This window comes from Motacilla alba, chromosome 7 (genome assembly GCF_015832195.1).
Source record: "Motacilla alba alba isolate MOTALB_02 chromosome 7, Motacilla_alba_V1.0_pri, whole genome shotgun sequence".
Lineage (NCBI taxonomy): Eukaryota > Metazoa > Chordata > Aves > Passeriformes > Motacillidae > Motacilla > Motacilla alba.
In genome coordinates this window covers 38,097,708-38,167,032 of record NC_052022.1, presented here as the reverse complement: position 1 = coordinate 38,167,032, position 69,325 = coordinate 38,097,708, and the positions used below count along the sequence as shown (strand labels likewise).

The following is a 69,325-nucleotide window of genomic DNA, read 5'->3' as shown; positions in this document are numbered from 1 at the left end:
CACATCTGGTCCTGGAGGCCCCACGGGTCCCGGTGGTCCCTGTCAGACAGAAGCACAGAGGAGTTACAGGAGCAGTCAGTCCTATCTGTGGTGTACTCTAATGATACCTTGCCAGCAATGCAGAGTTGTGAAAAGCCTCTTGGCTTCCCAGTTGCTGGCTCCTGCACTGTTTGCATGATTCTCTGCTGCTGCACGGAGGTGGAAGAAGGAGATCCACTTCCACACGTGCCACATACACCCAGGTGGGAAGGCAGTGAGCACACACAGTGTGTGCATGGCTTGGTGTTGCTCCCAGAGCACCCAGAACATGAAGGGATGGAGGGATGGTGGGATGCATGCCACTGGGACCAACCCTGACAGGGTCCTTACTTACCGGGGGACCTTCACGTCCCCTGTGGCCCTTTGCTCCTTTGATGCCACTGGGCCCAGGGGTCAGGTTCTGGAATGAAAACAAAACCACAACTCATAAGTCTGTGTGTGTCAGGGGGCAGCACTCATGCTGGCCAGGGGTCTATCTACAAAACATGAACGGGATGGAACTGCTGTGGAACGTGCCTTGAGCTGTTTATTTTCCAGCATCAGTCTCATTACATGGTTATGACAATGGGAAGATGCCAACAGCTCGCGTCCCCAGCAGCAGACAAAGAACTCAATGTTACAACACACTTTAAAAGTTTTTTGACCAATCACACAAAGTAAAAGTATATTGACAGTAGATTTATCCAACCACCATAAGCACATGTACCTTTGGTTAAAACAATGCTTGCTTATTTTGAATACAATACCTACTTGTAAACACTAAAATGCAATGCACATAGCTCCGTTATTAAACTTATAACTTCCTAATATCTCGGTAGATATACTTTTCTGTAGCTTTATGAGTTATTCTATCCAAGTGTTAATACGCATACCATTGTTCTATTTGTCTTTACTTTCTACTTCTTTTATAACTTTTCTGCTGACAAATCTTATGCCTACTGCTTAGCTCTAATCGCAGTTCTGCTGTCTCTAGGGCCTGCCTTTTGCAGCTTTACCAAAACCCTCTGATTTTAAGGATTCCCACACTGCACCTTTCCCTCTAGATTTCTGCTGAGCTCTGCTTCACCACTGAAGTGTTATCTAAGGTTGCTCTACCCAATTAAATGAAGACTTGGAAGGGACACTAGGGAAGTCTCCCTCCATGGGCCAGTGATAAAGCTCAGATCACCAGTGCCGTCATCATCAGTGCCACCTGTAAAGATACAAAGCCTTGCAGAGGTGATGCCCACCTCAGCTTAACAAATGTGGAGGTTTGCCAGCTGTCGGACACAAAATGAACACCTGGAGGGAGCTCCCATTGCTATCCATCAGTCACTGCTCTGAGGCAAAAGGCTGAAGATTTACAAAGTCTGATGAGCTCTGGCCCATCATTGCCCAAGGCTCCTGCACTATGCTCACAGGCAAAGAATATTCAGCATGATTACTCACATCATTGCCAGGGTCGCCAGCTTCCCCTTCATCACCTTTAGGTCCGACATAGCCTTTTGTTCCCTGAAAAACAGTATGGATGAGACTGCTGTGTGACTACCTGTTGTTAGCGTGGTGAAGCCAGTGCTGGCGTGTGGTGACCTTATGAAAGCTGGCTTGGGACAGGAGTGGAGAACAGTACATAGGCTCCCAGCACCAGATTTCAGTGCTCTTGATGACGAGAACTTCTTCAGTGGCTTTCACTGCTACAAAAGCATGGAATTGTTTAGGTTGGAAAAAACCTCTAAGATCAAATCCAAACATTGACCCAACACTAAATCAATCCCTCAGCATAGCATCATCCAGCTCCCCTGGGTGACATTTCCAACCCCAAACTCTGGCTCTGGGACTGCTTCAGAGAGCACCCAGCACAAGCTGCTGCCCTTGGGTGTTACAGCCAGAGCAGGACACTTCCACTCGAAGCATCCACTTCAGAGAGAGGTGGGCAGAGGGAAAAGAGGGTTTTGGAGATGCAGGTTGCTTCTGGGAGCCCATTCCAACATGCAGCTGATGGAGCAGTTCCAAGTCCCAAAGCACCATCAAGGCTAAATCCTGTGTGGCTGAGGAAGCAGCACACTTACGTTAATGCCAGGGTTGCCTCTGTCTCCTGGCTGCCCCTGGGGATGGAGAAAAGGAAGTCTGTTAGGTTGGACAAGTAGACATAGTGGTATTACAGTTTCAAGGCAGCACAAAATACTTACTGGGGCGCCTGTGAATCCAATTGTGCCATTCCCAGGAGGACCATCCTCCCCCTGGAAAGGAAGGCGGACACAGATGAGATAAAGAAATGCAGACCCCTAGATAGCATGGAAGCAGGATGCTGGTCTCCTCAGACAGTGTATCTCCCCAGCAGTACCACTCACCCTTTCTCCCATCAGCCCAGGGTCTCCAGGCAGCCCAGGTGCTCCGGGCAATCCCTTTGGGCCCTGAAAAGGGCAGAAGAAGGAGTCAAGCATTGCACAACATCATCTGAGCAGGGAAGATAATGACTTCTGAGGCAACCAGCTACCAACACGAGCCCACCGTGGAGGTGTTCTGCTTATACAAGAGCAATGTGAGGATTTAGACTAAATGTCAGAAAGAAGTTCTTTACTCAGAGGCTGGGGAGGCCCTGGCAGACTTGGTTTCCCAGACAGACTGTGGTTGCCCCATTCCTGGAGGTGCTCCAGGCCAGGTTGGATGGGGCTTGGAGCAACCTGGGATAGTGGAAGGTGTCCCTGCCCATGGCAGGGGGGGAAACAGGATGAGCTTTAAGATCTGTCCCAACCCAAACTAGGATTCAAACTAGGATCAAATGTTCTAGGAGTTCTATGTGAGTCAACAGCTATGCTTGGCTTCCATTTGCTCCCCACCCTGGGGATCAGACCTGCTGGCAGATTCAGGTGGCTGCCCCCAGGCAGCATCTTCCCCAGCTCTGTGATGGGAAGCTCTGTGGATTGTGGTGTAGCTATAACCTCTCCAAGAAATAACCTGTGGGAGGTGGGGGAAAAGGCAGCTGTGGCCTTAAGGACCCATGGAAACGCCTGGATGTGTCTGCCAGGAAGCCAGTACTAGAGCATGTACCAATAGGTTCAATAGCATTCCAGTATCCATGGGATTTGGGGAAAGCCCCAACAGGCAGCACCTGCTGCTTGTCCCTGCATCCCCTCCCTGCAGAAGAAGCGATGATGAAGCAGCACTGACCTCACTGCCGGGGGGGCCATCATCTCCCCTGTATCCTTTGGGTCCTGAAGGTCCGGGCTCACCCTAGAGGAACACAGAAAGCTTTCGCAAAGGGGCTTTTTCTTGCTGCCACTCCTGCCCTGAAGGGCTGGTTCCTTTGTTTTGTGATTTGATGGCTAGAGATGCCCATCGGCAAGTTAGGTCCACCTTGGAAAGCCCCAGAATGGACCTATAGATGAGGGTAAATACTGATGGGGAGGTGCTTCAGAAGCCGTGACTGGCTTCTCCTTTTCCTCCTTCCTCCCTTAACACCATTTTCTCTGTGAAACTGTGTGGGAGGTAGATCCTTGCTGAGCATGAACCAAACCCAAAAGCTTTCTGGGCTAAGGTGTTACACCGCATATGGGCCACACATCATGTGCTTTTAGTGGCAGCCGAGGCCCCCAAAGCCATCCCTCTCCTTCAGAGCTCATCCCAGTAACAGAGGACCTGTTGGGAAGAGGACCAGGGAGGACTGACTGATGCTTTCCAGCATCAAAGTACAGCTGTGTGGCACAGTGGCACCTCATCAGCCGTGACACAGGTGCCCCTGGAGGACAGTCCTTGGTGCAAGCACATCACCCTGAAGGTGATACAAACCTACATGTGCCTTATGGCTTGGACAAGTCTGGGTCACGGCCAGGGTGGCTCTGGGGAATTTCTGTTCTCAGGAGGCTGCAGAGCCCTGGCAGCATGTGCTGGAACAGACCAAAGCTGTCATGCTGCCACATCCCATCTGGGCAGCGGCTGCTTGCTCCGCCAGCTGCAGGGCTGGCCAGAGACACCACGAGACACGAGAGGAGGCAGGAGGAGGGTTCTTTTCTCTGAGAGCTCCACATATGCCCAAGGGAGCCCCTCCACCTTCTGGTCAGTGCCCACAGTCCTTTGTAGGGTTTGCTTTCCAGAAGGTGGGATATGATGGTGGACAATGAGTGGGTAGTGATGCTCTGGCATCACATCAAATATTCAGGCAGCATTTTGTGTGGAGCTGTGTGTGCAGCCAGTCCCCAGGCAATGGAGAGGACAGAGGGGTGCAGAGAGCTGGTGCTGAACATCCATACATGCCATACACACCCTTCTTCCAAGGAAAGGTGTCCTTGTGGGTGCAGAAAACCTAAAATAGCACAGTGCAGAGCACTGAATTGCTTCAAGGCATGTGACCTTATTTCTGCACAAAAGCCCAGAAGAGAGAATCTTGGAAGGAAGGACAGGAACTTGTGATCCTTCACACCAGCCAAGGCTGGAGCCACAGCACCCTTGGCTCACACTGGCCACTCTCGTCCTCACTGCAGCCTCACAGCACAACTCCCTCATGGCCATGGAGGAGTTTATGATGGATGACGCAGGATTTTGGGTGAGTAAATCTTGTCCATTACTTTTCTGGGTGCAACAAGCACCCGACAGAAGGGATGGGCACCCTGGCCAGGAATAGAGAAGGGCCACCCAACCTGTCCCATGAGGCTCAGGGAAAGAGCATGCTGGCCTTTAGCTTCTCTTGGATAGAAACAGGATGAAAGGGATTCACAGGTTAGCGGGAGCACTTTCCCCTTGCCAAGAGAAACACACTCCAAGGTCCAGAGCTTGCAGATAACATGGCTTGAAAAATACTTGTGTTTGCCAACGTCCCACTCTTACCCAAACCTAATTACATATTTATTTTTAATTTGGCTGAACACGAGCATTTTTCCTCTGCTCATGGAAAAATCATCCTCACTTTGCAACTGCTTTTCAAATCTCCCTGGAGTGGCGGGAGCACTGGGACAGCCTCTGGCCTGGGGAGACACTAAAACTGCTTTTGTAATGCTTCCCTCTCTGACAGGGGTTTGACTCATGTTCAGTGGTGGGGAGGGAAAACTGGTGGCCTACAGGAGAGACCATTCTTTCTCCTCTTCCTCCCCAACAGGAAAGGCTGGCTGGAAGAAGGATCTGTCCCAGCCTGTCTCCCCACCACGCTTGCATCCAGTTTTTGTCTTCTACACGGTCTTTCTCCTGCCTTGAACCTGAAATGTGCCTCTACCACACAGAGGTAGAGGCAGCTGGTGCGCCAGCCCCAGCCTCTTTTGCTGGCACCAGCCTGCAGCACTGATTAGTGGATCATTACATGCACACATCTGAAGAGTTGCTTTCCCACCAGGGCCACCTCCCAGAAAGACACCTGAGCAAGCTGGATACTGCCAAACTCTCTCTGCACAGTGCAGGTCTGACATGGGGGTCACCCATGCTGGGGACAATATGAATGCAATAGCCCCCCTTCATGTTCTGCACTCCAGATCTTCTCCAAGGGCTCTCCAACACTTGGGCAAGGAGAAAGGAGTTTAAAAGCTGTCTCACATTTGTCTGCATGCTAGCCTCCGTGCTTCACCTCTTGTGGGAGTCCTGCTCTGCCAGTGTGCGAGTGTTTATCTGGATACATTTCTCTGTCTTGGGATCCATCAAAACTCCAATGGTGTGCGTAGAAGGGGAGTTGTCCTACAAAGCCCAATCCAAGGGTGATGTCAAAGGGTGCTTGCTCAGGTGCAAAGATCCTGCTGGCCATTGCAATCAGTGCCATGGCCATGAAGGAGTGACCCAGCAACACCTCCAGACCTCAAGTTATCAGCTGGGAAGAAGGAGCCTTCAACTGTGCAGGGGACAAAAGCCTTCCTCAGGCTGGAGGTGGTCAACCCTGCTCTCCAGCAAGCCTGTGCAGTCTGAGATCTGTTTCTTGAAGCACACAAGGCACAGGCAGACCCCAGAGCAGGAGGGTAACACCTTGCAGTCAGCAGACTTGAGGAACACTGGCTCTAGGAGAGGCTGTCTCTGCAGGATGCCAAGGGTGTCAGGGACACCGCTGGGGCCACGTCAGGATATCCTCACTGACACAAGATGTCTCACTGACACCCCTGAGTGAAGCGAGCAGATTCTGGCCCCAGGCCTGAACATTTTGTGTGTGGCTGTATCTTGCACTTGCCAGTTTCCCGTTCTGTCAGATGTGTTGACATCTGTTTCCATGGGATTGGGAAATGGTGTGCAGGTTGTTCTACCCACAGCCCAGCAGCGAAGTCTCCATTTTTTTGGCCCTGTTCATATCCCGAGTTCTCATAGGAATTCCTGCCCTTCTTCACCAGCTTTGCTTCCTGGTCTGGAAGATGCTGAGAAGTTGCTCCAAGATGCTGTGGCATCAGTTAAACCTCCCATCCCACTCTCCCTGACATCCCAAACACTTCCATCTAAGATTCAGAAGGTTAAACCAAGTTCTTACCTGGTCGCCAGGCGGACCGAGGGGTCCTTCCCGCCCTTGGTCACCAGGTGGTCCTGGCTCTCCCTGAAAACACACACAGAGGAGCAGGTGTGGGTGCAAAGGGACCTGTGTGCAACGGGGAGCACGGGTGCAGCACCCACAGTGGGATGTAAATGCAGTCATCCAAACAGGCAAGGATTTGAGGCAGATTCAGGAATTTAGTAGGGAGCTGTCAGAGATGGAGGAAGATAAAGACAGGCTAGTGTGGCCACACTGAATCCAAGAAGATAGCCCTAAGAGGAAGGCCTTGTGACGCTTGCATCTAGGGGACATTTTTCTGCCCATTTTGTACCGCAAAAGCAAAAGTGTGGAGAGATTAGTCTTTTGCAGATAGACAGAGCTGGCCCTGGACCCAAACTAGCCACACTCTGCACCCATGGCTGCTCTTCTAGAGCAGCTCCTGCCCTGGGGAGTCTGCATGGAGAGGAGCACAGCTTCCAGGGTAGCTGCATCCTTCCTCCAGCCTGCCATCCTTATGGAGCTAAGGGGACTTCCATGGGAATGAGACACAGATGAAGAGAGACACCCTCACTTCTCACTGTCAATGTTCTCCCCTCTCCTTTGCTTATACTCAGAAGCCTGAGCCAGGGCTCTTTGCAGAGAACTGACATGACAGTAGGGCACAGAAAACCTGAGTCTCAGTGCTTTTGCACCCCAACAGTTCCAGTAGAAGGAAATACCCCATGGACACAGCTCAGTTCCCTTTCAGTGAACAGCCTTCCACAAATCCAGCAGAGCTGCATCTCAACAGGGCAGTGTGACTGCCAAACCAAGGCTGGCTCTGCAGCACCTTCCCCATCCAGACACATAGCCAGGAACAAACAAGTCAGGGAGGCAGAGGAGAGGGGAATTTGAGGGAAGCGGTTGAGAGGTTGGTGACCTAAAGCTGTCTGCAACCTAGAAGCGTCCAGATGCAAAAGCCAAACAGCAAATATAAAACCCAACTTCCAAATGGCCCTGAGATGTTTCTGGCAAGGTTACACAGCCTCGTGCTTGGACTCAAAGTTGGAAGGAAGCAGCCAATCGTCTGCTGAACAATTTAACTGCAGGACACTGGTGTGCCTTCATCTCCTGCACATCTGCCTCGCACACCCCGTGCAGCAGCACTGACACTCCCTGAGCAGTAAACAGGAAGGAGAAGGCTGCCAGAAGCCCCCTGCCAGAGCTGCCCCCTCCTCAAGGCAGACCTTTGCCCCCCTCCAAGCTAGTGTTGGGTCCTGGCTGTCCTCGCTGCAGGGACAGGAAATGAGTGGTGCAACGGTGGATGGGATTATGGGATGCTGCTGTGGGATGCCCTGGCTCCCACCAACCCCCCCTTCCCTCCCGCACAGAGCCCCCCTTGCCCCTCCCTATGACGTGTGGCATGGCTGTCACTTGCCACATGTTTGTCCTGGCCTGCTGAGGGTTCCTGCCTGCCCCTCCCACGCTCATGCTGGATGACTCACCCCAGCAGGCTGGAAACATATTTTCCCAGTGACTCCCATTCAGAAGTGGAGGGAAGAGTGTTTTCCTTTCCATCCATACCCACTCATGCTGCCCTGCTGCTGATTGTACCTGTGCCCTCCTGCACGAGCCACTGGTAGCTCACATAGTCCCTGAGCACCCAGAGGAGGACAACTTGACTCTTTCCTCTTCATTAACTAGTTTTCCAGTTGTGAGGAAGGAATTGACAGCTGTTCACTTGCTCTTGGCTTGCTAGGCATGCTCTCATCTGGATTTTGGCTGTTTGGTGATCACCTGCCAGCATAAAGGGGCAACAGCAGATCCCTCCCAAACTGGTATGTCAAGGCACTGAGTTTGCCTGCTGGCCCACATGCTGGTGGAGTTAGCTACTGGACACCTATTCCCAGCCCCTGGCTTCCAAGCATCCCCCCTCTTGCAAGCAGATGTAGAAAGCTGCCCTGTGGGTGCAGTTACCGGCTGTCCTCTCAGCCCGCGGTCACCCGGCGAGCCTGGGGGTCCTCTCTCTCCATTGCTGCCCTGCAAAGAGAGGGTGGCATCATAAAATCAGGGCCTGCTCCCAGCAGGGCAAACCCCTCCATCACTGCCCACCTCTGAGCAGGCTCAGCCCCAGGCCCCCTCCTCCTCTTCCAGAGGGTACCAGCCCCTGCCCTGGGGGTGGGTGAGAGGTGCTCTCCCTTACCCGTTCTCCAGGAGGACCATCCTCACCTAGAGCACCCTGTGGAGAAACAAGAGGGGTGGTGAGGGGGTGGGGATGGCCAGCAAGCACACACAGGGGCATCACAGGTAGAGAACTCACCTCGTCACCAGTCTCTCCGGCTGGTCCAGGCTCACCGCGGTTCCCAGGAGCTCCCTGCAAGGCACGGGGATGCAAACAAGAAGTCAGACAGTTCTGGATCAAAGCCCTGCACACTTGAAGAGCTTTGGGCAAGCTCTGCTTCAAAGCCCAGGCTGTAGCAGGAATCCTCTCACAGAGAGCAAGAGGATGTTCACACAAGGCTGCTTCTTCACCCACCTTCTCTCCAGGGTTGCCAGGAATCCCCTGTCGGCCAGGCTTTCCGTCATTCCCAGGCTCCCCCTTCACAAGAACAAAAGGCACCATCAAGACTGCATCCAGCAATGGATTTCAGCTCCCACAGCACAGAGGCTGTCAGGAGCCACAGCGCACCCCAAGCCTCTTTGAGGATTTTGGTGTTTCCCCATCCCAACAGATCCCTCCCTACTCCACTCCCAGTGAAAGCCACCTTTTCACAGCACTCTCCTGATATCTCAGGGATGCTTTGTGCCAGGCTTGTGGGCACCCTCGAACCACGGGCACACTGTGAATGATGGTGACCTCCTCTAGTGAAGAGGCCAGGTTGGACAGGGCTTGGAGCAACCTGCTCTAGTAGAAGGTTCCACCCCCCCTCCATGGCAGGGGGTGGAATGAGGTGGACTTTAAGGTCCCTTCCCATCCAAACTATTCTGATTCTGTGATAGGCTTGCCCCAGTCAGTGCAAGGAATTTCCACCTCTCTCTTCTCCATCTCTCCTCTGCATGAGGCTGGGCAGAGCAACTCACCTTTGCTCCCTTGGGTCCAAAAGCACCAGGATCTCCCTTTGGTCCAGGCGGGCCTTGAGCTCCCTGTTGAAATTAAAGGCAGTGTCACTGAAACCTGAACCGGTGACACCATCTGCAGGAAACTGGTCATGGACTGAGCATCCCAGCAGCCTGGCAGGTGGCTCCCAGTTGGGATGCACAGGAGGGACATGGCCAGAAGGGACTCCTGCACCATGGAGCTGTGCAAGCAATGCTGCACCCACACTGCTGAAATGCTTCTGAAGCTCAGAGGAAAATGGTAGAAAAGGTGGTTTTGCGCTGCTGTAGCTGGACTACAGTGACACTGGTGCCACCACAAATGTGTCATCCTGGGAGCATGGAAAAAGCAGGGAAACTGTGAAAATGCAATGGCAGGCAGCCCCAGGGCAACTGAGGACAGCTCCCAGGCAAGGATGGGGCAGAGTGCCCCGGGGTCAGCCCCGAGGTGCCATGCCTGGGAAATAAGCATCACACATTTCCAAGCAATTCCCTATTTCCACACACCATCATGGCAGAGCTGTTCACTTGCATGCAAGGGGCACCCACAGGGTACCTACATCAAATCCAGGTGAGCCTTTGCAGCCAGGTAATCCAGGGTATCCAGCTTCACCCTGTCAGGCAGCCAAAACAGGGGTCCCCAGTGAGTGACACTCACAGGAAGACACCATCCATCATCCCAGACCCCTGGAAGGGACATTCCAGCCCCATCCCCGGTTGGCAGATGGATGGCCCTGCAGGGAGGGAACTCCACTGCCCCACAGGCTTCATCCCCAGACCCCACAATGGTTTTGGACAGGCAAGAGCCAGGGTGCTCAGGCCAAGCAAAGTGCCCTGGAGCAGAGATTTACCTTCATGCCATCAATGCCATCAATTCCACGCCTGCCTTTTTCACCCTGAAACAGAGTATCAGGACCATGAAGTGATTCCCAAATTCCCAATGCCTCCCAAACGTCAAACAGAGGAAAATGGTGCAAAAGCAGAGTCTGACCTTGGCTCCTTTGGCTCCTCTTGAGCCCTGCAAAGGGAAGGACAGAGGTGTCAGATGTCCATGCAGAGCAGATTCATCCCCCCACCACGGTGCAGTCCCCACACCAGCTCCAGCTCAGTCTGAGGACACAGGCATTCACCACTCCTCTGCACACCACTGGATCCTACTGGATCCTGCAGGATCCCTGCTCTTGGCTCAGGCAGAGCCAGCAGGAGGGATGGATGTGGGAGCATATAGCAGACCCCAACACCATGCAGCTGCAAGGTCAGCCCAGGATAACCACTCATGTGGACATAGGGATCTCTCCCAAACATCTTTGCTGTCCTCACCTTTTCTCCTCGGCTTCCTTTATCACCCTAGAGAGGAAGGGAGAAAGGGAAATGGGAAAATGAGAACACTGGCAACACAAAGCCCGTGGCCCAACTCTGAACCACCTCTGTGAGCCTGCAGCCCCACGTACCTTCATTCCTTGGTAGCCAACAGGTCCCATGTCTCCTGGCCTGCCCTAGGGGACAGAAACACGGTCTTATAGATGCAGATACAGTCACCACCATTGGACAGCATCCCTCCAGACTCTTGATATGGGGCTCAGCAGCCATTCTCTCACACAGGACCGTCTCCTGTAACTCTGCTCCTTGTTTTCCTAGTCTGGGAGCATGGGATTATTGTGGAGGGCCAAGAGGACCTGCCTTCATCTCCACCATCTCCAGCTCTTCATGGAGGTGAGGGAAACTGAGTATTGGGGACATGTCATTTGGAAGGAAAGGGAAGGGCAGAAAACCCTTGGGAAGAAAAAATGCATGGCATGGGGTTTCCAGTTTGGGAGCACACAAAGATGGGTTACTGCATGCTTAGGTGTGTGAGAGAAATGTGTCTCCCAAAAATAAATGTGCCTAGTAAAATAAAAGAGGGAGGAGGAGGGAAATAGTTTCCTCATGCTCTCAGGTTATTTACCGAAGGTTTCCCTCTAACACTGCTGTGCTTGTTGTGTCAGAGGACGCAGGAGGGAGCCCAGAGTCCACCCCTGGGCTGGCACACATGAGTCAGAGACATGTCGTGCAGGAGGGACGGCTATTTTGGGTGAGGAACAAGAAAGCCTTGTAGCAAGAGGAGGAGCCTCCCCACTGCACAGTATGCATGACTGCACACCCCATAGAAACAGGAGGGTGCTGGTGAGGATGCGTCCGAGAGGTCTGTCCAGAAGCAGCCAAAAAACAGCCCCTGTGCAGAGTCACCAGGGCTGGTCCTTCACTTACTGGGTCTCCAGCTTCTCCTTTCTGGCCGGGAAGACCTGGCTTGCCTCGTTCTCCCTGTAGTACAGGAGAGAAACACAGTTAGTTTATTATCCCCAGGAATAGAACAATGACCTGTTGAAAGAAGAGCAAGGAGGATGGGAGCAGAAATGCTCCATGGATACAGGGAGCAGGTGGTGCTGGTCATATGGGAGCATGGTGTGGGTCCATGCCCCACAGGTGATGCTGGGGGCCTTTTCCAACCTTCTTGGTTCTATGATAATGATTGCAGGTCTCTGAGCATCCCCAGTGAGCCCATCCCACTGTCCCAGTCCCACAGCGCAGCCACAGCCAGTCCCTCACCTCATGGCCGGGGTCACCAGGAGGTCCAAGGGGCCCTCGGGGAGGCTGCAGGAGAGATGTGTGTGTTAGACCAGCCTGAGGCACAGCCTGGGACCACAGGGATAAGAAGGAAGGCGACAGGGCTCTCAAAAGCCTGACTCACCTGGCACTCGAAGGAGCAGCACTGCACAGAGGGAAGGAGGAAGCAGCATTAGAGGAGGTGGCAGTAGTGGGGTCAGCCTGCACCGTGCTTGAGGGAGCTTCCCTAGCTTACAGGGGTTGCCTGTAGGGCAGGGCTGTGCCACCAAGCCCCCTTAGCCATGGGTCACCCACAGGGGACAGGCTCAGTCACAAGACAACACTCACCGATTGCTCTGTGTTAAGTTTCTACAAGACAAGAAAGAAAAGAGAAGAAATTTAAGAGGGACGGGGGTCCTGGGGAGGGGGCGGGCTGGGGAGGGGGTGGGCAGTGCTCACAATCATGTTGATGATGGTGTTGATGGTCTCCTCCACATCGATCTCCCGGGTGGGCTTCAGGCTGGTGGCAGTGAAATTTTGGCGGTAGGCGTGGTCTGTGGCAATGATGTTCAGCCGCTGGTCCTGGGGGTGGGGAGGGCAGAGTGAGACCTGTGGGCACCTGTGCAGGCTCTGAGTGCCCCTCCTTTGTCCCGCTAGGGGTCCCATAGTCCCACTGCCAGGAGCATCCCTGCTGTGTGGTCCCTACCAAGTGGTTGGGGGAGATGGCAACAGAGAACACTTTGATCCCCAGGAGTTTGGCTTCATTGGCAGCATCATCCAGGCCTCCACAGGGCTCCTTGTAACCTTCCAAGGGATGTCCATCAGTCACCACAATCAGGTATTTATTCTCCTTGTGATGGGAACCACTGGAAGGGTTTAAACACAGGATTTAATGTTGAAAGAATTTAACTGGAGAGGAGTGGTTTGGACACTTGGGGACACTCACCCAGGCAGTGCCCCAGCCTGTGGTCAGGGCATGCCTCATCCCAGGAAAGCCAAAGCAAATTGCCACCCCTGTCCCCACACTGTGATCTCTTTTCCCAGCCTGGGGACAGCTCTGCACAATGCACAGGGATGTCCCAACCCAGAAGCTCTCACCCTCCACCCACCCCCCTGTGGTGGGTGGGGCACACCACCCCACCCCGCTGTGCCCGCTGTGGCCTCGCTGCCTGACCCAATGAGCAGCTCCTCGATGCCGCGTTTTATGGCACAGTCGGTGTAGGTGCCCTTCCCAATGTAGTTGACAGCCGACACATGGTTCTTCAGCTCGCTCTGCCCGCTGGGCATCGGCGTGAGGCTCTTGATGAGCACCACCTCGTCGCTGTAGTGCAGCGCTCCCGCGTTCCACACCAGGTTGCGGTCGCAGCGGTAGTACCTGCATGGACGCACCAGGACACAGGGTTCGCTTCACTCACACCAGCACAGAAAATGCAAACCCTCTGCAGAACAGGATTTGCCAGGGTTCCCTGCTCTCCTGCAAAGCTGGGACATGCTTCCCATGCAAAGCACAGCACGGGACTCCAGGGTAGCTTGTCCCGTGGGTAGAATGGCAAAGTGATGCACTGGGTGGGCATCTGCATGGATCAAACAGCTTGGCAAGAGAGGCTTCTGGAAGAGGTGCAAGGGGCTGGAGCTGGGCAGGAGGGGCTGAGCCAGACAGCCAGGTGTTGTGTGTGCAAGGCAGGTAATCACTGAAACACCTGCAAAGAGGTTTTCCACCACCAGATGTGTTAAAATCAGAGAGGGATGCCTCCCTTGGAAGGATGCTCTGCTCTGACTTGGGGAAGGATGAGAGTGTGTGTGTGTGTGTGTGTGTGTGTGTGTGTGTTTGTGTGTTGCAGCCCTGTCCGGTGCACTGACATATCCAGTGTCTGTGACTCCCTGGGAAAGAAGCACCACCTGTTCTTTTGCCACTGCCCCAAAAATGATCTTTTTGGGATATGGGGACCAATCCCAAAGGGATATGATTTCTTTTTCAGTAAGCGGGGGCCAGTCCCAAAGGAGTGGTATTGCACATCTTCTCTCTGCCCATCAGGAGCGGTCCCAAAGCCACCTGAGCCTTGTCCACTGCTGTTCCCTCTCTCCCACTGCAGAACTGAGCCCAGGGCCTTGCACAGGGGAGAGTGATGCTGCATTGATGGAGGCCTGGCAGGTTGTTTCCAAGCACAAGGCTCCTGGTCACTCAAAGCATTGTGAGACAACTCTTCTGCCTGAGCACTGGACATGTGAGATGCTAACCCCCTCCTAACCCTCCTGAGATAGGGCATTTCCCTTCCAGCTGATGCAGCACTGGGACATCCCCACAGTGCCCCTCTGGGCACCAGCACACATGTACTGCTGCCCTGAGGAGCTCAGCAAGACCCACATGCCTCCAGCACTTGCGGTGGTCCTGTGCATCCACGGATCTTCTGCCCGCAGTCAAGCCCAGCACTACCCCCTCTGGGATCCAGGAGCTTTGGTGCTCCTGGGCATCCCTAGGCATTCCCTTGGGAAAGCCAGGGTCCGACCTTGGTTGGTGGCTGCAGAGGTGGGTGACGAGGAGGCAGATAAAGATCTGGGGCATGGGGTGGGTTAGGGGCACCCAAAGCTGGGGTGCACCAGTGGCAAGGGAGGGTTTGCTCTGCAGCTCACCCTGTGAGTGTTGAGTTTAACCCCAGAGGTATCCTGCTGCCACCCCTGCACCAGGTGGTTCTGGGCCTGAGCACAGGAACCAGCATCGCTTTGGTGCTGCACAATAACCACACAGCCACCCGGTGGTGGTGGGGCTGGGCTGCCATGTCTGCCACTCCAGCAATTCCTGCCTTTCCTGAGGGTAGGTGCAAGCAGCCCTGTTAAAGCCACGCTGCTGCTGTCAGCACAGACAGAGACAAAACCGAGCAGCTGAGGACTGGGAGAAGGGGGAGAGGCTCCCACCCCCCTCCCCAGCATCCCTGCTTTCCTTCTTTCCTTTTGTGGACAGACACGCAGAGGGATCTTGGCAACTCATCCGGCAGCAGGCACCATCCCCAAAGCAGTCTGGATAAACCCCTGGGGGATGTACCTCTGGGTGAGCTTATCAATGAACCGGTTGGTGAAATCTTTCACTTGGGTAACCAGGTCCCCAAAGGGCTTCACCCTCAGGGCAACACTCTCTGAGGTGTCCAGGACGAAGAACAGGTCCACAGGGCAGTCTGAGAAGAAGTGGAGAGGCAGGAATTGGCCGGCAGTCCTGCTGCATCGCCTCCCCCTCCCAGGCTTCCCACACTGCCCACCCCATTTCCCTCCTAGCAGGCTCCCGGGATCTGGGCTAAGGGGAATGCTTTCACATCCTTACCCCCTTGGCATCAAGAGTAAGCAAGATCACTTTTTCAGACAACATAGTTTTGTGGAATTTAACACTTTCCTATACTTTTTTCCCTGTTTCCATTCAAAGGATATCTTTTCAAGACCTATTATATCTTTTCAAGACTTATTATACCAAATAACATGCAGCTGCAGGAACCGCTCAAAAAAAAAATGAAATTTAGCAATCAATGCAATAAGAAAGTAAAATTTTTCTGACATGTCCTGCCAAAAACACAATTCTAAGAAAGAGCAATAACATAAACTTCCCTTAACAGCCAGCATCCAGCCCAGAATAGTTCAGAAAGCTGGATTGGTATCCACTGTTATCCCCCTCTCCTGCATCCCACTGCTATGGATAACTCCTGACCAGACAGAACCAAGGAAAAAGAGCCAAAAAACATGAAAGTGGGTACTTCTTGCAGATCCTCTCTAATCCTACACTGCTCTCCTCAGCAAGCCCAAACGTCCCGACAAATCTGCAGTGTGTCTGCAGCAGAGGCATCCATCCCAGAGGGAAACAGCAGTCAGGCTTCTCTGCTGATTCCGGGAAGGAAAACCACCCTGGAAAGCATTCCAGGCTTACCTTCTGTACTTGAGACTTGGGTGATGATTTCTGGGCGCTGAGCACATGAGCCCCCCCACAAGAAGCCGGCCAGGAGCAGCAGAGTGAGCAGAAAGTCTCGCAGCCTCATGTTTCTTGGTTCAGATCACCATCGAGCAGGATCCAAGGAAATAAGCAGGGAAAGAAAACCCAGCAGCTGAGCAAGGCTACGGTACGGAGGCAGGAGTCGCTGAAAATATTCTTTTTTTTTTACTGCTTTCCTCTTGGTTTCTGTGGGAGGAAGAGAAGGCAGGAGGGTAAGGGTGAGGAGGAGACTTCTCCAGCCTGAGGATGGAGGGAGGGATCAGGAGGTGTCAGCTGTGAGTCAAACTTAGGAAGCATTTCTCCTTACCCTTTTTATGGATGTCATCGTTCCTGCAATGGCAGCCCAGCCACTAGTGCCTGGGACCCCCACAAGCCTTGCAGGGAGCCCTGGAGCTGGCAGTGCCCAGTGTTGGAGCTCAGCCCGCTTGCTGGGGCAGGGGGGCTTGGGACACCTGCCAGCACTTTCCTCTCAGCTCCTGGGCCAAGAAAGCTGTGCCAGTGGGACAGGCATTCCCATCACATCCCAACCTGCAGGACATCTGGTCTGGGTTCTGCCAGGGGAGTCCCCACCATGCGGCACAGCTGAAGCTAGGGGCATGGGGGCACCATGGAGGCACAACATTTTTGGAGAAGCACTTTCTTCACTTTCTTGACTTACAGGGCTTTCTGTTCGAGCCAGTGAGGAACAAGAGAGGCTTGTTACTGAGGAGAAACCCACAGGGTCACCCAAGATTGCAAAAAAAGATTGCAAAAACCCCTCTCCTCAGGGCAGGGAGTTGGGAACAGGGTCAAAGCTGTCAAGGCCAGGAGGTAGAAGCAGGAGCACAAGTCCTTAGGGATATCTGGAGATGAGCATCTTCTCACTTGGTAAGATGGCAGGAGAGCCTGAGGACCTCTACAGCAAGGCACCCCAAGGTGTTATTGACCATCTGCTCTTTATGGTCAGAGGTGGAGATAGTCCTGGAGAAGTCTCAGGTCTTGCCAAACCCTGCATGGGTGGGAGCATTAATTGCTGTGGAGGGGTAGAGGGGGAGAGGTGAAATACCTGAGGGCTAACCCTGGTACAGCTGCAGCTGTAACTTGCTCCCAAAAGCACAGGAGGGCACCAAAAGCTTTAAATAAAACATTTTAAAGCATTAAATAAAACCTTGATGGCTCCAAAAAGCAAAGAGTCCACAGCACAAACCCAGCTGGCACAAAGTTTGCCTCCAGGCTGGGGGCATGAAGGCAGTAGGAGACCTGCCACACTGGCAAAACATACAGGGCTGCCGCCACCTCTGTCACCCTGCCTATCCTCTGACAGCGTCTCTGTGGGGATGGCCAGGCAGAAACTTTGCAGGTTTGGCTGTTGGAGGTGTCCCAGGTTTAGACAACTCAGAAGAACCCAGAAGCTCCACTGATTACAAGATAAAGCAGTGGAGGACCCTGTCCACTCTACACAGGCAGATACATCAAATAATGACTCTTTGGATAAACAGCATGCAAAACCAGTGGAAAATAACCTGCAGACTGTGCTGAACTGAAACCTCACGAACCCAAAAACCTTCAGGCACCCTTTTTTCACTCCAACATGAATTTACAGAATCACAGAATAAGCTGAGTTGGAAGGGACCGTCAAGGATCATCGAGTCCAACCAACCACCCAGGCACTGAGGTGTGTGGGCTTTGCTGGGCTGCACACGTGGCACCAGGAGATGAGGGCACTGCTAGGCAAATTTTCACAACATCTCAAACCTACTGAAGATGCTCTCCCAGAGAGCAAGCACGTCCAGGGACAAGTCTTGCTGCTGCCTGACACTTCATGGGGATTAGGCCTGATCTGGCTTTCCAACACACCTCTTCAGGGTCCCACAAGCGAACTCTCCTGGGATTTTGAAAACCAGGCAGTAGCTCCCAGAAAGGGGTTGCTGGGAAGGGATCTGTCTTCATGCATCAGCTCAGCAGAGTCATTTCCTCTTAGCATTCTCCCTTCCTCTCTCCCCTTCCTTCACAGGAGATTATCCCAAGCAGAGGAGATGACCTCGCCCCCCCTGCGGGCAGGGAAAAAGCAAACCCCTCTTGGGAGCAGCTCTGCAGAGCTGGAGAAAGCTGGAGGCCAACTGGCTGTGTCAGCAAAGATTTAATGATCATAGTATGGCCTGTGCAAGGCGCCTGCTGACTGTACAAAGCTCCAAGCAGCTGCAGCCTGTCAGACCTCGTATGCCCTGGGGAGCTCCTCCCACCCCACTGGGGACCCCAGTCCCTCTCTGGAACCCAGGCCTGGGGCCCCAGGGCTGTCATCAGGCACGATGTCCCAGGAGCATCTCACCAGATTGCTGGACTGGAGCAGTGTCCAGCTTCTAAAGCATTTTAAATCATTGTCTTTTCCAGGTCTGTGGTGCTAAACCAAGGACAACAGCCAGCAGTGTCCTCAGGACATTGAATTGCTATTTCTTTGGAAGAGTGTGAGCTAGTTTTGCAGGAAACAAATCCGCTCCCAAGTCAGTGGAACTAGCAGCATGCCACTGTGTCTTGAAATCCAACAACACATGCCTGTGAAGGATGTCTCCGTCCCCTTCCTCTTCAGATGAGGACAGAGAAATTGAGCCCTATGGCTCTGTCCCCCCTAACAAGAGCAGGGAACCTCCTCCATCTATCATCCTTGCTCTGGAGCGCCATGAAGATGGGCGAGGGAAGCCCCTCCAGGGTGCCTAAATGCCCCAGGGAATGGCTGTTCTCCTTCCCCAGTCCCAGACCGCAGCACTGCACTAAACTTTCAGTCCAATTCCAGATCAAACTGCCTGCTGGAAAAAAAAAAAAAAAAAAAAAAAAAAGTGCACTTGGGACAGACTTTTTGCTTTTTCTTCTCCAAGAAATTGAGGAAAGAGTGAGTTTGCTCTGTTTTTCTGATATTAACTCCTCCATATAACCTCTTCTTCCTTTTAATCAAATCCAGTTGGAAATGGAAAATAGTGCTTCCATAGGAAACAATGAAAGGAGCTGAAATTAATTCCCATGGGAAAAGCCAGGATTGAACCCATCAGTACACAGAGAACCAAAAGGTGCTTTGGAAAGCAGAGAAGGACCAAGTGCCAGGTTGCAGCTGGGGCTACTTTGTCCCCTCTGATGGTTCTGGGAGATGCCCCAGTTAGAGAACACTGAAATTTCCCTGGCTGTAACCACACACAGCACACCAGCGCCCTGCCAACTGCCTGAGTCATCTTTTTCACCTTCCCCCCACTCCTGGGGATGTGGCCACCCAGTGATAGAAATGTTTGGGATGATGGATATTTCCATGTGTCTGGTTACCAGGGTCTGCACCTCCCCAGACTGGCTGTAGGACCCCAAGCTGTCTGTCCCAGCCTCCATCCCAGTGTCCTCCCCATCTCTGTGCTCAGTCCTGCACCACAGAAGCAACTGTGCTGTGAGCCCTGTGCTGCACCAACCACAAACCCCACTGGAAAGAACATGGCTTGTGGTGCTTCTGCTCATGATAATTCAGCTTTCCACAGTGGATCTCTGCAGGAGGAGGCAACAGAGAAACCTCTCTGAGCAGGAAAGCATCACCTCTCCCAGAGATGCCTTGGGAGAATCTCACCATGGCAGAGCAGGCCTAGGCAGCACCAGAGGGGAGTCTGGCGTCCACCCACCTGCAAAAACACCCCGTGGAAGAGACAACCCATCTTCCAAAACCCTTGATAGTCCTATGAAGCGGCCCTTGGCACCCTTTCCTTGCTAAGGGCTCAAATCCACCTCAGAAGACGCAGCCCAGCTGGGACATGGTGCTTCTCCGAAGCACTGACCCAGCACGAACTTGCCTGCTGCGCTGTTTGCCAGCTGTGTCCGAGCTGGCGGGGGGAGCCTTCCCTCCCTTCCAGCGCTGTTTGGAGATACACTCTTCCCTTCCCAAGCCACCTCAGGGGGTCACCACCACTCCAGCGAGGATTTCCAGCTCCCATCTATCCAGCACACACAGGGTGTGAGTGTCCCCCTCCAGCCCACTCTGCAGACCCCTTCCATGCTGGCACAGACAGGACACAGCATGGCTCCAGCAGCAAATCCACGTCCCCACACCCAGGATGGTGTGTGCTGGGTTAATGTTTTCCCCATTACTTCACTCTGTCCTCTGTTCTTATGGAAAAAACCAAACCATCTGGTAATAATATTTCCTTAATAGCTGTCTGGGTCTGTGGGAAAGCTTGGCGCAGCTTCTTAGGGAAGATGAGAGGGTCGAATGAGAGGGAGGTTTTGGATACAGTGTGGGAGCTGGAGGAGAGGAGATAATGCTTTCAGGATCCTGTTCCTGGGCCACCCCAGTGCTTGCAGGGATTCTTGGCTCACAGGGGAGCCACAGGATGCCAGGATGTCACACATTTGGGGTACCCCACAGTAAGAGTCGCACTCTCTTCCTCTGTCCCACAGTGGAGGCGTGAAGGTGGGCAGCAAGATGCACTTCCAGGACTTTCCCCCCACCTCCAATTTACACTCAGAAAATAGAAACAACCCAAAGCATGGGGTTTGGGGAACTGGGAGCATCATTGTTTGGGAACAAAACTGGCTCAAACCAGAAAGATCAGCAGCCCCTGCACTATCTTCCTGTTCTTGGAGAAAAGGCAGCACCCTGGGACATGCCACCTTCAGCCCTGGGCACATCACTGGAGGGGCAGGGGACAGAAGAACCCCGTCTTGTGGAGTACATCCAGGAAAAACGGGTGGAAAACCATGCACTAACCCCATCATCAGCTGAGCAGGGAATATTTTCCACTCTTCTGTGATAAAAGGTGTGGCTTGGGCAATTCTCAGGAAGCAGAGCATGCCTGCCAGGCTGGGCACATGCTCCCTGGGGAAGGCAGGCCCCAGACACTCGAGGAAAAGCCGAGCAGCCACCAGACACAGCCCTTCCTTCAGCTGGGGGGACTGCAAGCACTGGTTCCACCCAGCCCCACACTCCCAGAGCCCGGCCTGCATCACTGAACTGTGAAGGGACGAGATACACAGGTTGAAAACCTGCTTTTCCTCTGCTGTGGATTGCAGACCCCCCTCTGCATCCGTGTGGATGCAGGCATCAAAACAAAGCATCAACCCCAAAGCCTTGGGAAGGACAGAAAAAGTATCTTCCTTGTTGGCTGCCCCCTGCATATCTCAGCTGGCTTCCTGGCACAGTGCAGCACAGACCCAGCTGGATCCTTTCCACCGTTTTCCACAGGGATGGTCTACCCCAGCCCAGGAGCTTGCGCATGTCTAGCAAACTCCCAGAAGTTCCCAGTAGCCCCTTTCTAGGCTGTTGCTGCTCCCATTTTTATTAAACATGCATGTTCATACTTGTTATTTTTACTACCCCAGCAGCTGTCCAGGCTCCGGGTGTGTCTGTGCCCTTCCAGAGCGGTGCTGTGATGCAGCAAGGCATGCAGCCCAGCTCCCTCCACACCAGAGCCAGATCCAGCAGCAGCCTTTTCCTAGAAGGATGAAGCAAGTCAACCATCCTTCCTGGCAAGAATGCCTTCCCAGCCCACTCTAAGCAGTGCTGAGCATCTTCCTTGGATCTTTCACAGACAACGAGGAGCAAATGCAAACCAGCCAGCCATGGAGAAGGGGGAATGACTTTACATTGAAAGTAGGTTTTTGTTGAATATATGGAAAGAAATCCTCCCCTGTGAGGGTGGGCAGGCCCTGGCACAGGGTGCCCAGAGAAGCTGTGGCTGCCCCTGGATCCCTGGCAGTGTCTAAGGCCAGGATGGACAGCGCTTGGAGCAGCCTGGGATAGTGGAAGGTGTCCCTGCCCATGGCAGGGGGTGGAATGAGATGGTCTTTAAGGTCCCTTCTAACCCAAACCACCCCATGGTTCTACGATTGCTCTCCTCAAGCCCATTTCCTCTGCTCCATGCAGCAAATTCCAGCACAAGCTGCAGCCAGCGGAATCCCAGCAGGGTGTAAAGATAAGCATCTCCCAACCCCACCAAGTTTATTATTTTTTAGAGGCACAGCCAAAGGTAAACAGGCTGTTTTAATCTCCAAACACTCACTCTCAGCAGGAAGCCACAGGAACTGCAGCCAGCACAAAGGGCTGGATGCAATGAGGGGCTCTGGGACCTCTGCACCCTCAAATCCCTTCAGTGGGGCACAGAAGCTTTCTCTTGCAGCTGATGAGTCCTGCAGAGGTTAAGCCTGTGCTTTCAGGTGGTTCACATCCCTCCGCATCCCACCTCTCCAGCCTGGGCAGGGATTCAAGCCATGTGCTGGGGTGGGTGGACACAATAACCTTTGGGGTTGCTTGCGCACACAGCCCCACTGACTCCTTCCCCAGGGCTGCTCCCACCTGGGGCTGGCTCTGACTCTGGGAAAGTCTCCCAGCTCAGCAAAGACCACAGAAGGTGCTTCATGGATGGCCAGGGCTTGCAGGAAGGAGGTAAAGGGGCCCTGAGCCACATTTCCCAGAGCATTGCTCTGTCGGTGACACCCCACTTTGGGGTGGTCTCCATGGCACTGCTGCTCTGGGAAGGGAATGGGAACAGCTGCAGGGGAAAGTGAAAACATACAATCAATTCCTGGGTAGGATAAACCCAGAAAACCTGGGGTTTTAGTCAAAAGTGGGTGCTAGGCCTGGAGCTACACATTGTGGTTGGCTTGTCAGGGAGCAGGGCTGGGCACCCCAGCCAAAGGCATGTCAGAGGTGGCACAAACAAGGGGAGGATGACTTCCAGGTTCCACGGAGATTGGGAGCTGCTGCTCCCTGGGTTTGAGCAAGGGTCTAGAGGAGGGTGAACTGCCCTGCCTGCCTGCCACAGGCCCTTTGCAGGGCCAAATGGGAGAAGGGGTGATGTGCATTCAGAAAATATAATTTGCGATGGAGAAAAATGGTTAATATAGCTTTTTTGTCTTTGTTTCCACGTAAGGCAGAGGTCTGGGCAGGCAGTGCTGGCCTCTCCTGGATGTGTGTCAAGCCCAGGGCTGGATGGGCTGGAGATGGAGATCCTCACTGCACCAGGGCAACATGCAGAGCTGGGGTAGCACTCTGGCTTCTGTTCTTGAGTAGAAAGAAAGCATCCCAGAGGAAAACCATACCCCAGTGTGTCCAAAAATAGCACCAGGGCTGCTCCAAGGTCCAGCAGGGCTGGCACATGGTGGGCTGGTGGGGTCTGTTTGAGACTTGCCATTGTGTAGGGCTGGATGGGAAGCCTGTACACCATCTGGATTGCTAGCAGCCCCGGGGTTGATGGGCTGCTCCCAGGGCCCAGCCATGACTCACGCTTCCTATAAACATGTCTCCTGATGGATAATGAATCCCAGTCGTCACTGCCTTTCAGGAACGCTCTGGATTCTCTTTGCAGTTCTCCCCCTGTCCCGTTCCCCCTCCCTCCTGGCAGCCCTGCTCCCATGTGGGATCATTTCCTGATGCTGAGTGGAGCCAGGGCTCTGAGGCCCATTTCCCAAACCACGGTTTGCTTCATGGGCTGAGTTTCCCCATTAACTATTCTGGGGGCATTGAGGCTTTTGTGCTACGGGGCACCCCCAGCACCCCACCTCTCTCCTTGTGAGTGCCCCACTGCCCAAAACACAGCTCCCCAGCCTCATCCCACTCACCACGGAGGATACCTCAAGCAACAAAAGCTTTATTGGAATGACACGGATAAGCCACGAAATACATCGCAAAGCATCAGGGGTGTGAGGGGCGATGAGGAAGCGCAGATAAGGGTGGTGGGAAGCACTGGCTCGCAGTGGGCACTGCTGCACGCTGGCTGCAAGCTGCTGTCCTCCTGAGACCCGCTGCCCCAGCCCCCCGAGCCTGCTGCTGCCCCCTGCCCCGGCCGAGGGAGCAGGGTCTAGACAGCCATGGGTGGGGGGTTCAGGCAGTAGTCCCAAGGGTGCCACGAAGGAGCGGGAGAAGCTCACAGGAAGCCGGCAGCGTCTTCAGAGGGGGCTCAAGCATCAGCCATTGGCACCAGGTCAGGCAGTGAAGATGTTCCTCCCGTGGGGGTCAGGGTCTGCAGAGCTGGGGGGCAAGCAAGGGAGATGGTCAGGGCTCAGCCAAGGCTGCGGTACCGGTGCCTCCCGGTCTCTGAGGCTACACAAACATGAGGCTGCTTCAACACCCTGAGCAACTCTCCAGCGTGATGCTGAAATCACCCACACCCCAAAAAGCCAAGCTGGAGGAGCCATGCCCACACAGAGCTCTGCTACACCACAACAAATCTCCTTTTTTTTTTTCCATAGGAGCTCACAGCAAACACATCCAGCATGAGCTGGGCTGCCACGTGAGCCCAGGTGGTTGCCCGGCGTGCTGCATTTGCCTCATGGGTTCTCACTGAGGGTTGAAAGCGGCCTTTTGGGAGCTTCAGAGAAGCCATCTGAACACACTGAGGCTGTTGCTGGGCTGAGGATCTGCCCTTTCTCTGCCCTACAAACCCATGGCTGTAGGAGTGGTGACTGTGGAGAGCTGGTTCTGCTGGACCCCATCAACAAGATTTGGGGGTGATGAGCAAGGGCACAGCTGTGCTGGGGGTGATGGGCAGCTGAGAGAGGAGCACTGGGGAAGGGCACACCTTCCTCACAACCTCTGCCTGGTGCTGCACTGCACTGCCCTGCCCATGGAAATCACACTTCAGCCCAAAATATGTTGAGGGGAGGTCTACTTGCGACAAGAATAAATTTTAGTCCGCAACTGAAAATTTGTTTTAAGCACAGAGATGGCAGTTTCTATGGGTCTGCATTTTTAACTGTCTTTTTACTGACAGTTCCTTTGCAGTGCTCCTGTAAGAGATTTGGGAGCATGCCTGCGTGCTTGGCAGCACAGCACAGCATCCCTTGGGAAAACCACATCACCAGCTGCAGCAGCAGTGTCAGGTTACATCACTGCAATGTCCTCCCACCAAAAAACCCTCCACACCGCTAATTGACTGCTTTTGGGTGAGCACATTATGGCCTGCTCCTCTTTGCACTGGGAAATCCTGTTGGATATCTGTTTTGGTTTGATCCCAAGCTGTGCAGGTAATCCTCAGTTCCGGAGCGATGCTGTCCCATCCCTCCGTGCTCTGTGTGCCTGGCCATGCTGCCAGCTGGCTGCTGGCCCATCGCCACTGTGCCCATGCTTGCACAGAGCATCTCACACCCTCAACGTGCCCACCCTCCTGTGGGGCATCCTGTGCCACCCAGTCCCATTGGGACCTAAAGAGAACCTAAAGAAGCTCCAGAGACAAGCGCCACTCATCCCATTTGATCCAGACACAAATTCTCTCAGACACAGGCTTTCTCCAGGGACAAACAGTGACACTGCCTGCAGGCAACCAGGACACAGCGCTCCAAGTGTGCTTCAAATATTCCAGTCCTCATGCACATCCCAGCCTATCCTTTCGGGATCAAAGCAGTTCCTTCTGGAAACAGCACGTGTGTCCTAAATCAGCCACAGTTCTGCTGTTCAGCACGGGGCTCACACCCAAAGCCTCCTCCCGCTTCTCCATCCTCATTCCCATCTCCTGGCTGGTTTTCTTCCCCTCGTGCAGAGTGGACTTGATCATCATTTCTGGGAAGAGACATCACTGCGGTTAAACTGCCTAAACACAAGTGTGGGAATCCGGAGCCAGCCTGGCTTTGAACTTGGCTGTATTTGATCTCTGGGATGCTTTTGGATCTGGAGTGTCATCTTCCTCTTTGCAGGACAAGGGTGCTGGGGCAGAGTGGGAGGAGGGCTGCACATCTGGGTGGAGGGAGCTGCACATCTGGTACATTCAGTACTTCCTAAAAGTCACTGCCACGTTACCCTTTGGACAGGCGCCTGGGGCTTGCTGCATAGCACAGCAGATCAGGATCTGCAACTGCATTCCTTCTGAAGGGAAAGCAGAAATATCCCTCTCAGCAGAGTCCCAGCTCCCTGTAACATCCAGCATGGGAGCAGGGGACTGCATGGAGACCATGACCTTTCTGCAACTCATTTCGGCAGCTGCAGAGGCTCCTGCTGCCAGCCAAGGCACAGAGCAGACAGCTTGGGAATGCCTCCCTGGGGACCACAGGCACGGAGACCCGTTGAACCTCCCCAGCAAAACCTTGTCCTTCTGCCAGCCAGAGGGGCTCAGGCCAGCATGAGGGGGTGGCTTGTGCCACCCATGGCCAAGGAGATGCTCGACACACATCCTTGCCCATGTGGGCTGGCTCCATGAAGGTCCCAGCACTGGCGGGACCATTCCTGCAGAGGGGCACGGTGCCAGTCACCCGCTCGCGGGATGTCACTGCCCGTCACCAGCGTCACGGACACACACACAAAAGCCCAATCCCTTTCCAGCAGAGCGGGATGTCCTCTGCACGCATCGGAGCAGCGGCTGGAAGCACGGATATCGCAGTGCCGCCCACATCCCGGCGTGGCTGTGGATGCATCCATGAAAAGCTGGGCAATGGGGACATCTAGCGACCAACCGGAGGCGCCCTGGGCCGGGGACCGGCTAACTCCCCGGGGCGGGGGACTGCAGCCAGGCAGGGCTGGGGGAGATGCCTTCCATCCCTGTGGCCAAGGAGAAAATGGGATTAAGCATTCATCCCTGCCACACCACCCAGAGATCCCCCAGAAACTCCACCTCTGCCCGTACAGGAGGCAGGAGATTACCCTTGGTAATGGAGCATAAACTGCGAATTAATATAACTAAAAGTGACTAGCATGGATGCAATAACAAATGCTGGAATAACAGCTCAAAGAGAGTATGGAATTTAAAGAGTCTCGCCGGTGAAAGTCACTTTCCCTTAGGGGAAACAGTCTATTTTTTTTCAGCCTTATTCTGTACTAGATTTGCAAATACAGTCTAGCGGGGGAAAATGCACAAAACAATACTCCAAACAATTTTGGGAGCACAACAAGGATATGCAGGGGGAGTGGGGACCTTCAGCTGAGGCTAAAGGGCTGAGCACAGACTTCAACTGGCCCCTCTTTGATGGAGAACCCCAAACTCCAGGGGCAGGAGGAGGCATTGTATCAATACTTTCCAGTCAAAGTCAAAATATCCCCCTAAATAACTCATTCCTAAAGAGTTTGACTGAGTTGGTTGCTTCCAGAAATGTTAAATCATTCTGGCTGGATAGCATTGCCTTGTTTTGGGAGAGAAAAGCAATGTACTAAAGCAATTCTGTTGAATAACTGGGACATTCACCTTGTACTGAATATTCACTGCAATATTAGAGATTTTTCCCAGTGGCATGGCTGTGGACGCATCATCACAGTATTTTAAGTTCATCTAAAATGGAAACCCAAGACCTACCACAAATCAAAGCAAAACACTGAGGGTCCTTCCAAAGAAAGTAGCAAATCTCCTTTTGAGTCATCCCAAGGAAATCAAAGCTGAGCTTGATACATTCTTTGTAATTTTGTTGTTATCCTTGTTGATATCAACACGCTCCCAGGAGATGCTGCAATGGTTTAAACACCTCTTTCTCCAAAACTTGCACAAGCCCAGATGATGATGGATAAGCTGATTCCCACATCCCCACATAACACTGCAGTTCCATCTTTTTTTTTTTTTTTTTTTTCATTTTTAAATTTGCAAAATAAGCTTGGCAATGTGACCCTCAAAGAAAAGTTGTGAAGTCAAAGGGAATGCCAGGGGGAGGGATGCTTCACGTTGTCCTGTGCAGTATCAGGAACTGGACTTGATGATCCTTGTGGATCCCTTCCAGCTGAGGATATTCTAGGATTCTATGACTGTGCAGTGCTCCTGTGAGGTGACCCAGGTGACTGCTCCTGCTTGGACTGTCCCTTGTCCCCATGTGGCCGCATCCAGCATTCCCTGGAGCGCTCCCATGAGCACAGATCCTTGTGGCAGCACAAGCCTTGACACAACATCTCGGACACCTGCCTGAAGCCAGAGCAACATTCATATCCAACCTCTTCTGCCTCACCACTGATTCCTGGGGTGACTTTCCTGCAGCCTGGCTGAGTGATGGATGCCTGGCAGTGGGCTGGGATGGGGATGGTACCCAGAAGGGGTGTTATCCGTGGGTTCGCTGGTGTAGAGATGGGTGCAGAGGTATTGCTGCAGTCTGCTCCCCCTCTCCAGCAGCCTCTGAGCTCAGCCGCATCTGGTAGACCCAACCTGGCATTTGCTATTTTCGGCAACACTCAGTGGAGATGCGGAACGGCACAGGGAGCACACACACAGAGCAGAGGAATTCAGGGCAGCCATGATCTGCAGGCACTGTGCAAAGCCATTTCCGTGTCCAGGATGCTGTCACACTCCTTGGCCTTCCCCACGTGTCTGAATCCCACAGCCCTGTTGGCCTGGGATGGATTTCTCAGTCTTGGTTGACGTGATTCTGCTGCGGCTGTGCCTCCATCTTCTCCTCATGAAGAAGCTCTCCTCATGCTCCAGCTTGTCCTACAGCCCCACAGAGGAGCTAAGAATGGCAGGATGGGTTGGCTACCTCCATACACCATCCCCCTCCGAGGGGACAGCACCCCAGGCTGCCATGGAGTGTGGTGGAAGTGGGATGGGAAGCCTTTGCCATGGCTCACCCCCCAGGCCACTGGGGTGGTTATTTTCACTGGGTCTCACACACAGATATTTCATTCTTCCAACAGATAAAACACTTGTTCTAAAGCAGAATGAGGAACAGGAGAAAATGAGGAGCGCCCCTTGCCAACAGCTGACTCACCACCTTGGCAGGTGGGTCTGTGTTTTGCTGGCCAGTTGGTGACTTGGAGGAGGCCCCGTTTGGTGCCTGTCTCCTTCCATCCTCAGCATCAGCACAAATACATGGGGGAGGTGACAGTACAGGCTGCCAGCTCCACCTGAGCCCCTCAACACTCCCCACAGCACCTGTGCTCCTCTGATGGGGAACCAGAGGATGTTCGTGAGCTTGTGTGGCTGCTCGGCCACCCAAAACACACAGCTGAACCCAAAGTGCCAGGGAGAGCAGGGCAAGGGGTTGGAGACAGGCAGCAAAGCACCTTATGGAGGATCTGGGAGCACCTTTCAGCCACAGGAGCTTGGAATGCTTCAGACAGCTGAGCATGCACAGGTTTCAGGACACCTGTGCAGAGCAAACCCTGATGCTCAGCAGCATTACCTTCATCCTTCTGGGCTCCTGGGCTGTGCTCTCATCCCCACCAGCTCCCTGCTGCAGCCCACAACCCCCTGCTCATCCTTGGCTCCACTGATGCAGTGGTATCACCTGGGATCCCCGACACAGCCTGTGTGAGTGCTGAGCAGGCAGTGCTGGAGACAGGAGGAGAAGTAGCCCAGCATCCTGGCAGGAGAAGGGTGGGAAACTGCCAGTGGTGCCTGCTGGTACTGAGGGTCAAAGAGAGGGAAAGGCCCAGGAAGTCTTGGGGCTCACCTCAAAAAACAATGCATTTCCCATGTAGTACAGTGCAAAAATGTACTGTGTGGCTGCTTCAGCTGTCTGGGGACACGGTGTATCATGGTCCCCTCATTTGCAATCCGGGAAAAGGGCCAGTCAGGAATTAACAGATGAAAAATGTATGTTGCTCTGCTGGAGAGGCAGGAGAAAGAAGAAAACCCTGGAAGCAGAAGGCAGGGCTGCATAGAGACGGTCTTGGGAAAGGGTGTGGGAGACACACATGGCAGATCCATCCAGACAAGGGGGCAGTGAGAGATGATGGCTGTCACACCATAACTTACAAATTAATCTCAGGGAAAACCAAAGGATTATGCAAGCCAAATACTCTCCCTTTGGAAAAAAAAAAACAAAAAAACAACCAGATAGCATGGAATCACTCAGTAAGTGCATTGGTCATTTCTCTAAAAAAATGAAAACAAAAAAAAAATTATGATGCTGATGAGAAATAATAATAGTAATAATAGTAATAATAATGATAATAATAAAAAAATGGAGAACTCTTGCATACAACCCCCACCTTCCCTCCAAGTAGCTAAAAAAGTGTGGAAGGATGCAGAGGGAAGGATGGGGCTGGCATTGTTGGGGCGACCCAGGAGAAGAACAATCGGAGCCCATCAGTACCAGAGCTGCACAGACATTTATTGAACACAAACAACAACAAACACAGCTGGCTCACAGAGCTTCCTGAGGCTTTGTTTGTGGGGGATTGCCAAAAGAGTGCTTTCAAAGGCCCCTGGGGTTGTGAATCCCATACAGCTGAGTTCTTCCCACTTCCAGGTGTTTGTTAGTTAAAAAAAAAGGGCATTTGTGTATCTGCGTGTGTGTGATTCCCTTAGTTTAGTAGGAAAATGGGCTTGTCTGGACCATGCCATGTTCCAAGAGAGAAGCTAGCGGGTTGAACCCATACTTGGCTTCTGCTTCCCAAATAACAGGGGGTGAAAAGTATGCCCTTACCCTAAGGGCAGGGGCATGAGGCGGCAAAGGTGAGCCAGGACAAGCAAGGGGAGCACCAAAGGAAGGAGGGTGAGAAAAATTAAGTTGTCTGAAACATGCACAGCTCTGGGTGGCATCATTATGTCCATATGCTACAGAAAGTACCGCCAACATCAACTCAAACGTATAGGTAGCTATGCTAGACTTACACTAGAGACCCCGCCAGCTCCTGAAGTCTTGCCAGTGAGAGAAAAAAACCTACACCCCCCCCTCCCCCCTCCCTTGTCCCCAGAAAGCAGATGAAGCAGACGAAGAATTAACACCCTAACGCTGAAAACAAGGACCATAACCAAAGAGTTTGGGACCAGCTTCGGGAGCACAGAGTAAAGAGCTTGTAAAGAAACGTTCCAGTGTGTGCATATGCGCCTGTGTGTTTATATATATATATATATGTTAGTAAAGAAAAGAGTATCTGTGGAGGCAAAGGGAAGACGGTAAATGTACAGGCAGTACAGGCTGGGTGGAGTGCCGGTGGCTGGAGAGGGTCGGGTGGTGCGGAGTGGAGGATGGTGGGTGGAAATTAGAGTGCGCCCATTCCAGTGACCTCAGACGTCAGCCTAGAATAGACAGGGGCAGAGAGAGGGGCAGGGGGAGACAAAAAACAAGTGCTTAATCACCAGAGCAGAAAAGAAAACGAAGACCCTGCGGGGCAGCGCTTCTCCTCTTGCCCAGATGGAGCGGGCAGAGCATCACTAGGTGGCCTGGCGTTCCCCCGAGGAGCGCATGGGGGGCTGGAGCACAGAGTCAGCATAATGGCTGGCTGCCTTCCTCTCTCTTCACAGCTGCCAGGTCGTGGAAGGGGCGTCACCCACCAGAGGTGCTGGCAGGAGTCATCCCAGAGCACAGCTTCCTTTCCAGCAGCATCCCTCCACTGGGGACAGGCAGCTGTGCCAGCTCCCCTGGCTGCTTTGTTTCGCTCTGGTTTGGAAACTATGGGAGAGGCTGAGCCCTGTCCTGCTGCCCCACCAGGTCGCCTCTGCACAGGGGCAGCTCAGCCAGCCCTTCCCAGGAACTAAGAGCCACTTCTTTTTCTTTTCTTTCTCTCTCCTGTCTCAAGGAGGGGGGTGGGGATTGGCAAGGATCTGCAGGGAAGCCACTCAGCCATGCCCGTGGGTGGGGGACTGGCCCCGTCCCTCACCCGAGCAGGTGGAGAGGTGCCACAGGCATGGGCAGCGGGGTAGCAGGGCAGGATGGGATGGCAGGGGTCTACTACGGGTCAGGGCTTGAGTGGGTTGGGTGCAAGGAGGAGAAAGCACATACAGACCTCACCGGTGCTCCCAGCCCACATCCCAACAATTGTTCGTCACCACCAGCAGGCCCCGTCCTCGGGGCCCTGCCAGCAGCCTCCCTCCTGCGTGCATCCGGGGCTGGCGGCGGGCTGGCACAGCATCAATCCTGCCCAGGCGGATGGGCCCATTTGAGTGGCTCTGCCAGGCGGGTGCAAAGATACCAGAAACGTCCTGTATCCCCTTAAACTCACTCCCCACAAGTCCACAGACACAGGCAAACAGGTCTGAGTATCCTGGATACAGCTCACTGCCTGCGTGGAGCAGGTCCCCAGCTCATCTCTGCAGCTACGCCTCCCCATGGCACGGGCTGTGTCTCTCCCCAGATGGCAGCAGTGCTGGAAACCCTTGGCCGCTGTGAAGTCCTGCAGTGCCAAGCTTTTCATGATGAAAAGGAAGCTGTCAGGCCATTCCTATGTCTTGCATTTATTGGACTGATTGTTTTCACTGAATGGAGGAAAGCCTTTTGGAGGCCTGGAAGCACGTGAAAGAGGGAGTAAGCGATGCTGGGATCCTAGCAAGCAGTTCCCAAGTGACGCCTCCCTGCCAGTGGCTCAGCTCCATTCCTGTCCCTGTCCCCTGCCTCATCCTCAGGTAGGATGGCGGCAACTTTGCCTACCCACGAGCAAAATCCTTGAGCGAGGGTGGAGGGAAAGCAGGCACCCGGCACGACCTGTGGCCACTCCGCCAGCAGCGTGGTGGCTCCTGGTCCCCAGCCAAAGTGCCAGCTGAGGCTCAGAGGTCTTAGCAAGACACCATCCATCCCAGCTGGCCTCAGGAAGCCCCTGCAAGGCACCGGGAGCGTGGGTTGCTCCCAGCATGCCTGCGGGACAGAATCAGCCGTGGTGGGAGGCGGTGGAGGTCGGTGGGGGGTCTCACCTGGCGTTGATGAGGTACTGCGCAAGGCTGATGTTTGCAGGGGTTCCTGTGATGGTAATTTGGCGCTCTGATGATCCTTCCGTGGCGTTCGCGATTTTGATCTGCGCTCCCGACATCTGCCGAATTTCATTGATTTTGGTCCCTTGGCGTCCGATTATGCAGCCTATTAGCTAGGAAAGAAAGCACGGAGGGAATGTCTGAGAAGCAGCAGCTCTGGCAGTCACCAGCAGAACATGAGCACACCTGGGACAAGAGTGACCTTAATGCTCATGAAAACAGGAGAGGGACAGCCCGGGGTGATTCCTACCAGCACGTGAGCACGGTCCTCCAAGGACACATCCAGAGACGTGCCCTGCTCTGCTCCTTGTAGGGGAGAATCTCCATTGTCTGCACATGGTGCCCAGCAGCTCAGAGAGCTTCAAGGAGGGCTCATTTCAGTAATTATAATTTTCATGGTTTAATGTATGGTCAATGTTTTGCAAGTACTTATCCCCTTCCCAGTCACAGCAAACCCAAAGGTGGTTTGGACACATTACTAGAAGGAAACAAGGCTGCTGCCTTCCCTGGGGACAGGACAACCCCAGGAGACTGCTCATCAGCTGGAGCAGTGACCCCATCCCACATTTCTTCTATCCCACCGAGACACCCTCAGTGTGCCTCTGCTACCCCCTCTAGCTCTTTTGGTGCAATCCAGTGGCTTGCCAGTGGGCACAAGAGAGCACCACACAGCTGTGGCACCCACAGAAAAGGTGGACCCTATGTAAAAACATGTCTTTCATACTCTTTTGAAAAAAATCAGAGCCAGATAGAGACTTGAATTTCCTCAACTGTTCATCCCTTGAATTTCCTCAATGATCCTCAGTGGCTTGAATTTCTTCAATGGTCTTTGCTCATTTTTGCATCTCTCTCAAATCATCTCCAAAGCTTGGTAACACATACGGGAATATCCAGCTTGACCAACACAGGCATGAAATGCTCTGCATGCCCTTTTTGGCAATTTAAGCTCTTTTCAAAGGGCATTTTATACATGGGATGTTCATCTTGGCAGCTGCTGGATTTCTGCACAGTATAAGTAAGGATGATTACTCCTCCAAATACTCCCTGATCCTTTGATCAGACCATGGGGCTGCCATGATGGTTTATCCCATCTGGACCTGAATATACACTGGAAGGGTATTCACTGTCCCAGGGACTGTGGGGGGAAGTTCAGCCCATCCTGGTCTTCACATCACAGAAATAACTCCAAGATGGTTTAGCAAATGAAAATCTGCCGGAAAGACCTGAGGAGCCAAACTATTTAGGCAGATCCTCAGCTACACCCAAGCTGAACAGCGTTCAAGTTTCTGACAGTCAGAGGAGCAGCAAGATGGGTATCATCCGATTTCGTTCCACTGTAGCACAACTCCAAGCTACACCACTAAAACACACCTGGTGACTCTTAAAGGAACCCAAACCTGTCCTCTGCTTCCTGGGTGAGAGGGTGGCAGTGGGTGTTTAAAAGCCTTTGAAACAACAATGGGGAGAGCTAAGGAGCAGTTTTTCAAGATGCAGGTGATAACATCTACTATCTCCCAGGTCTGGTGAGTGAATGCTCCGAGTGCTCCTGAGTTCTCAGAAGTCTCCTGGCACCCTTTCCTCTCATGTGAGTTCTTCTGCAAGGGGTGTCTTTATACTTCTGAAGATGTCTTCATTGCTACGGTCCTCCATGCTCAGCAGACATGGCTGCTAGAACCTCAGGAGCGCTTGCAGAGCTCCCTGCAGCCTCCTGGAGAGGGGTCCTTTCTGGGTGGAGCAGATCTGGGATCAGCCCCCACTGTCTCCTCTGCAGATCCCTCCCATAGTGATTTGGCCCAGGGCAAAACATATCCAAGGGTTTCAGTCAGCAGGTGCTCACAGGCTCTTGCACTGCCATGTCTCTTGGGTGGACAGAAGTCTTGGCAGAGGTGCCCAGCAGCTGCAGCTGGGATTGCTGACCTTCCAGGACACTGCCAGCTGCTGGTGAACAGCAGGAAGAAGGAGCAAAAGCTGTCAGGCCTCATCCAGAGACTCCTGATGAGGGTGGGCTGAATGTGCTTGTTAGTGATGGAGATGGGAACAGAGATTGGATGTCATCCCTCCACTTGCCCTCATCCTGATTTGAGCATAGACTGGATCTTAATCCACAGAAACCAGGAGAAAGTGAGGCTCGTGGATCCAGGTGGTAACTGTGTTGTGCTCTCCATCCCACCTCCTCCCTGCCCAGCATGGCTCCAGCCTCCTCCCAGCAAATATCCCAGTCCTGCACCCATGTTAACACAAAGTTTCCACCTATCAGACCCCACAGCTGCCTGCCAGCAGTACTAAGACGAGACGCACTGTCCTTCAGACACTCGTGTGGCACTTTGTGGCATCAGAAATGTCACTTACTTACCTCCTCTTCCCTACCACCCCACCCCGTCACTACCCTTGAGCTGGAACATCATCTCAGACCTGCCACAGCCTGATTAAGCAACTAAGAGTTTAATCAGGGCTGGCATGGGAGCTCCCTCCCTTTCCCAATGCTGTCAACTGGGCATGTTTCATGAGCACTGAGTTCACTTGGAAAGGAAAATGGAGCATTAAGGATTATACCTAGGCAAGCTACCGACGGTGTAAAGTCCAACGGGTGCTTTGTGCTGCAGGCTGATCCCCAACGGACTGCACAAGCATGAGGGAACATGGGCAAGGGGCATCTCTAAATATATTTAACAAAACCAAATGGCTGCACATTATACATAATGTATGTATATATAAACATATATGTGTATACACATATGCACACACGGACATGCCAAGGAAGCACTTGGATTTACTTACATCATTGGGAATGGTGAGTTCATGAGTACTGGCCGGGGGACTGGCATCCAAACCTGGGCAGATGCAAGGTAACATGGTTAGAGCTGGCAGAGGCAATGCGATAAAGCTCCGCTGCTTTCCCGCAACACTGCCAAGGCTGCGTCCTGCTCCGGGCTGGGAGGGGAAGGGGTCACACACTCCGGGACAAGGAGGAGGAAGACAGTTGCTACCTGACTTTGCTGGTGCTGTGTGTCACCTTCCCTGCATCCCACAAGTGCCTCACTTCCCACCCTTCCTTCTTTCCACTGGGAATAGCTTCAGAGGAGGGTGCAAGGTTCCAGCATCAGCAAAGAGAGGTGGGTTAAACACCTTCTCACACAGCAGCAGAGAGCATGCCAGCTGGGACACCCACCTGCCCCACAGGAATGCTGTCCATGCACCCTCCAGCCCTCTCTGGATGCAGCAGCATTGAGCTGCTGGCGTGTGACAGCAGCTGGGTGCCCCAAAACCAGTGTCCTTGCGGGATCTGGCAGCACACGTCCTCTGCAAGTTAAGCCCCACAGACTGTCATGCTGAATTTGAGCCAGACTCCTAAGACATGCAACCTAGCTGGACCCAGGACCAGCTGTCCCTCTTATTCCCAAGGGAAAGCAAGATGAACAGTATGGAGATTTAGATCCTGCTTCCCTACAAAATCACACAGAGAGGAGTGAAGGCAGGGGTGTGCTTCCTCCCACCCTCCCCTGGGTCAGGGAGAGCTCTCTCCTCCATGGTGGGAATGGCTGGAGCCAGCAGGATATCCTGTGAGTGGAGCTCCAGAAGTAAGAGGACACCATGCCATAGTGCTCCTAGGTTTCCCATATTAAATCATCTCAGTGCTGAAGCAGGGACGTCCTATGTGAAATCTGCAAGAAAGAAGCTGTATGGTGCCTGGCAGAAATTTGCAGTAACTGGGAAAAAAAACCCTTATCCTTATGATATAAACCACTGATGAAAGCTTGTAAGAGCAGAAGAGACTGCCAGATCTGTATCCATGGAAAGAGGGTGGTTAAGGAGGTACAGAATGAAGAAGCGCAAAGAGACTGGAACTGCAAAGCTCCTGCAAAACAAGACAGCAGCAGCACCCAATTCCTCACATATTTCCATGGAGGGCCTCAGCACAGAGAAAGAGGAGCTCTGGTTATCTCTGATGTGCTCATGCATGATCTTAGGATGTTAGGAAGTGAGGGTGAGGAGGCCCTGGCACCAGTCGTCCAGAGAAGCTGTGGCTGTCCCATCCCTGGAAGTGTTCACAGCCAGGGTAGATGGGATTTAAAACAACCTGGTCTAGAGGAAGGTGTCCCTGCCCATGGTAGGGGGGTAGAACAAGATGGGCTGTAAGAGTCCTTCCAACTCAAACCATTCCATGATTATGTGACAATGTACTTCCTGTGCTTTCCTGAATGCATCTTCCCAGATACACATCACTGACATTTGCCTGCAGGAGGCTTCCTCACCAGATTTTTCACTTGGGACCACAGAAAAGAGAGGAATTGCAGGGAATGAGGATGCAGATCCTCCAGCTGGCAGCCCTCTGCTGTCATTCACCCCTGCCAGGGGTGCTAATGCCAAAACCTGCACAGAACATTTCCTGCCCAGGTATTACACCACAGTCAATGCTCAATGCTGACTTTACAGCACACACTTCACCTGGACTGGCCGGTACACTGAGCCTCCTCACAGTTTGGGGCAAGGTGGACTGCACCTATCACAGATATATCCCTCTGGTGAGGGTGTCCCTCTCCTTTGGCCATGTGTTACAAGACTCAGCTCAGCAGCAGCCTGGGTGTGGCAGAAAAATGTCTTCTGAAGGGAACAGAGCACCAGTGAGAGCTCTGAGCAGCACTGAGGCATCCAGGGATCTCAGGGAATAGATACTAAGCTCCTCAGACTCCTAGGCAGCATCCTCCATCCCACACTCAGATGACATGGATGATGCTGAAAGCCCTTGCGACACTGGGAGCCATGGTACTGCACCATCCCTGCCTCACACAGCCTTTGAGGAATGGCCACATTCTTCTCCATGACCTAGAGACTGCTTATTTCACCACTCCATATCCTCCTTTTTTGATATGTACAAGCAGTCCTTGAGGCTGTAAGGAGGGTGTAAGGGCAAGATTAATGCCTTGGGTGACTGCAAAGGGGGCATGCAGAAAACATGGCTGCACAGGTCAGTGTCATGAAATCTGTATTTCTGCAGTCTTGTGGGGTCTATTTGCTCAGGCTACGCTTGCTTTCATAATTAGGTGCTGTCACCAAACCTTTGAGGCATGCATGGGATGGCTGCGTGCCCCAGGTCTGGCTCATCCTGCCTGTGAGCCTCCAGGTCTTGAGACAGGTCCTCTATGCAATGGTAGGAAACAAAAGACAAATCTCTTCCTCACATACAGATGAATGTGGGACATCTGACAGCAAAATTTCTCCAAGGCTGCAGCCATACTTCGGCTCCTCAGGGTCCTGTCCCACTAAAATTGCAACTCACCCTGAATGGCTTGGAGCTGCATGTCATGGCTGTTCCCATCGGCACTGTTCTGTTGTTTCTGAGCAAAGTTTATGCAAAATTAAATGCAGGAATAAGGGTGATGACTCTGGTATCTTCCTAGTACACAGACAGCATTCAGGGAGACCTCACCGCACCTGAGGGGCAGCACAGATCTCTGCTCTCTGCAGCCAGAGACAGAACCTGAAGAACAGCATGAAGCTGTGCCAGGGGAGGGTAAGGCTGGAGATCAGGAAAAGGTTCTTCCCCCAAAGGGTGCTGGGCACTGACCAGGCTCCCTAGGGAATGGACACAGCCCCAAGGCTGCCAGAGCCCAAGGAACATTTGAACAGTGCTCTCAGGCACATGGTGGGATTGTTGGAGTGCCTGTGCAAGGCCAGGGGTTGGACTGGATGATCCTTGTGGGTCCTTTCCAACTCAAGATATTCTGTGGTTCTGTGGCAGTTACACACAAACATCACAGAGCCAGGTAATAAAGCCCAGGCACTTTTCCTTTGACATGCTGCACCAAGGAGAAGGGGGCTGCCCGATCTCTCCCTGCCCACCAAGACAATCTGCTGTCTTTTCCATGAATACCATGATTCCTCTCGGAGCACAACAATGGCATAGTCCTATTTACGGAATACATTTCAACCAAAGCCTGCTTACTTCCCTCTAGCTTTGTGTTTTACCTGATGACTGGCCCATCAGATTTTGAGCTTCTTCGGAGGAATGTAAGGGCAGCTTTTCTCCTGAAGAGCAAAGAAGAAACAGGTTTAATGCTTTTCCCTTCGAGGAGATAAGCAATGTCACTTCATCTAGGAAGCTCAAAATATGATGAACATACTGTCAGAAAAGTGATTTCCAAGCGGTACTTTATGTACCTCCATCCCCTGTGCTCTATCTGCTTCCCAGGTAACCAGGAACATGCCGGCCTTGAGGACAAGGCTTGGGCCATGCCGGGGCTGGCTGTCCTCCCATCAGCGCAGCCCCCTCCGGCCATGACTCCTTCCCACTGCGGGAGTGCTATCCTGCCTGGCTCAGCACCGCTCCCCGAGGCAGCAACCCCGGCCGGCCCCGAGCTGCTCCTGCCAGGAAGGTGCGGATGTCCCCCCAGGAGAGCTCAGACGTCCCGCCGGGAGAGCATGGATGTCCCGCCAGGAAAGTGCGGGTGTTCCGCCAGAATCCGGAGCAGCGCGGGGCAGAGGATGCTGCCTCCTCCTTGGAGGGAGGGATGGTGCTCATGGCTTCTGCTGGGAAAGCCCAGGCTGAGAGCTCGCCCTTGAGCACCATAACCCCCACAACATCCATCAAGCCTCTCCTTAAGCTCTCCCCATGGATATTGCCACCTTTTACTCGCCCTGCTCATTTCCATTAAACAACAAGAGATTAGAAAGAGAGAGAAACTCTACAGGTAAGAGAAGGATATCTTGAAAGGGCATGTGGGTACGTACCAGGGAAAGCGGGGGTGGTCTGTCCAAGGGGAGTAAAGGGGGTTTGCTGCATAGCCAGCTGGTGGAGCTTGGTCAACTGCTGAGGGGTAGGAGGGACATTAGAGCTAAGAAGGTTATTGTCATAGAGTACAACAAGTCACACTGAAAAGCAAGAACAAAATTATAACGGGGCGGATGGGGGGGAAGGAAAACAAACTGAAAAATAAAAAATAATTTAAAAAAAAACACTAAAAAAAAAACCAATCCAGGAAGCCATGGTGAGACATGGCAAAAACATTAGCAGAAAGGACTTGGCCTGGGTATAGTGCAATAAAGCCCAAATCTTTGGCAGAAGTGCTTGGTCAGGGTCTGAAGTACGATACCAGCAAGAAGCCCATTCTTAGTGTCAGTTCAACTCCTCTGCCTCAGTGCAGGGCCAGCTGGTGGGCATCACAGCCAGCACCCAAGAACCCTCTTTGTGCCACCAGAGCCACATTGTCACCGCTTGTCCTCGCAGCACACTTTCCTGTGCTGTGCCTCCAATGGGAAGTGTCTCTGGGAGATGGATAAACTGCGTTTCTAAATGCCAGCTCGTTAGAAATATGGGGAATTATGGGCTTCAGTCATGACCAGTAGGTATTTCAGATCCCTGTATCCCTTGTGCCAAGGAGGTTTTTGCTGCCTGGTCAGGAAGTTTTACAGAGAGGTGTTTGTTTGGAATACATTTTGTGCTCATTTTTACTGCTCCAAATTAAAAAAAAAAAAACCAAAACAAAACAACAAAACCAAACAAACCAAAAAGACAGAAAAAGAAAAGAAAACAAACCAAACTGGGCTGAAGACTGGCAGTGGGCAGGAGGGAGACTCTTTACAACCTCCCACTTTCACAGGTGCTCTGGGAGTTGTCAGCACCATATCGACCCCCAAATTTAAACTGCTTTTTTTGCCCATCCTCCCTGGCAATGGGGAGGTAGGAGTTATAGTTTCAATGTTTTGGGGGACGAAAAGATTCAAACACCTCCTTGCTGCTGCAGCAGGGCTGGGGAGAGAGAGTGAGGAGGTCTGGCTGGCAGCAGTGAGGGGGAAATGCTGGGAAGAGCTGACCTGGGGGCCTGTGCACACTGCGAGAGGCTGGAGGGAAGCAGCAGGAAGGAGTGAAACACCTGAAAATCCCTGGACAGGTTACCCATGGGATCCCTGTCCTGCCTGGAGAGGCATGAGGACACCAAGCCTCCGCTACCTCAGGGGAGAGGTCTTACCACTCCACAAAAAGAGGTGTCTGCACATCTCTGTGTCTATTTTGGCTGTCTTTGGCTTATTTTAGCCAAAGGTGTGATATTATGGGTTCCTGCCACAACACAGCTGTCTCCAGATAACACTGGGCATGCTACTGCTCCTGCAGGGAACAGAGACATCAGCATCTACTGCTTTTTAACTTCAGAACTATCCTGTTTTCTGGAGCTGCACCCTGTTTCTGGAATTCCTTGTGACACCTGGTCCTGCTGGCAGGATGCCAGATGAAATCTCTTTGCCCAGTGGGCTCCAGCCATGCTGTGGGACAGGGGTCCTGCTATGCCAAATGGGGGAGACCAAAATCCTTTCTAACACTGACCTAGTAGACCTTCCAGACATAGTTCCGATAGTGGTATTTATGCAGCCCTTGCAATTAGAGCAATAAACAAGTCTAGGAGAGGAGAAGATGGCTGCATCCCGGTGTCATAGAAAAAGCTGCTACGTCCATCTCTTCCAGCTCATCTTCCATGGCCAAGGGAGGGGATTGTCCCCCTCTGCTCTGGTGAGACTATACCTGAGGTACTGCATCCAGCTCTGGGGTCTCCAGCACAGGAAGGACATGGATCTGTTGGAGCGAGTCCAGAGGAGGTCACGAAGATGCTCCAAGGGGCTAAAGGGGGTCCAAGAGAGCTGGAGAGGGACTTTGGACAAGGGCCCGGAGCTACAGGACAGGGGGAATGGCTTCACATTGACACAGGGAAGGGTTAGATGGGATTCTGGTAAGAAATCCTTCCCTGTGAGGGTGCTGAGGCTCTGGCACAGGGTGCCCAGAGAAGCTGTGGCTGCCCCTGGATACCTGGCAGTGTCTAAGGCCAGGATGGACAGGGCTTGGAGCAGCCTGGGATAGTGGAAGGTGTCCCTGCCCATGGCAGGTGTTTGGAGTGAGGTGAGTTTTAAGGGTCCTTCCAACCCAACCCAATCCAACCCAACCGAGTCTCTGTATGATCCTGCAGCTTTTGGGACAGCAGGCAGCTACCCATCACATCCCAAACAGCCAAAAACACCCAGGCAATGCGAAAGCCCCTTAAGAGCCAAAGCGTCCCCTGTCCTGAAGTGTTTCTCCAGGGACAAAATCATGGCAGGAGAACACGCCGAGCACTCAAAATTCTGCCTGCTTTGCAAAAGGCAGCCACTAAACACAGACACCTAAAACATGTTTAAAATGCCCTAAAAGCACATTCTAGAGTGGATTCTGCACTGAACATTGTTTAAAGTGACCAATCATTTAAAGAACACCCTGAGAGTAAGGATGGAGGAAGTAGCCCATGTACCAAGAGCTTTATTCAGGAAATTTGCTGGGAGTGGGGCAGTCAGCAAATGTATTTTAATCCTGACAATCAGAGGAATATAGGAACAAGGAAAACACTAAGCTGTTGGCACCACTTGCAAAGAAAAACTGGGATAAAGACTGCATTGATCTACCTTACTATACAGTTTATTTAGTTGTATTGTGCTTATGGAGCAAAAGCAAAGAGTACATAATTAGGAATATTTCTTATCAACCATCACAGCAGGCTGTTCAGAGTACACACATACTGGTGTCACATGGAAAGCCAAAGCCTGGATTCCTCTAATTCCAGTGAAACCATTTCTCCTAGGATGAAAATCCAGCCTCCAGCTCCCAAATATTCCCATATGGGGCAGGCATTCGTAATATCAAACAGCCTTGCCACCTTCTCAACCATGGAAAAAGTCATTCCATTATTTAGTATCCAATGCACTCACTGGAAAAGGGAACTCTGAGCTGCATCAACCCCTTCCCATGGATGGGATGACTGGAGAAGGCTTTCCATCCACTGCCACATCCTCAGCCCCACTGCAGATCCCTGCCTCACAGCAGGAGGGACCCTCTGCAGGGGACCCGATGGGTATTTTACCCCCTTAGAAACACATTTAGAAACTCCCTGCCTTTTCTAAGAGCCATGACCACCTCAGAAGCTGAGCTTCACTGCTTTCCTCAAAGAAATCCTTCAAACAGACTGATTTGTTATTTCCCTTGGTAATTTCAGGTGCACACATTCCAGCTGTTGATCCCTACATGTCCCCCCGCAAAAGTGCTCCCTGACCCCGCACAGGCATGGGAGCCCAGGGGATCCCAGCATCAGCAAGCCTCAATGAGAGCAGCTCAGAGCAGCTCCTGTCTCTGCACCGAGGAGCCTGAGGTGAAGTGGGGGCTGTCCCCATGCTGCCCTGCCACCCACAGCAGCGAGACAGCCACCAAACCCAGGGTGACCACGTTGGTCTGGGGGCTCTCAGCAAGGTGAGATTCAGCATGAATACCTTCCCCATCCCTCTGGGAGACACGGTGGGAGGTTTGTCCAATTTCCATGTCACCCAAAGAAGCACCCCTTCAGAAAGGCACATTCCTGCCCAGGCTTGGAAGAAGCCAGAGCTCTGGCTTCTTCCCACCCCACCAAGGCACTCAGCAGCTAAATATGCCCTTGGCTTACCAACATTTTAAAGACAAGGAGAAAATAGAAGGGAAAGTTTTGTGGGTTTCTTTTCCTGTTTTGATCATTTTGAGGCACAAAATGCAAAGGTTTCTCTCAGAACAAAGGGATAGCACTGAATAATGCAAACAATTTAGCATCAGGCCAAGTCCTCGGAAGTAATAAAGTTTAGTGCTAACAAGTTAAAAGGCTACTCAAAGTATAATAGATACTACACACGGCCAGTTACTTTGAAAATACGCTATTAATATTATTGGCTAATATTAATATTATGTGAATTGACAGTAGCATGCAGGTGACAGAAAAGGGTATAAGAAAAATTAGGGTAAAACTCACATCTGGGTGTGGAATAGCGTATTGTCCCTGAATTGTATAGGCCTGTAAAGGAAAGACAAAAATGTTACCAGGGCTGGCAGGACATGAGGAGAGAACTCTGTTGGGACCCCCATGTACCACATTAAATTCCCTAGGGCACCAAATCCTTGGGGCAGGAGGGAGATGTTCCACCTCCCATTCAACCTAGAGCATGCTGAGCTACCTGACTTCAAGGGCTCAGGCTCAGTTTGGCTTTTTCAGAAGGAAAGAAACAGCTCTTTGTAGGTGCCAGCATTGCATGGAGCAGGAATATCAGGCTGCGGTTGGTCTTTGCTGCACAAAAAATAAGGATCAGTTGCATGGGGTTGAGAGTGGATGATCTTTAGTGCCCCTTTGATAACCAGAACCTGTGTAGCAGGTGCACAACTGACATCACTGCCCAAGCGTGATCCCAAAAAGCGAGCCAATTCCGTGAGCCTCTCCATATATCCAGGTGCACAAGTCCCAGTGGATGCTTTATATCCACCCAGTATATTCCAGTGCTCTGCTGGGGCATTGGAAAGGCATGGAGTCAAGGGCTGCCTGCACTGCAATGCCTTTCACCAGCTGCAATTGATAAATCCATGCAAGTATCTGCCAGGCAAATGCATTTGTGTGTTTTTCCCATCCTTTGTAGTAATCCTTTCTCTTTTTGTTCGTAAATAACCTCAAAATAAGCACCAATGTGGGTGAAGAGCCAGAAACTAGAGAGCCCAATATTTAGGACTTAACCAGCTAGCAAAATATATCTCACTTGTTGACACATTATTCAGATGATTCTCAAAGAAACGGCAAAAGAGATGGAGAACACTTTGAAAAGGGAGAGTAAAGATTGCCAAGAAAAATGAAAGGAAAAAACTTGAAACCACCCGCAAATTTGCTGCATTATTTGCAAAGAGCAAAGTGCTTTGTGTGAAGGAAACCCCCAAAATCATGCATGAGGAAATGGGAAAATGGCTGTCCCAGTGTCCACCAGCTTCCCAGCACAATGGGGACACGACAGAGGCTGAAAAGTTGCCTGTCCTGGTGGTTTAATTTGGCCATTGTACTTTGATTAGAAAAACTGAGTCAAAAAAGGTAATCAAGGGCAGGAAGGTATCTTGGACAGATGCAACTCAACTCTGACCTTTGATGGCTGGTCCCTTTGGCAGCTGCCGTTGGCTGCTACATCACTCAGCCTGGTGAGCTCCTAGAGGATCATCCCACCCCAAGCACCTGTCACCACGGTCACCAGCTGTCCTCGGCCCACCCGCCCCGTGCCACCCCTCGGGCAGAGCCAAAGGGCTCCCAGCATTGGGAAGAGCTCTCACTTCAGGGACAGTTTCTTCTTCCCATGATGTTACTTCTGTCCAAGAAACCAGCCATTCACAGCAGAAGAACTGCTGCCTCTATCTCACTCTCCCTTTTGAACAGACCAGGCAGCTGGACTCGAAGTTCTTTTTCAGGATGGCTGCTCTGATGGAGTGACACACTCCTGATCCCTATGATTGACTAATTCAGCCTGAAATAGCCTGTGCTCTGGGCTTTGCTCTTGTTCTTTGTCCTTATTATGGCCGGAGAGAAATTAAATAACTTGTGTGGAGCTGCTCTGGGTGGCATAAGCTGTGGTTTTGTGGTGCTGGCCCTACCTGGATGCTGAAGCTCTTGGGAAGGCACATGCCCTGCTGGATGTCATGCACCTCAGCAGGGTGGCATCTACAGGCACGCCCTCGGTCACCAGGTGAGGTGATGAGATGAGGTGGAGACAGCAACAGTGCAAGTTCCCTCTTTAGAAACAGCCGTGGGCTCAGTTGCTCTTGTTTCTGCTTATTTTTGTTTTCAGAATAACCTCCAGCTCACCCATGTGATGGTTATCCCACAAAGGAAAAACCACCCCAAAGCTCACTGCTGGAAATAGTGTGTGATGTCTGCAAGGCTGCAGTGTCACTGGGGGTGACACAGTGCAGGCTCTGCCTCAGGGGGAAGCAGTACCCCAAACCAGGTGAGCACCAGGGAGGGGGACACGGCTCTTCCATGGTGGCTGCCCTGAGCAGAGGAGTTGCTGCAACAAGCCCTTCCTACCTTGGATCAATTACAGCTACACAAAGGTATTTTTAATAGAGCTGGAGGTGCCAGAGAGCAGTGACAGCCTCTTGTTCAACAATGCTTTTCTAATCCTCTCCTTTTCAACCACTGACAAATACTGAACTTGGGTCTAGTGAAGTAAATTCCAGCCTTTCCTTTGTGTCTCCCCAGACTGGCTCTTCCCTTCTGCTCATTGTCCAGCATCCATCACAGGAGCTAAGCCAAGAGCTTTCAGTCCAGCTGCCGTGGCACACAACAGATGGGATGACACCATGCAAGTCAGAAGGCAAGAAACCTGAGTGCACTAACGGGCAGCGGCTGGTGCTGCAGTAAAAGGCTGAGGTTGGCAGTGGAGGCTGCAAGCGGGTCGGCTCTTACCTGACCACCTGCAAAAATGACAGGGGTGGAGGCGGGCTTTGGGCGGTAGGGAATGGTGGCACCTTTTGGTGGGGACTAGGAAAAGGGATAAGGAGAGGGAGAGAGAACATTAGAACAGCTTTCCTGAAACGGCGGCAAAAAGAGTGTTAGAAAGCACCTAATGGAGCACGGCCCCCGGGGCCGCCACGGCAACACCCGCACCAGGCAACACCGTGTTTCTGCACAGGAGCACACGGGGGAAAGAGGGGTTTCATGGGCAACAAGGACAACCTGGGGCACGGGAGATCCCCTGCCAAGGCACGGGCCCCTAAATGGCCTCCTGGACCTCTGCTGCCTCCCTCAGCTTTGCTCTGCTCTGCGCAAACCACACTGCCTGCTCTAGGCTCCGGGAACCCTCCTCAGAACACCCCAAGGAGAGCCTCAAACAGCCAGATAGGGAGGTACAGCCCATCTGAGCAATGCAGCACCATGCTCAAGCTCTTTGACTGCCCTCATCTTCCTCACTGCTGGAACAGGGTCACCTACAGGCCTTGGTGTGGTCCATCGCCATCTGAGCTGCGACATGGGTGCTGCGAGGCACCTGTGGTCAGCTGAGAGGTGTCTCTGCACACGGCAGGGGGCTGGAATTAGATGGCCTTTAAGGTCCCTTCCAACCCACACATTCTGTGATTCCATGATTCTGTGGTCTTCCTGCTCTCTGTGGGGTCCCTGGGTAGGTCTGAGCAGAGCTGCAGTGAATGAGCCGCAGGTGTGATGTGCAGGTGCTGCTCACCCAGATTCTTCCTCTGGTTTTCTCCTGAACAACTTACAGGCTATAGGAAACATGGAGGTTTCTAGGGATCAGGAGAGATTTCAGCTCTCCTATTGCTTTCTACCCCAAATTAAACAACTCAGTGACTGCTATCTAAGGACAGGCAATAGAAATTACACTATCTCATGGAAAATTCTTTTTTTTCCTGTACATTCTTTGGATATCTACTTGTAGGCAAGCAACATTACCTAAATCCTGCTGCTAAGCGCCTGTTTATGGGAAAGCTGATCAAAGTACATCTCCAGCACCCCAAACCCACTTTTTCTTTTACTGCATTACAAATCTTGGAGGGAACAAGACGGAATTATCTGTTTAAGACTGAAAGGTGATATGGAACATCTCTGTGAGCTGTTAAAGCCAGGGCACTTTCCATACTTCAGACTGCAAGAAGAATTGAGGGTTTTTCTCTTTCCCATGGCTGAGCTGTACAGAGGAGCAGCACATCTTGCTTTGTGAGAAAATCTTTTTAATACATCTGGCAAGCATCACCTCAGGCTCATCTCTGCTGCAGTCTGGATGTCATCAGGTGCTGCAGTGTGTGACCTGGTCATCCAAAATTCCTCTGGCAGCAGTGCAGCTGCCTGAGCATCACAGCCAGCAGGGATGAGCAATGTGGCTCCTGGCTATCCCTGCCGAGATGTGCTGCTGCCAAGCTGAAGATGCTTCCATCTGGCTTTGCATCACCTTCACCAAGCCTTGCCATGCCCATCTGAAGCTTTTCCAGTGGGAAACATGCTCCTTCCTGCTGTGAAAGGGCTGTGCAGCTAGGCAGTGGGCCTTACATTGGTCCCAGCTTTGTCTGTCTCTGGGATGTACCAGGAGTGGAATGTGTCACCATCCTGTGTCCCAGGGGCTTTCCTCCTGGAGCTTCTCCCATCTGAGGTGGCAGGTGTGGATGTAAGGCATGTGGCTGAGGTCATCTCCAGAAACTGGTACAGCAGCATTTCTCCATGGCAGAGATCTTCCAGCTCTGCTTGTCAGCATTTATCCCAGAAAAGGGCACCTTGGACATGTATCCATGTGCCATATATACAGTCCCTGCTATCCACCAGCCTTCCTCACTACCATTTCCACTGTACCTCACTGGAACACAGCCTTGTGCTCCCAGTTCCAGCTCCTCCAATGCAAGGGATGCTCTGGCCTCCTCCTCCTCCTCCTGGCTGAGGTCCTCGCGAGGCAGAGACCAGATTCTTGGAGCAGTGGCTGTAGCCCCCATATCTTTCTCACGGCACCCTGAGTGCTGCTGGGATGCCAGGCCAGGCTGTCCCAGCTTGCCGGCACCCCTCTGCCCTGAAGTCACCCCCTGCTCTGACACAAACCACCTCCTTTGGGGCACCCGACCAGACAGGCTTCCAGTGTGGGACTCTAGAAACTACGGACAATGGTAGGGAAAAGACACAGGGTGTATTTCCAGCGGAGGTACCAGGAAATGAGAGTAGTCCAACAACGCGTGGTGAAGGGGACGAGAGAGACATGGTCTACAGCTCCCAGTGCTCTGGTGGGGCCAGCTGGGATTTTTTTTCCATATGTACTTTACCCCTTTTGTTACAGACTGTACCTCCAGCATCACCACACAGATCTGTTTGACACACTGGATAATTGCGTCGGGTGTCCCCGAGATTGTCACCGCCCGCTCTGTGGAGTTGGGCAGCATGTCCCCCGCCACTTGGACCTGAGCACCTGTGGACTGGAGACAGAAAGAGAGATGAAGGAGAATCCCACAGCTGAATGCCTTCACTCACAGCAAGCTCCATCCATGAAACCATGCGCCTCCCGAAGGCCCAGCATGTGGCATCCCGTGGGATGCTGCTCCTACATCAGCCACACCATCCCGGGAAGCAATGTGATCCGTGATGCAGCACAGGGATCCCCTTTTCCAAGGCAGCTCCCCCTTGGCTGCAGATCAGCTCCGAGGAGCTGCACTGAACGGCAATAATGAAATGGAATCTGCCTTACCTCTCGGATTTCCTTGATTTTGGAGCCCCCCTTGCCGATGAGGGAGCCGCACTGACTCGCTGGCACCACCAGCCGCAGTGTCACCGGAGGTTTGCTGGTAGCGGTGCTGTTGCTCATGGAGTTGGTTATGTCCTTGGGAAGGAAAAGTGCAGCACATCAGTCCTTAGTACCTGACCAGAGCCACCTCCAGTGCCCAGGTGGCACATCTATACATGTTGTGGTCAGGTGACTAAAGTGTTCCCTCTTGAACACTTCCAGGGATGGTGACCACTACTGCCCTGGGCATCCTGTTCCCAGGCATGACAGACCTTCCAGTGAAGAAATCTTCCCTAATATCCAACCCAAACCAGAGGTCATTTCCTCTGGTCCTGTCACTTGTTACCTGGGAGAAAAGACCAACCCCTAAATTGCTACACTCTCCTTCCAAGCAGTTGTAGAGAGTGAGAAGGTCCCCCCCTGAGCCTCCTTTTCTCCAGGCTGAGTCCAGCAGCTCCCTGAACTGCTCCCCATCAGACTTGTGTTCCAGACCCACCCTAGTCAGAGGTGTATGAAAGGTCCTGTGCTGAGGCCATGTCCCAGTTAGTCAAATCCAAGCAGGCACTGCTGTCCCCAGCCATGGGCTGGATCACATTTCTCACCTCCTCAAATTTGTAGGCAATCATGGCAAAAGCCTTGAAGATGGCATCAGTGGGGCCAGTGATGGTCACAATCCGCTCAGGGCAGTTCCCCTCCGAGATGTTGATCCTTGCCCCGCTCTGGAAAGAGAAGAAGAGTCCTGGAATAGCCACAGCCAAACAATCAGGCTGGGTCTTCTCTCAGCCTGATATCTGTGCCAGTCTCACAGCATTCCAGCTAAACTTCCAAACTCCCACCCCTCCTCTGCAGTGATTTCAGCCCTGCCTTATCCCAACCCTTAGAAAGAGTTTCCAATGTTTTATTGCAAAGCAAACCCATGGGATCGAGGTAAGACCAGCTCATGGAGACACTGCCTGTGAAGAGTTTTGTTCACTGTCCTGACAACTCCCCAGGAGCTGCAGGAATAAAGACCCTCGACAAACTCAAAGCATCTTATGAGTGACTTAATTTCAATGTTTCATTAAATACTTGACTCTGGAAAATGTGACAGGAGTTTGAGTGTGAAGGGAAAAAACTGGTCCAAAGAGCTCTGGGGACAGCTGGCTTGCTTGTCCTGACCCTGGGAATTACTGCACATATCACACAGGGCAATGTGCAGCTCTGGCCACTCTGCACTCCCTTCCTCCTACAAATCATCCACAGAGAAGGCTGCTCACCTCCTCACGCATCTTCTTCACAGTCTCTCCTTTCTGAAACAAGAGGGAAAACCAAAACATTACTGAAAATTCACAACTTCTACCTTTAAAACAACCCTACCGAAAATGCATCTACCTAATACATGCCAAAGTGCAGCCAAAACATGGGAGCTGTGATGCCTGGCCCTGCATCCCCACGTGATGGTCAGCTGAAGAGCATGTAAATCATCAAATAAATAAATAAATAAATAAATACACACAAATTCTCAACTGTGAATCTTGCCAGAGTTGGACATGCTGATGGAAAAGTAAGGCTCAAGCATACAGGGAAAATGTGTTCATGCTGCAAATCTTTGCCACCATAAACCTTTATTTTAAAACTATTTAAAAAAAAAAAAAAAAAAAAAAAAGCAACCCTAATCCTGTACAGCCAGGACTTTCCAAAACACTGTGGAAACACCAGAGCAACTCAGGAAGCTTTTTTGGACAAGGTAAATGGAGTCCTCTGGCCTCAGAGACAGGGGCTATAGAATTACTTAAAATATAATAAATGTATCTGTGTGACATTTTTAGTATCTCTTAATGAAGTTATTCGATGAAAACACCAGAGCAACATGACTGTAAACTCCCAGCCATTACCCAGTGAAGCAGCTGGAAACAGTTTGCTGGTTGGTGAGGTTTTTAGGGGAATGGTCTTTTGACCCCTTTGTGGGTTTCTCTTAATTTCTGGCTCACAAATGCAGCAACTAGCTCAGGCACCCAACACTTCTCAGGACATCACAGGGAAGAGGTGACTATGGCACATGCCACACCAAAGGTGCAGGAACAGCATCTAAGGTACATTAAAAGGCATCCTTACCTTCCCAATGATGCTTCCAACTTCCTACACAGAGAAAAAGCCAAAACCAGAGGAACTGACATTAGAAAACATGTTGAGAATCCAACCCAACCCCATAATGAAGTGAAGACCTGGTGGACATGGTCCCCAGCAGAGGGACAGGGTTGTGGGGCAGGAATGAGAGGGAGCAGGAGCATCATGCCACCCTCCTCACCAGCAGGACAGCTATTCCTGGGGCTGGGACAGCTGGACAGAGCTGTATGTGGGGCTGGGCAGGTGGGAGAGGGACCTGTGAGGACACCCTCGCTATGGGAGCCCCTTACCTTGCCATGCATCAGCAGCCGGATGGTGAGGGTGACGTTGAGGCCGCCTTCGGAGACCTTGGACTCCATTTGCTACCAGGGGACGGGAGACGTGCGCTACCTGGGAGAGCAGCCCTGGCACAGGCAGCACCGTGGCGGAATCACCTGGGGACACAGCAGGGAAGGTTTGCTCTCAGAATAAGTTCCTCGGAGTGGGACGGACCCCACAGAGTAACTAAAAAACAACTCTGGACCCGGGCATCAGGTGAGCAGCCTGACCAAGGGCCAGCGGCTGCAGTGGGGCTTTAAAGCACCCACAGTACCTATCTAGCGAACCAAAGTTCACCATTTACAGCATAAAGAAAACCACACGGCCCTTTTTCAGTGGTCGGGAATTGTCTATCTGACTCCAGGAGCACTGAATGGGAAAGACAGAACTGGCATCCTGGTTGCCACACATCCTCACCTGAGAGCTCCCCAGCTGGGCAGACTGTGGACCACACCCCTTCCAGCCACTCATGTCACAAATATCTAAGGAAACCATGCTGTTTTCCTTTTCCATTATCTCCCTTTCCTCCTCTGCCCTCTAGAGGGTCACTGATGTTTTGAAGTCAAGGGGGGGAAATAAATAAAAACCACAGAATGGCAACAAATCCTTCATTTTTCACTCCTGATGCCTCTTTAGGAGCATCTCTGCATGAGGACGTGGCATATGAAATGTCCCTGCAGCCCATTGCATGGGGAGAGCAGTCCTGTCCCAGAGGGCGGTGCCAGCATCCTTCTACGTGCAATGCTGAGGGACACAGAGCAATTCTCCCTCACGTTATTTAATCCCTCAGTCTGTATCAGATGGGAGATTTTTTCATCCTGCTCACAAGCATCTGGCATTACCCTTTGCTCAGACAGGGACTTACATGAGCAAAAAAAGCAGGAGATAAACAAGTTCTCAAGTACTGCTTTAATGCAATTCAGGATGAATAAACAGCAGCAATGCACAGACCATGGCTGGGATATGGGTTTGATGCAAAACCTCTTCCCAGAGGTTATTATGAAACCCAAAATGGATAAACCCACGTGGTTTGCAGGGGGATAGAATTCCCTGAAGCTAAAGGACACTGGCTCATTGGGAATGAGGCTGCTTATGACCTACATGCAAACATGGGGCTTGAGGCTGCTGCATGTTACAAACGAAAAAAAAGGATGGAATCCTCACAAAAAGGAAAGGAAATTAAATGTGCTGAACACCAAAACAGAGTCACTGGCAAAGGCTGCCCAGAGAGGCTGTGGGCTCCCCATCCCTGACAGTGTCCAAGGCCGGGTTGGACAGGGCTTGGAGCAACCTGGGATAGTGGAAGGTGTCCTTGCCTATGGCAGGGGGTGAAATGAGATGAGCTTTAAGGTCCCTTCCAACCCAAACCATACGGTTCTATGTCAAGCCAAAAGGTGCTTTTAAGGGTGGGAAGAAGGAGAATATTTACGAGGAAAATGGCGACTTTTTCGCCTGAGAGACTGAGAGACTGTAACAGAACAGACAAGATCAGGAATTTTCAAGACTGAGCCTACTTGTAAGGTGTACAATGAAGGAAAAGCGTAACTAGCTGTGTTGGTTAACCCCAGGCTGACTCCTATGCATGGGAGGCAATGCCAGAAAGGGTCAATAAGCAGACAGATGGAGGTTCCAGTGCTCACAATGTGGCAGCAGACAAACTCTTCACCAGAGATATCACAGAATCATAAAATGGTTTGGGTTGGAAGGGAACAAGACATCCCATTCCATCCCCCTGCCATGGGCAGCGACACCTTCCACTACCCCAGGCTGCTCCAAGCCATGGAATCCAACCAGGCCTTGGACACTTCCGGGGATCCAGCTTCTCTGGGCACCCTGTGCCAGGGCTTCCCCATCCTCACAAGGAAGAATTTCTTCCTAAAATCTCATCTAGTCCTCCCTTCTTTCAGTCTAAAGCCATTCCCTCTGGTCCTGTGACGGGGAGGGTGTTTGTCATCCCCAGCTCCACATCCCTCTCAGGAGGAACCCTGCATCAGGCCGTTACGTAAATGCTTCCAATTGATTGAAAAAGTGGGTCATGTGTTAGCCAAATGCTCCTGGCTTTAAGATTTATCAGCATTATTAAATTAAACACGCTTCATGCTCCAGTGAGCGGTAAAGCTATATTGGCCTTTTCTTAATCATACTAGTGAAAGGTAAGTGTTTTATAGGGGGCTCATGAGCTCAATGAAAGGCATGGCAACAATAGATCTGAAGCATTTACTCTGAGCACAGGCCTCCCCCAACAGCCCTCATTCTTCATGGACAAAGGGCTGGGGAAAATTATCCCCCAGAATGCCATTTTGAGCATTTCAGAGCATTCCCTGCCTGGAGAGAGAACAATCTCAGCCCCTTCCTCTCCACCATCGTGTTCTGCCTTGTTCACCACAGCTTTGAAATGGCTTCTTTGTCCACCCACTTGAAAGCCCTGAGGACACTATTACATGCGGCCCAATGGACAGAGTAGATACAGAGCCCAGTTCCAGCCCAGTGCAAAGGAGGTGCAGCCCCACAGAGGTCAAAGACATGGAATTAGGAGACAGAAGTGTCAAGCTAAGCCCCAAAAGGGAAGTTGCACAGTGAGTCAAGCCAGGCTCTGCCAAGCATCACACCTGGGCAACCACAGGCAGAGGACTGGAGCATCCTTCTTCCATGCGTGAGGAGCAGCCAAAAGTTTTGCACCACAGATCAAGGGGAGATCTGCCCCAAAGCTGGACAATGCCCTTCCAAAGGATGATCCCATTCCACAGTAAATAGCCCTGTCAATTGCAGCTGCCTTTGCAGAAGTGCCTGGAGGAGATATCATCAGTTCTCAGAGCAATCTGGTTCTTCCTCAGTTCAAACATATTAGATTCTGGGAAATTTCCTTAATCTATCAGGAATCCCCTATGTCTGAAAAAGCAACTCAGGAATCAACGATCAAGGAATAGGAAGGAAAATGAAAGCCCAGAACAGCAGAAAGACTCCTCTTCCCCCCATGCAAACGTATGCACTCCAATTTTTCTCTTTTCCCATTTCTAGAGGTTGGAGCAATTGCCTCAGCTGGCGCTCCTGTGTTTATGCTTGCTGATACCTCACAAATATCAACACATCCCTAAAATTCAAGCAATTCCCTTCCAATTAGGGGAAACCTGAACACTGTGTACTGGATTAATTTAATAACATGATCACCTCCCATACAGGAGGAGGCACATGAAGCAGAACAGGAGGAGAGAAATGGAGCTCTGGGCTGGATGTTGGTCTCCAGTCTAGCTTCCATACAGGAGCTGGAAAAGCAGATGCTGGGATCCAGGGAATCATGCCTCTGATATCCTATCAGGGATGCTATCCCTGATGGCAGGAGGCTCAGCTGAGCTTGAGTCGAGCCCAAATCCCTGCAGGGGCTGGGGGACATTGCTGGCTCTGTGCTTGCTGAAGCCAGCCATTGTCCTCCTCTTCCTCTTCCTCCTGCCATGCATTCCTAGGGCTTGCTGGGTGCACGAGCCCCATGCAAGCAAGCTTTGCTTCCTAGAGTTGTTTCTGGGGGGCATAGCAATGTTTTGTTCAAGCTGTCCAAAAACAAACAGAGAGGACAACTCTGTGCAAAGATGTCCCACTGGCATAACTCACCCCCTCCCTAAAATATTTGAGAGGAAAGTTCATAGGCACCACCTAGCCCATGCAAAGGAGAAAGTCTCCATCACCTCCCCACACCCATCATAAGGCCTCCAAAAATAATCCCACTTTCTTGTAGGTATATCACAGAATCACAAAATGGTTTGGGTTGGAAGGAACCTTAATGCTCATCTTATTCCACCCCCCTGCCATGGGCAGGGACACCTTCCACTCTCCTAGGCTGCTCCAAGCCCTGTCCAACCTGGCCTCGGACACTTCCAGGGATGAGGCAGCCACAGCTTCTCCTTGTCAGTGCAGGCTGATAAAATCCAACACCTCAGAGCCCTGCTGACCATGAGCCCTTGATGACCTGTGCAGGTAAAGAGCAGGGTGGGCAGGGCCTTGGTCTGTGCAATCCCTGCTGTGCCACCTTCCCAAAGGACCACACCCAAAACCCTGCCTGGAGCATCTCAGTCGATCCGTGGTGTAATGCCATCCTGGAAAACATCCACTACACTTCCCAGGCTCTCTGGTGTTCCAGGAACGCCACCAGCACAGATGTTAAAGACAGCCACAAACCCTTGGCATCCTGCAGCACACTGCAATGTCTCACAGCCAGGATTTCAAATACAGGTGGCAGAATTTAGTGTTGGGAATTAACATCTGGGACAGAACATCCAACACTCAAGACAGCATTTTCCTCTGTGAGGGCATCTTCAAAAAACTCAGACCAGGGTTTTCTGACTCTAGGAAAACGATGGATGTGTTAAAAGCAGAGAAAAGCCAGAGAGGCCAGGAAAGAGCATGTTTTCCTGAAATTTTAGGCTTTCTAGCCTGTTTTCTGAAGGAGGGCTGCCTGTCCATCAGCGTAAGCAGGAGCTTTCTCCCCACTCACCTCCCACTGACTTGATCTTACCATTAAGACCTAATCCAGTGATTTCCAGCGTGGTGTTTTAGAGGCTGGGAAGCTCGGCAATGCAGCCAGCTTGGGATTATGACGACGGCACAGTCTGGCCAGGTCAAGACAGGGTTGGAAGGAGGAAAAACCTTAAACCACACGGAAATGCATCAGCCACCAATGAGCTTCAGCTCTTGGGAGATGAAGCTGTGGGAGGGCGGTAGCACCATCTACGTGAGTGACACCAAAAGACATTTGGGAACAGAGCTGCAATTCCAGCTGCTGCCATTTTCCATAGCTGTAGTCATTTTGGTTGACTTTTCCTCCTCTCCACTCTCCAGCTTCAGTGAAAACATTTTACCAAAAAAGATGCCCTGTGCTGTCCTAGTATGTCAGTCAGCAGGATACTCCAGCCTCTCCCCTGCCCATAGTCATTAAAAGCAGCACAGGAGATAAACGTCCTGCTCTGGCCCTCACAGCAGGCTTCTTCCTCAGTCACCTGCTCCTATTTCCCTGCTCCCCTCCAGCTGAGATCACAGCCTTACACAATCATTTAGGTTAGAAAAGACCTCTCTGAACACCGAGTCCAACTGTTTCCCCAGAACTGTCAAAGTAAACCCTGTCCCCAGGTGCCACATCCATGCGCCTTTTTAGCAGTTCCTGGGATGGGGACTCCACCTCTGCCCTGGACAGCCTGTGCCAGTGCCTGACCACCCTTTCCATGAAGAAATTTTTCAAAATATCCAATCTAAACCTCCGGGGGCACATCCTGAGGCCGTTTCCTCTGGTACTGAATGTCTGCGCTGACACAATGTTGCAGAGCTCCAGCGCAGTCACACATCCCAGCCAAACACCTGCCCTCACCTCCAGGAAATTCCCAGCCAATTTCCTGGTATTCTTCTTTATCTGCTGAACCCCACTTTTGGGCTCAGGCATTAGCCTCCACTGAAGCAAGCTCAGTCCAGGGAGAATGGCTCATTTTGTTGTGATGGCAGAACCACTACTGCAATCTTTTATGTCAAGATCACTGGATGAAACTGTAGCCTTTCCCTGCCAACCTCCCCAGGATGATGGTTTGGGACATAATTTTCCCCACTGCAACAGGACAGCAGGATGAGAGATTACCTATCTCTGTGCCCTGATACATTTGTGGGAGACAAAACCTTGAGGTTTGTGTTAATTGCAGGTTTAGAGGAAATTCAGGTACCTGAGAGATGTATCTGCAGAGATCTAGAGGATGCAGAATTCCCATTCGCTCACACAAGCTGCTGCAGTGTTGCAAACAGAGGTCAGACACAGACGACTGAGGGAAATGCAATGTAGAAGTAGCAGCAGGATGTTACATGTCCTTAGGAAAGCCAGAAAACCTTGTTTGGGCTGTTTTCAGGGCTTTTTGATTGTGGAACCTTGAGCAAAACCAGTGGCTTGAACCTGTTTAACCACCACCTCAACAAGGTTATTAGAATTAAGAGTTATTCAAAGAATAATGGGTCCTCACTTAATTTGTTTAATTAAAGCTGATTTTGGAAGGTTGGGGTGAGCAGGGAGGGGATGGGAACATCATGCTATAATTCAGCCACTTCCAAATCACTCTTTTAGTTACTTCTGGAACAACTTGCCAATGAAAACACTATTTACAGTGAATGTCACACTGCGTAAGTGCATCAGAAACTTCCCCCTATGAGGTGATGAAAGCCAATGCTCATTGCAGCTGGGACCACACGACTCAGTGACCAGAAGCACCGGCAGATGTCTGTGAGCCTTTGGCAAGACCGTGAGTGCCAAGGAAATAACATTTCCTGGGATAAGGAACATCAACTCTTTCTCCTTTGGTCTGCCAGCAGATTAAAGGATATATAAAAGGAATTACAGTTTTTTTCCTGAAATACCAGCTGTCCCTCCAAGCCCAAGCCATTATTTTGGAGCGGCTGGAAGCACCCATGGGTGTGGCTGATGGTCCAGCGAGGATCAAACGTAGGCTGGATCTTGGCTGATGCCAGCTGTCCCAGAGGGCTGAGGGAGGCAGAGCCAGCAGCCTCGCACTGCCCCCCCAGCCTGGACCCTGCCGCGGGGCTCGGCACTGCAGAGCGGGGCGGGTTCTGCTGCAGAAGCCGAGCCAGGGGAAAGAATCCCAAACGTCATTGCCTGGCACTGCAGAGACCAGGAAAGTGACTGCTTCAGTGCCACGCTCTGCGTCCACATCCCTGACCGCGCCGGTGGGACTTGGGAAGCACCACAAGCAGAGGGCAGCCAGACTGAGCCCGCTGGAGAGTGGAGTAACTGTGGGGTGCGCAGGGAGCTGGGGTGGGTGAAACCACTGGAAAATGGCTGGGAAATGCTCTAAAAACCCCCAAAACTTTGATCAGGGACACTCCTGTTAAAATGCCATGTGACAACCCAGGTGGGAGAAGCTCTTGGCGAGCAGAGCAAGAAGCCAAAATGAGCTTGGCAATGTGAAGAAAATAAGATAGAATTTTGCAACTTAACTGTATGCAATTAAGTGCACAGAAACAGAGGAAATGCTCCCTAGGCACGTGAAAGTGGCTGGGAGCAACAAGCTGACTTGCAAAACCAGGAGAAGGAAACCAGGAATGGTGAATTGGCTCTTCAAAGGAGATCCAGGCAACAGAGAGCAACCCCAGACCCCTGGGGCCAGCAAACACAGACCCACAGGGAAGGGCTGGAGCAACCAAGGCTCTGCAGCACAGGAGGCCAGGGGGACACTGGGCCTTGAGCGAGGGGCTTAAGCTGCACTGAAGAAGATCCAGGAAAAGAGCTTCTCCACAGCCACACCATGCTGCCAATTTATCCTTCTTTAAATCTTCCAAACATTCATGTGTTGGCAAATACAGCTCATCTCTGTTAAACAACCACATTTACAACCTTGACACCAAGCCAAAAGCACCTAGTTCAGGGTTATTTCTTCCCAGCCAAAGGCCAAGGAACGGAAGCCAGGAGGTGCCACCTTGCAGCAGGAGATGCCTCCACAGATGCCCCATGGATGCTCTGCCAGGGTTGTGCATCAGCCCCAAAGGAGCCAGTACAGTTGGAAACACACCCCAAGGGATGAGACAGTCAAATATCAGCCCCCTAAGTGCCAGATTTTAGATGTCATTTTTCAGGGGAACCCAAAGGACTCCCAAAAAGGATGCTCATGGCCACAGACCCATGCTGGACGCTTGCAAAGGAGAGACCACAGGGAGGTGTGTGCACCTCCAGAGACAAGCAGCTTGTTCCCCAGCACTCTGGAAATGAGAGGCACAGCATTGCAAAAAGCTCCAGACACATTCCCAACACCCTTGCAGCTGGGGGACAGCTGAGAGGAGAACCCCTCCATGGACCCGGGAAAACAGAAAGTGGCCACCCTCCAGGGCATCCTCCAAAACAGATAAGGATGCAACCAGGAGCATCTCTCCACAGTGCCCAGCAGCAGCCATCCCACAACCCCCCTGATTCACCTCCTCCTCCAGAGCTTGCTGGCTGCCTTGGCTTTAATCCCACAGGCAGCATCATCCCAATAATTTCCTCCATTTTCAATCTACTTCCCTCCATTTTCAATCCACTGATCTGGGGGCAGTCCACAAATCCCTTCATCCTGAGAGCGAAGCAATCTACTGCTTCATCTCCTCCCATCTCCATTTCTCTAATCCCTGGAAACATGGATGAGGTTTGGAGCACATGGGCTGCCCCGGAGCAGTCTGTCCAGGCACTGCTGGACAGAAACATGGGGGGCTGGGGCTACCCTCCTGAATGTCATCCAACTTCTCAAAGCACCTGGGGCAGGTCCGAGCCCCTCCTGATCCAGGGATGGGGGAACAGGTCTTGCCACTCCCCCCAGCTGCCATGCTGGGGACATAAGGGACAGATTAGGTGCATCACAGAAAACATGTGGGGATCAATCAAGGGTGATGGGGGGAGTCACAAACACCCTGGTTCCCATCAGTCCCGGCTGGATCCAGTGCTTTTTGTCTGCAATCCCAAACCCATGACTTTCACCCTGACCACGGATGCTCTTTGGGAATGGGAGACTGATCAGAGACATGGGAAACGGGACTCTTGTCTCTGCCTTCCCTGGAGTAGTGACCTGAGGGGATCGGTCGGGATGCAGACTGACCCCATCCCTCCTTTGCCAAGCCCCCACTGGTGCAGGGCCAGAGGAGGCGGGAGCAGGGGATCCCACACCGACGACCACCACAGGGCTGTCGCCATGTCGCACCCGACACTGTCCCCAGCCCAAAGGAAGGGGCTGCAGGGTGAAGTGTGACAGGGCTGTGTGGTGGCCATGCTGGGCTGCACTGTCCCCATCCTGCGTGGTGCTGGCTCTCCCTGCTCCAGCTGGCGAGGAGAAGGATGGGGGCCCTCGGCATCCGGGGGTGGATCGCCTGCGTGCTGCGCTCAGACCCTGACAGCAGGCTCCAAAACTGTCACTCCCGATCTGTTTTCACTTCAGCTAAACCTCAACCCCGATTACAATCAAGGAGAGCCACCTCTCCTCTCCCCTTCTCCCTGTGGTAGGTCCTCTGTAACCTCAGATCTCAATGCTGAGCCAAACCCCAGCCAGGGAATGGGTGAACTGGCTCTGCTGGGAATTGGGGCTGCCGGAGACAGGGTGACGACTGCCCCTGTCCCCAAACCTGGTCCTGGAAGTGAGGGCACAGCCACTGCAGTGGTTGCATCCCTGCAGGGCTGCGGGTCTCTGTCAAAATCTGTGGGGGACGCACCACCGATATCACCGATACCACAACCTGCCTCTGCCATGGGTGGTATCCAGCTCCAAAGTTGCATCCATGGAATGGAGGGGGTTTGGTGGCAGTAGGGTGCCCCACTGCCTGCTGCCAGCTCACTTAGCAACCCCCAAATTAAATAAATAAATTAAACCAGATCTGTGTGTGTGTGCATGCGATCACAGCACCAGGATGCACGTGTTCAGAAGAAAGCTGGGTAAAAGCTCAGCGGATGGAGACATCCCTTACCGACTAGGGAAGCTTTAAAATTCCCTTTCCAACTCAGCTGGCCATAAAGCAGCTGCAGAGAACCATCAGACTCCCATCATACGGGCTGTCACCCAGCCCTCATGCTGCAGGACTGGGGGGGCTCAAGGGCAGAGGTGCCACCGGCGGGTTTGGGGACCATCCCCTGCTCTCCAAAGGCACACAAAGCCTACAGTCAGGGTTCCCAGTGCTCCACCACCACTGGGATCCTGCTCATCCCAGTGTGCCAAGCATGTTTCCCCCCCCTGCCCCCCCCAGAGAGTCATGCTGCCAGCAAGGTGCCCTCTCTGCCTGCTCGGCAGCAAACACACATTTTTCAAGGAAGGGGCCTGGAAAAAGCAAACGATCCCCTGGGAAAAGCAATCCTGGGACCACCAAATCAGCATGGCTGGCTGGTACCCAGGGGAGTATCCCTCAAGGTGGGTGGTGAGCAGCTCCCCGTGCCCCCTGATCCACCCCCAAAGGAAGCTGGCCATCACTGAGGGATTTGCTCCATCCGCCAGCGATCCCAACAGCATTCCTCTTCCCGCATCCCACACTACATTCCCGCAGCTTCTCCAATGCTATTTTGAAGGCATTGAAATAATGTTGGAGGCACTTATAAAGAGATTAGTCCCAGAAGCCTTTTGTCCCCACCTCAAAATGACCATTTTTCTCCAAAGGAATAAGCGCCCACTTAATTCAGCAAGATTAAAAGAACATTTCCTGCAGTTATTTCCCAAGAGGAAAAATTTGCTTTTGTGTCTGAGAATGCTGAAAATATTTATATAAATGGTTCCCTAAAAGAAAGGGGGAAGTCTGAGATTAAGAGCTTTGGAAATATTACCGAGTTATTCTAGAATTCTGTATTAAGAGCAAAACCCCAGCTATTAGGAAAGAATGCCTGTTGTTTTTTTTTTTAATTCAGGGTTGGGTTTCTGTATCAAAATGCAGCCTAGCATCTGTCCTTGCATCTGTCAAAACAAAGGTCAATCATTTTATGGAAACTTAAACACAATGTCCTTGAGCTACTGTTTTTTTCTTGTTTATTTTTAAGCTGGACGTGACTTCAAATTAATAAAATCAGATTTTTTAAGATGGTTCACATTCAAATCACATTATCCCAGAAATCTCAGATTATGAGAAAAACATATCTGAGAATGTTTTTCCTTTATAGTATGTAGATGATAATTTGGGGTTGATTTCAACAGCTTTTAACTCTCTATAACATTTGCCACTAATATTTCACTTTTCTACTTATAAAGCAATCATGAAACCAAGGAAAATGCAACAGAAACATGATGGTATCAGGAAGAATTTAGACACCCTGAGGAAAATGGGTATCTGAGGGCAAACAGAAAACAAAGCGAGCATCATAGTAAAAGGGATTCCTCTCTCCGAATCAAATTTCCCCAGCAAAAGGAAAGAAAATGAATGAAAATAGGATGGAATTAAATAATAAGAATATTTATAGCATTAAAAATTAATGGATGAGGAATGAAATTGGAAATAATTTTTAAAAATACTGGAACTAGAATGGAATTCAAAATAAAAATATTAAAAATTTGGAAATATACTGGAACTAAAAAGTAGAAATACTTAAAACCAAACCAAACAAAGTAACAGAAGGTAAAAATCAAATGAATCAGGGTTGAGGGTTTTATTATGTTGCCACACTAAGACATGATTAACATCCCTGTTATTTTAGTGTCCATTCCTTGAAGGCAATTCCATTTGTGCCATTCCCACCCAAGTGCACACACAAATGACACTGTCCAAAGCCTGAGCTGCAAATCACAGAATTTAGGAACAGCCGGATATTCTGGTTAAGGAAGAGATGGATACCTCCCTACCCATGGTGGTACTGGCTGCTGGGCATGGGTAAAATGGAATTTAACTAAAACAACTAATTTAACAATTTAATAAACAATTTAACTGAAGCACATGCTTCGAGAACGACGATTTTGCAAAACAAAGTCACAGCAAGATTTGTCAAATTCAACTTGCAAAAAATATTTGGCTTTTTTTTTTTTCAAAAATAAAAACAAAAATGTATTTCACAAAATAATTTCCCAAAAATATTTTGGGAATTTCTCCAAGGACAGACTTGGGGAGCAGCCGCTAACTTAAGGGAATCCCATTGCTCGCGTGCCGATGTCTCCTATAATCCCACCTCACGCTGCCACAGACATAAATTTCCTCCACGAGAGATTCCCTTAAAACTGCTCCTAAGCATTCAAAGCTCTTCCAGCCCACAACACAGCCCAGGACCCAGCTCATTCCAGGACTCTTCCCTGACTTACACTGGTGGGAAAAGTTGCCCGTGGTGGGTGGTCTTCCACCAAGACAATCTTTTAAATCTCCTTACCTTTCCCAAAGAACCACTTTCGTGCCGCTTTGGCGGGAGGGGGATCCAGACAGATGGCCAGTCTTTTCACGTTTGGAAAGGACGAAAAATGCTACAGGAGGGAAAAAATCCCAGTGATTTTTTTTTATTCCGCTGCTCAGCGTGGAAGGGCTCCCAACCTCATTGGCCCTGGGAGATCCACCACGTGGCACGGGATGAAGGGCACGTGACCTATTTTCTCCCAAATCCCTAGGTTTGCTGGAAAGGGGGATGCACCCACTGCTGATGCTCTTGTCATTCCATGGACTTTGATTCATTTATTTATTTATATTATTTTTTAAAGGCCACTGAGCAAATCTGGATGTCTTGAGGCGATGAGGGTGAACCAGCCAACGCTTCCAACATGAAGGAGAAAGGATCTCAGCATGAGATGAGCTCTGGTGCGCTGCCTGTGTGCAGGGGGAAATTTAAGCATGTTTTAGAGGGTGCCTGCCCACCCAGTGCAGGGCCAGAGCATTCGGGAGGGACAGGAGGGCTGTGCTAAACCCTCCATCTCAGAGGCAGCAGCAGGGTAGGAAGGAGCAGGCTGAAGCCCTGCCTGCACATCCCAGAGTTCAGCTGGCTCCCTGCAGGAAGTGGATGTGTTACAACTGCTCCATCATCCAAACCAGATGATGTCGTGCCCCGATGTTGCTCCTGACCCCTCCTCAGCTGTTCCCATCCTCTGCTGCCCTCCTGGCTGATGCACCAAACAACTGCTCCAAAAGATTACAGTCTCCTCCTTTGGAGGCTGCTGGAACAGCTTTCTGGGAAGCTGGACCAAGAGTAGTGGAGGGAGCATGGCACACTCTGAGTGGACACTGCCCATTCCCACCAGCCGTTGGCCACGCCAGGCCCAAAAAGTGTTTCAGTATCCTCCCACAGACACTCACCCAGCCCAAAATGCAGCACAATTCTGGGCATCCCAAAAAGATCCCCAAGACCCTGTGGAGCAAGGAAAGCCAAGCCCCTGCTCTCAGTATCTGATTTTGACTGGTGCTGGGGGTGTCCCCTCGTCCCAGCTCTGAGCCACAGCATCCCAGCTGGCCATGGTCCACAGGCCAAGCATCTCCTGTCCTTCCCTCAGTAGCCAGGGCAGGTACCAGCCCTTCAGTGTCCAGACATTACATTTGGGGAAGGGAAAAGGAATTTTTGGTGCCCTCAGATAGCCTCATGTTTTGTCCATCAGAGCTCAAGCCAGTCGGACCAGTCAGAACAGGCATTTTTCTGGCAACCCAAGTCTCCACTGGGCTGTGCCAACCCTTGGCTGTGCCTTCTTTCCATGCCAGGGATACACCTGCTCACCTGAAAGCTACAGCCAAATCTACCTTGGGCATCTGCCCTTGGTAGAGTCCTTCTGCAGAGCAGCTGTCCCCAGCCACCCCATCACCCAAGGGCTCAAGACCTTCTTATCCAGGGGTGGCACCTAAGGCTCCTGGGAGGACCAGCTGAGCTTGGTGAAGCAGCCATGGCCACCTCCAGCCCTTCTTGGCATCAGAACCATGTTCCAAATGCTGGGTCTTCCTTGCAGATGTTTCCCTTCCACGGCTCTGCACAGCAACGGGAAGCATCAGAAGCACAGCCTCTAATTCCAGATTCTTCCCGAGGCTAGACTGTCTCACCATGCTGTTCCCAAAACCACAAGTACAGCCATAAAAGGCCCCGAACAGTGTAGAAAAGTGCAGGGTTTCACCCAAATCCTCTTTGGCTCGGAGGGTCATGCTCCAGCCAGATCATGGCGCACTCAATTCCAACAAATGCACACTGAGGGAGAAACTTCCCACACTAAAATTTTCAAATGCAAACTATGGCCACAGCCCAAAGCACCCAGCTGGTTGCTTGCCCCTCCCATGTTTTCTGATAGCCACAGAGAAGAAATCTGAGCACCCTGGAATAGTGCAAGGTGTCCCTGCCCACGGCAGGGGTTTGGAACGAGATGACCTTTAAGATCCCTTCCAACCCAAGGCATTCCATTATTCTGTGATTCCATGAACCCCCACCCCATCTTTCAGCCCCCTCCTCCATCCCCAGCAAAGCTAAAGCTGGCTCCTCAGTAATCTTCCCAATAATTATATAATAGAGAGGCAGGCGGATAAATCATTTCAGGCCACTGTGCCGATAGAAAGCAAGCTGGATTAAAAGATCAGAACAAGCAATACTTAGATTAAAATGGTTTGTTATTTTCAGTTGAGGGAAAAAAATCTGTGACTAAAGCACAGAAGATGCGAAACAAAGGTGCATCATCTTCTTTCCCCCCAAAGCCCGACCTTTCTACATCGACCTTTTAAGTTCTAAGTTTCCAACCTCAAATCAGGTTTTGCTTCCCAATAGGTAAAAAAATACACTTTGCCAGTTCCTATGACATTTTAGCTAAAGATTAAGAGATGCTTCAAGTTGTATTTTGCCCACATGAAGCCATCAGAGCCCTTAACTCAGGAGAACCAGTGCATGGCTTGGCAGATAACGTCACTGCCTACGAAAAATGTGGCTCCTGGCATGACGGGCACCAACCCGTTTGCCTTGTCCCATGCCTCCCCACACCCCCGAGCTGATGGCAGACGGATGCCAGGCTTACCGGCAGTGCAGAGGTGGCAGTGGCAACAGGGAGAAGCCCATCAGACAGTGGGATGGCTCTCTACAGGGACCTATATGTTGTCCCCCTAGCCCCCAGCAAGGTCAACGCCCTGGGGCGCTATGCTCTGACTGATGGCTTTGGAAAGGCGTGAAGGGGAGGCAGAACAAAAGGGGGAGAGAGGGAGGTGGCGCTGGGAGCCGAGCTCTCCGCAGGGCATGGCACTCATCAGCCCAGTTTGGATCGATGGGTGATTCACCTTCAAGTTCAGATTGAGCAGAAGGGTCAAACTGGGAAATGGTTTGGCACTGGCAGGCACGTCCCCACCACCACCGTGCAGCCTCGTGTCACAGCCGTTGGCCTTGCTGGAATGGGCAGTTCCCACCCCATAGCATCTCCAGAATCAGCATTCCCACCTGAGCACATTGCTAACCCCGTGAAGTCTCCATCTTCCAGCATCAGCAGTGATCACTCATCCCATCACCTGGATGGGAGATGGAGAAGCAGTTTTTTCAGTGTAAAGTCCCAGAATATCCTGAGTTGGAAGGGATCCACAAGGATCATCAAGGCCAGCTCCTGGTCCTGCACAGGACAATGCCCACGAATCCCACCTTGTGCTCTTCCAGATGTCTCTCCCAGCTGCAGTTTTGCTATAAAAATGTCACGGTACCACACACACGGAATCAGCCTTGAGTTCCGACAATGGAATCCCATGGGGCAAGAGGTCCAAGACACAGCCTTCGGGAGGGCTTGGACAGAGACAGGCACCAGGCTCCTCTCCCTCCTGTGGATGTGGGAGAGGGGCTGGGACACAGACCTGGGAGAAGGGATGGGATGGTGGACAGGGAGCATGAGAAGGCAGAAAAATTATGTCAGAGGCCTTACCAGAGGGAGGTGGGAGCTATGAGATGTTGTGATGTTCACCAAAATTTAGCCTTATATTGCAGGAAAGTGTATCCACTAAAACCAGAGAATAAAACACACTTGCTGGACAGGTGATGGCGGAAACCTCAGACCAGACAAAATCAGTACCCACCACATCACCAGAGGCCATGGATAAACCTCCTCTCATTTTTTATTTTTTTTTGGCAAGTTCTATCCTTGCTGCACCTTACTAGGTCACCTGCAGCACCGCTTGGAAACCTCCATCCCCCTATCTAAAACACACCCTTGTGTTGCAGGTGCAGGCTGTTTGCTCTGGCCAGTCTCTCCCGATGTTTTCTGTGCAGAAAACAGGGATAAGTGACACTCATAAAAGAATGAGAGAAAAGAGAAATGGGTTTGTCTGTCACTACATTTCTGCTTTATGGAGCTGTCTTCTCCCTCGGAGATGTGCATCCTCCCCTCCACTAATGGATATGTTGCCCTGCCATCCATTCGTGCCAGTCAATGCCTGGGACAACACAATGGCCTAGGGCCACTCCGGATCTATTTTAGTCACAAAAGCAGAGGGGCTGATGAAAATCACCCCGTCTCTGTACTTCCCAGCTTAGCTCTTTCACTGGTTTTAATGGAATGGCCAGCGTGGCGGAAAGCAGGCGGCAAGGGCGGAGACAGCGGGTTGAGAGACCTGCACAGATGCAGGAGAGAGGCCCCAGCACCCTCCCTGCAGGTGTTTTACAGCCTGAGGGAGCTGCAAAGATCCCTCTTCCCAAGATTTGCCCAGAGAAGCTGTTGCTGCCCCATCCCTGGAAGTGTTCTGGGCCAGGTTGGACAGGGCCTGTGCAAAAGTGTCCCCATGGAACAAGACGAGCTTTAAGGCCCCTTCCAATCTGAGCCATTCTGGGATTGTATGACTTGGAAAGGATCTTACCTTACCCTACAGGATGGCCTCGAGCTCCAGAGTGATTCCTGGGAAGGTCTGGCTGCACCAGAAAAGGGCATGCTGAGCGTGGGCGGGGGGAACCCAGCAGTCCACGGCACGAGCCTGCAGACCAGGACACAGCAGAGGTTAAGGCGTGGCACAGAGGAAGGACCAAAGCTGCTTAATGTGAACTTCAGAGAGAAGTAAAACACAGACTGGGTTGGGGGTCGGGGGAAAATGATCAAGAGCATCACCTCCAGTTTGTGTTGGGTAGGCAAGCATAATTTTTTTTTTCCTACATTGCAAACAGGTTTGGGCAGATCCTCAGCATCCACCAACCACGGGAAATCATCCTGTGGAGGAGGAGATCCTTGGAATGCCAGAGAGACTCCGCAGTGATCACAGCCCAGCAGTCCTCCTTTGTGGTCACCTGCCTGGGGTTGTGCCCAGCTGTGGAGCAAGGGGCCTGCTTCCTGCAGAAATCCAGCGATGGTGGAAAGGATCCAGCACGTTTCAGTGCCATGGGTCCCAGGGGCCAGCTGGATTTTTGCTGCTGCTCCCAATAAGTTAACTGGGGCATGCACTACCCGTCAATACAATCGATGGAGCAGCCTCAGCCACTAATAAACCGAGTGCCAGAGGGCTGGAAAACCTCTCCACTGCCCAGAATATTCCCCAGGCAGCAGGGTGGGTGAGCTGCAGATCTCCTGCTTGAACTTGGTGCTGCTCTTAGTGTGCTGGGGCACCTTATGTGTTAACAGGGAAAACAGCCTCTCACGGTGACTCAGCAATCTCTGCCCTCATCCCCAGTGACCTTGGCACTTCCCTGCCACGGGAAGGAGCTTGTCAGTGGAAGGGGAGCCCATGGGACCTCCTGAGGTCAGTCTTCGGCCCTGCTGATGCTCACAGCAGGTCAGAGTGGGTTGCCGAGGGCTTTATCCTTTTGGGGCTGAAAACCTCCAAGGATGGAGCATACAGAGCCTCTCTCAGCAACCAGCTGTCCTCAGAATTTTTGTTTTTTCTCTCAACAGTTCTCTCCATGTCCTCCAAGGTAGCAACTACATCCCCAATTGGTGTCACTTGCAAGCAGCACAGGTGTCAGGATGGACTCTGAGGGATTTCCCTGCTCTCCACTGAGCCTACACCAGCCAGATAAATTTTAAATCCCAGCAACTGCTGCAATCGCAACATCCAGTCCCACGGGCTCTGGCCAAAGCTAAAAGCCTGGAAAGGATGGAAACAGGAAACTGTGACTCACCGTTGGAGGACTCGCAGGGCCAGGTCAGGGATCCCGTGGAGCTGGTGGTCAGCAGTGCAGGAGGCAGGGAAGGATCTGGAAGACAGCACATCTCAGCACCCTGAGGAGCCCAGGCAGCCACCCCACCTGGAATCCACAGAGCATCCTCCCAGCCCTGCTGCCTTGGCCAAGGGCAACACAGGGAACAGGGAAGCCCAGGGCCAAATCAGAGGAGTCCTTGGTAATTGTCTTATTCCAATCAGTACCAATTGGTCAGTACCAGTCCTTGGTAATTGTCTTATTCCAATCAGTACCAATTGGTCAGTACCAGTCCTTGGTAATTGTCTTATTCCAATCAGTACCAGTCACTGATTCCAGGATTGGTAACAAGAAGGGAAAATCCTCATCCTGGCACCAGTCTCATCAACATACCCATAAAAAGGGAGCTCAGGCAAGGATTTAGAGATGCTAGAAGGACAAGGGGTTGCAAGGAAACCCCAATCCTTCTTCCCAGAGCCAGTGTGGGCACAAATCAACCTGCATCCTATAAATTCATGGGGTAAGAGACTTGCACTCATCTTCTGGATCCTAGGTTTGAGTTTATCCCAAGGCAAGGTTTAGCATCCAGCGAACACAGCATTAAGAAATTTTTTAGCAGTTTTCTTAATCAAAAATGAGTCCATCTTTCAGCAGCTCTGCGCCTTGTTATGTCCCACCCCTTCCACCTACCAAGCTGCAGGTGAGATCCCAGCCATGAGCCTGTGCTCCTGTAGCAGGCACCAGTGCAC

At 51.9% G+C, this 69,325-nt stretch overlaps 2 protein-coding genes across 31 annotated transcripts in view; both read right to left on the bottom strand.

Annotated features, from left to right (window-relative positions):
* The window catches only part of COL6A1 (collagen type VI alpha 1 chain), a 23,453-nt gene extending 7,035 nt beyond the window's left edge, over positions 1-16,418 (bottom strand). The window contains exons 1-28 of one of the 2 annotated variants that reach the window (XM_038143354.1): positions 16,384-16,418; positions 16,014-16,262; positions 15,147-15,276; positions 13,281-13,481; positions 12,813-12,972; positions 12,566-12,688; positions 12,455-12,475; positions 12,252-12,272; positions 12,110-12,154; positions 11,771-11,824; positions 10,975-11,019; positions 10,844-10,870; positions 10,515-10,541; positions 10,375-10,419; positions 10,084-10,137; positions 9,509-9,571; positions 8,964-9,026; positions 8,748-8,801; positions 8,631-8,666; positions 8,405-8,467; positions 6,449-6,511; positions 3,190-3,252; positions 2,370-2,432; positions 2,208-2,258; positions 2,088-2,123; positions 1,468-1,530; positions 374-439; positions 4-39 (exon numbers count right to left, since the gene is read on the bottom strand). In XM_038143354.1, the coding sequence (XP_037999282.1) occupies positions 4-39; positions 374-439; positions 1,468-1,530; positions 2,088-2,123; positions 2,208-2,258; positions 2,370-2,432; positions 3,190-3,252; positions 6,449-6,511; positions 8,405-8,467; positions 8,631-8,666; positions 8,748-8,801; positions 8,964-9,026; positions 9,509-9,571; positions 10,084-10,137; positions 10,375-10,419; positions 10,515-10,541; positions 10,844-10,870; positions 10,975-11,019; positions 11,771-11,824; positions 12,110-12,154; positions 12,252-12,272; positions 12,455-12,475; positions 12,566-12,688; positions 12,813-12,972; positions 13,281-13,481; positions 15,147-15,276; positions 16,014-16,122 (1,782 nt within the window). In that variant the 5' untranslated portion in view covers positions 16,123-16,262; positions 16,384-16,418. Of the gene's footprint in view, positions 1-3; positions 40-373; positions 440-1,467; positions 1,531-2,087; positions 2,124-2,207; positions 2,259-2,369; positions 2,433-3,189; positions 3,253-6,448; positions 6,512-8,404; positions 8,468-8,630; positions 8,667-8,747; positions 8,802-8,963; positions 9,027-9,508; positions 9,572-10,083; positions 10,138-10,374; positions 10,420-10,514; positions 10,542-10,843; positions 10,871-10,974; positions 11,020-11,770; positions 11,825-12,109; positions 12,155-12,251; positions 12,273-12,454; positions 12,476-12,565; positions 12,689-12,812; positions 12,973-13,280; positions 13,482-15,146; positions 15,277-16,013; positions 16,316-16,383 lie in introns of those variants that run through there. The other variant, XM_038143353.1, reaches the window with a different exon arrangement.
* Positions 16,419-23,645: 7,227 nt separating this feature from the next.
* Positions 23,646-68,581, bottom strand: PCBP3 (poly(rC) binding protein 3). Of its 29 annotated transcripts, none has more exons than XM_038142209.1 (15): positions 65,500-65,536; positions 62,907-62,997; positions 51,052-51,195; positions 50,750-50,773; positions 49,912-49,944; positions 49,258-49,374; positions 48,620-48,751; positions 48,222-48,350; positions 45,784-45,927; positions 43,393-43,434; positions 39,335-39,413; positions 38,573-38,632; positions 35,384-35,436; positions 32,549-32,718; positions 23,646-24,045 (listed from the first exon to the last, which is right to left on the bottom strand). In XM_038142209.1, the coding sequence occupies exons 3-15, from the start codon at positions 51,118-51,120 to the stop codon at positions 24,000-24,002; spliced, it is 1,098 nt and encodes a 365-aa protein (XP_037998137.1). In that variant the 5' UTR covers positions 51,121-51,195; positions 62,907-62,997; positions 65,500-65,536; the 3' UTR covers positions 23,646-23,999. The 29 variants fall into 29 exon arrangements, with proteins under 29 accessions (XP_037998137.1, XP_037998159.1, XP_037998156.1 ...); XM_038142210.1 differs by lacking the exon at positions 23,646-24,045 and adding an exon at positions 29,773-30,940 and having other exon boundaries at positions 65,500-65,540; XM_038142212.1 differs by lacking the exon at positions 23,646-24,045 and adding an exon at positions 29,773-30,940 and having other exon boundaries at positions 39,335-39,410; positions 65,500-65,540.
* Positions 68,582-69,325: the final 744 nt, after the last annotated feature.

Bases quoted from the DNA above. Each gene is read 5' to 3' on its own strand.
- PCBP3 (XM_038142205.1), bottom strand. From the start codon at position 51,120: ATGGAGTCCAAGGTCTCCGAAGGCGGCCTCAACGTCACCCTCACCATC. The intron at 48,752-49,257 runs GTGAGAAATGTG...TTCCTTCCCAAG, and splicing joins TTGCCTACAAATTTGAGGAG to GACATAACCAACTCCATGAG. The intron at 35,437-38,572 runs GTAAAACACAAA...GCATCTGCCCAG, and splicing joins TCTGATGGGCCAGTCATCAG to GTTTGGATGCCAGTCCCCCG.